Genomic DNA, 72,089 nt, shown 5'->3' on the forward strand with positions numbered 1-72,089 from the left:
CTGGCATTTCAGTTTCCAAGTTCCTCAGTATCATCCCAAATCTAAAAATTTCAGCCAAAACCCATATAAAGTTAAACTTATTTCTTAATCAAAATCACCAAAATTCCTAATGTCATTTCATCTATTAACATAGCAAGTCAAAGGGTGATCAAAGTCAAACGGTTTTCTAATAAATCAATAGAAACCAAAAATAAAACAAAAACTCCGACCACAAATCTACCCATCTCAAATCAGAACATTAAATAAAAGAAGGAAACACCTTAACATAAACCATGAACGAGTTCCAGACACCGAAGTTTCAGCTTTATCCATAACCCCCTCGGGGAGGAAAAAGAAGTGAAACGGTTAAGAAAAACAAACTAAAATAGAAATAGAGCAAAAACCCACCTGAAATAACGAACTATGAAACTGAATTCACAATTTTTTTGAACTGAATAAGAGAGTAGAGCAAAAAGAGATTAGGGCATGAAGCGAGCGAGCGAGCAAGCAAAAACTTCTGTTTTTTGGAACCTTCTTTTGGAGTCGTCGAGGTCAAAGGAACACGTGCGCCTTTTTTTTTTTTAAGAAAAAAAAGCAAGTGTAAGTATAAACTAGTGCTGGTTAGCTTTGAGCTTAGTTGTGCGTTGGATTTGTCCGACCATCTACGAGAGTGCATTGGTTTGGTCCAAAGTATCAAACATCAAAATTTCCTTTTGTCAAGAGGAAAGTTCCAGACAGTGAGTGACTACATCACAATGCAATACAATAAAATCATTGGGGTATTCCCTGTTTTTAGATTTTTTTTGCTATCTAGTCGTTACTCTTTTTTCTTTTTTCAGAATTCATGAAATTTGAATATGATGAGAGTAGAAGGTTACCAAAACTATCTTGAAGGTGTTGATGATCATGCTAAGATCATCAGATTTGTTGACGTAAAACTTCGAAGTGATTATTTAAGTGTCAACTGTAGTGATAGTTACACTTAAACACTACGGCTGATTATTACTTGTCATTTTGAAATTCACAATTTTTGAAATAAAATATTTAGGCTTTAAATGATATTGATATTGTGAAAGTATGAAACCTCATATACGAATATCAATCCATTTGAAGCAATTTATCTTAAAGGTTGGATTGGATCGAGATAGAATTGAAGACATATTTCCATAATTCACTTTACATTAATCTTTATTATTATATTGTATCTTGCTATTTTAACAACTATTTAATAGGAGACTGAATTGTAATTAATCTCTAGCATGTTAGCAATTCTCGAAATCTTATATATTTGAGACACTTGTATATGTTTTGTATTGGTATTGATAGTACTTATTTTTTTCATAGTGGAACATGTTTTTGAGAGTGCATGAGAGAGTAAACATGTTTAGTTTACTGTGGAGAACTTAGAGGTGAGTGATTTAGATCCTAAGATACAAAAGTGAGGTTTTTATGTTAAGGTGTGATAAAACTTGAATCATTTGTTGTACTGAGATTAAAGATAGTTGATTTACTCACTGAGCTAGGCTTTAAAGATATAGAGAAAGCGAACTGCGTAAACAATCCTGTGTGTTTTGTTCTTTCATTGTGTTCATCGTAGTGGCAATTGTAGTAGCCACGACAACCATCACTTCCATTAAAGCACTCTATTTTTCTTAGAAATTAGCAACTGTCCGTTTCAACATGTGGTATAAGAGCCTAACACTTAGCTAATGGTGTTTCCTGATGTTGTTAATTGTTAGATATGAAATGATCTTTAATTGCTCGATCCATTTATGTTGAAAGGTTCTAACTATGCTTATTAGATGGCAAGAATGAAAGCCTTCATTAAGTCCACTAATGAGAAAGCATGATGTTTTGTTCTCACAGGATGACAACCACCTATGATTGAGACAGAAGTAGGAAGAATTGAGTTAGCTTGGACCATTGATGAAGAAAGTCTTGCAAATATCATTTGAAAGCTCTTTATGTTATCTTTTGTGATGTCAATGAACAAGAATTTAAGAGGGTATCAAAGTGTACAATTACTAAATAGGCATGTAACATCCTTTAAACTGCCCATGAAAGAACCAATACATAAATCATTCTAAGATGCAGATGTTAACCACCAAGTTCAAGAACCTAAGACTGCAGAGTTTACAAACCATTAGTCAATTTTATGCAAAACTTTGTGATCTGTCTAATCAATCATTTGCCCTTGTAGAAGAATATTTCAATTCCAAATTGGTTAGGAAGGTGTTGAGATCATTACTTAAGAGATTTGATATCAAAGTCATTGCCATCAAGGAGGCAAAGTACCTAGATAGTTTATGGATTGATGAGCTAATTGGCTCGTTATAGACCTTTGAAATGAACTTGGATGAAGCCAAACGTAGCAAAACCAAAGGTGGAAGGAGTATTGTTTGGCAAGTGATAGACGCAGAGCCCATTATTGACTCCACTACAGTAGAAGACATTCAACAATAAATTTCTTTGCTTACTCAAAACTTCAAATTAAGCAAATGGAAGATGATACTTTTCTATCACAAAAGAAGTGAGGAACTTAGTGAATAAGTTTGGTTTGGAGTGTTCCAAGCCTTCAATAATTCCCATGTCAACAAGTGAAAAGATAGACGCAGATGTAGCGGGAGTGCCCACTTTGGATACCAGTTACAAAAGCATGATTGGAAGCCTATTATATCTTACTACAAGCTAAATGGATGTCTAATTTAGTGTTGGTGTTGTGCCAGAAACCAAGCAAATCCTAAAGAATCACATATCAAAGTAGTCAAAAGGACCATCAGATATGCGCGTAGAACAATTGATTTATGAATTTGGTTTTCTAAAGATAATGCAATGAATCTTGTTGGTTATAGTGATGCTAACTAGGCTGGAAACCATGGATTTAAATAGCGGTCCGTTACCGAAATAGCGGCCGTTATATAGTGGTAGCGGCACCATCCGAAACCGCTACTGCCGAAACCGCTATTATATTTTACAATAAGTTGTGTGAATTTTTTTTAAAATTCAAGACCGCAATACCCGCAATGACCGCAATAGCATCCGTTTTGTCTACAACCGCGATAAACACAATGTGACCGAAAACGCGGGCACGACCGCAATTTAAATCCCTGCTGGAAACATTGATGATCGAAAAAGCACATTAGGAAGATGTTTCTACCTCGGATCAAACCTTGTGTCCTAGTACAATAAGAAGGAAGCATCCATCTCACTTTCAACAATAGAGGCAAAGTACATAGCTACTGGGGAGTTACTGTGCTAAAATTTTTTTACATGAAGCAAATGATAGAGGATTTCAGAGTGGCATCGCTAGTGGCCACTTCCTACCATTACAAGAATGCTACCCACATTACCAGGAATTACTGATGCACTCGAGAACTAAACACATGAACATTAAGCATCATTTTATTTGAGAATTGGTTGAGAATGGTAGAGTTGAACTGAAGTTTGTGCCTAATAAAGTCAACTAGTTGACTTGTTTACTAATGCTTTTGACTTAACAATGTTCGAAAGCTTGAGGAATTCAATTTGAGTATGTCAAGCTTGAAGACTCAATAGCTGAATGAAGGCATCTAAACACCCACTTTTGATGACGATTTGATTATTTTGGTGAATGAAAATTTTTTTGGCACGAAAGCTTTTTTTAAAGGGTAAATTTTCAAGATTTTCTCGCTATATATCTTAGAAGGAATGTCATTAAATGAGGAGGTTACTTTTATTGGGTATAAGTACTCTGGTAAATCAAACTTTAAACTCATTTGATTCTTCAAATCCTTCTCAATAGCCCTAAAGCAAGAAACTTTACAAAAAATCTTCTTCTTGATTTTTTTTTCTCAAAACTTTCAACTTTTCAAGAATCTTTCTTCTAATTGCTCAATCGTGTCAAGATTACATCTGAAGAAAAATATGAGGGGGTTCAATGTGAAAAATAGGATGTTGAAGAAGGCTCATCAATTCAAGCCACAAATACTCAACCTTCATTAGCCACAATGACAACTGAAGTGCCCACTGTCGTTGGCACATTTATGAAGAAAGCTACTACTCCCCTTGTATCATACCCTTCTTCTAAAGACTCATCCATACTATAGGTCAATGAGATAAGGGGAAAAGTTACCTCAAAGGCTATGGACACCAGTGAAGTATAGTTGTCACGTACTGTTAAACAAATCGTGGCTAAGATCAAGGATTAGCTGGCAAATCCTCCCATGCCCGAATACCAGCCAATGCCTTATCAGACAATATATGTCCTATCCTATGTAATGCCCTTAAAACCACTATGATGTAAGTGGTACTATACCAAGAATATGCATAACAGATTTCTCAGGAAAATTAAGTGTAATATATCAATGATACAAACAAACTACCAACTACTAACGACCTAAAAACCTTCGCTAAAAAAACTATCAATATAGGTATGAATACCTTATACCGATGGTCCAAAAGGCTATTCTGACGAAATAAATAAATGTTGATAGATGTAATGCTGATATAGAATATTTTTGACGAAAAACATGATCATCGAAATAAGTCTAAAAGTCTATACCGGCAATCTAAGCATTGCTAAAGTAGAAGCTGTCAATAAAGTACCATCTACTATAGCTGATTTTCGAATACCTATATCGATGGTAAAAATCGTCAGTAAATATTCTTATAAATGAAATTCCTATTATACCATGAGTAATACAAATATACCGACAGTTAGTAAGACCATCAAAGTCCAGTTGTTGCTAATATTTTACTTTGTTTACAATATTAATTTATTTATGATTTTAATTCAATATACTTTATTCAAAGTAAAAATATATCTAAATAAAATCTAAATTAAATCAAACTAAGCAAATTATATAATACAAACATAATCCAAATATAAATCAAATACATAATCCAATTTCTTTAATAGGCTTTATTATGCTAGCAAATGAACTATGCACCCAACTTTCCATGCACAAGAAACTCGCATCATGTCACAAAGTCAGAAGTTGTCTGCTCGAAGCCTCATTTTCTTGAGCTGCTTCATCGTGATGCTCTACCCAAGTCCTCAACACTACCTTGATATAGATGTAAATAATCATAGTAAGCCAAAAAGAAAACGTGTTTGTCATAGAAAGCATCAAATATAGATGTAAATAATCATTGGATTTCAGAAAAGGTTTCTTTTAGATAAAATGTTTAATCATACATAAAAGCCTTTTACATATTCCTCGGCAGAAAAACCTTTTGTCAACTTAACTTGAGAAGGGCGTGCATCACATTCTTCATGGTTAGAACAAATGACAATGTTTTCCTAAACATGTTCAACTTCCTGTGACCTTGCATTGCCCAAACAAAAATTTGTTTTAAGAAAGATTTTAAATTTAATGCACTACTTTTATTAAATTCGATAAAATGTTTTAAGGGTGGAGCTTAGTTATGTTATCTTTTAATTAAATTGGCATTAGAAATCCAATTTCAAAGCTGGAACAAAAAGTAATGATCATTGGAACTCACCAAATAACAGGCAATTCAACAAAGATGCAAGTAGTGAGATTGAAGCTTGCAGACCTAAGAAACCTTGTAGATGAATCTATGAAGACCAACCTCTTTCATCCTTGGAGATTTTACAATTCCATGTTTGACTAAACGTTGCTACTTAATATAATTAATATAAGTTACAATTTCAAAACAGAATCAACAATGACAAAGCAATTGAGTGTAAATCGTATCCGCTGAGCATTATCTAAAGAAATGAGAGAAAACATAAAACTTGACCCTTACATTATCTTGTATTTCCTCTGATTTGAAGTATGTAGAGATACAAGGACCGAGCAAAACTTGTGAAAACCAATTGAGTACACCATATTAGTTTTAATAGATATTTCCTTAAAATTTTAAAATCTATAGAGTTGAATTATTACTTTTATGTTGCTTGTGGTTAGATAGGATTGCAACAAGTACTTCGAGCAGCCTTTTTTATCAAATGTAGTCACTTGTCAAGCAGGTAGAAACAATTACATTTGTAGTTTAAACATGATCAAAGCAAAAGCCCCTTACTTTACCACCCACTAAAGCTTAATTGAATCTTCAAGCTTTGTTTAATCGTATCCACCAAAGCCCCTTTGTTTTTTTTTAATCATTGATGCATTCCTAGTCTGATACATGGTGCCTAGCTCTCTACCACTTATTCCTAGTCTGATGCATCAATGAAGCTCTCTACCAAAGAAATTGCGCCCTTTATCATCGGCTACAATAATTCTTTAAGTCAACAACCATACGACCAGACTACTTAATTAGAGTTTTTAATTAATACAAGACTTTGGACTGTCCTAAGATGGTCTCTAATTGCAAACTATCAATGCCAGGTTCTCACGGTATTTAAAATAAGCACCCAGATTCGAAGCTAATTCTAAAATTAAAATGATATTTAATTGGCATATAGAGCTAATTCTGCTTATATGACAACGTTTTGATGACCAACTTATAATCCAACCATTAAAAAAGTGAGAATAATTATTGTACTCAGGATTTCGCTTGATTTCTTCCTCATTCATCCGCATTCCAACTATTCGTTCTTGTTTGTATCCTCACAGAAAATGACTGACCTAAACAGAAAAAGCGAGAACAGCATCATGAGAATGCAACAGAGGAAGTGACTGATCTCGACATTAAGAATGTCTTACCCAACTACTGCACTGCGAGGGAAAACCCCTAAATAGTACTTAGTAAGTGTGATACTGCTTGCATCATCTATATGTGTAACACAGCGTGGAGCTTCATAGAACGGTGAATCTGGAAATTTGAACGGTGAATTAAATCTATGAAAATCTGAAATTAAAAAATTTTAAAAATTAAGTTAACAAAATTATGCAAAAGGAAGTTGTTAAGGCCTTGTTTTTATTTCCACATAAACCAAACCATCTACCTGCCAATTCCAGTTTCTTTAACTCTTTTTCCACTTAATATTTCAAATATTACTAAATTGAGAAGAAATTAGAACTTGGAGAAGCGAGGGGCTGAGTATTTGAGACGCTTCGGACTCTTTTTACCCGCCATAGCTAAGACACAAAGCCAGCTGAGTTTAGCACAGTCGACGAGGATACGGCCTGGATGCGACACCACACGTCGCGGTGCAACTGTGAAAGAGTGGCGAAAGGAGAGTGAGAACAAGGACGCCACATGCCGATCTCTGTAGATGTATGGCAACGGCAGTGATATCGGTGATCACGATGGTTTCCCTCTTCATTGCTTGATGAAGACAACACCCTTGTGTTGTTCTTGTTAAACAACAAATGAAATCCACAAGCTTCATCGCTTGGTGAAGAGGGAGGAAACGGAGAAAGAAAAGAACGAAAATAAACAAGGAAAACTGAGTTTTAGGGTTAGTAAACTTTTTGAAGATAAAACGAAGTAGAGTTAAACGTTTTTTTATTAAGTGTAAAACTTTAAAACTATGTATTAACGGAATAAAAAAATTTATAGTTATAGAGTGTTTTATTATTTTAACTTAAAAATGAAATTATTGCCCATTAAAAATAAAATAGTATAACTAATTTTTCAGAATTCATCCTATACTGACGTTAACTATTGGTATATACAAAATTTATACTATGGATAAATTTGATTTGTCATTATAAATAGTTTTATATCGACGATAGCAAAATGTGTCAATCTAAGGTCGTTATATATTAACGAACAAGTAATTTATCTGTGTAGATGTATTGATATTGGCAAAACTTAATAGTAAGTAAAAGTAAATGTTGGTATATGGAAAATTATTTGTAGTGAGAAGTGTTAGGATCTAGTGTCTTTAGTGTAGTTATTTCATCATATATGCTTGTTATTTTTTGAACAAATTGCTTTAATAAAATTTCATCATTCTCATCATTATCTTTTGTATTTGTTCTTTAATAGTTTTGAATGCAAAACAAATTATATAAGCAAATATTGGCTCATTAATTACCTTACGTTTAACTAATATTAAGTTGCATCATATGGTCATGTCATGATGTGAGAAGACAACTTATATTAGTATGTAATCTAAATGGTCCATAGTCCAAAGAATCAAAATTGAGAATATTGATTCAAGGATTATTATGTCATCTATTAAGTACAATTAGGGAGATACCTTGTCTTAGGTATCGGAGCAAATGACTCTCATAAGATGGAGACATAGTTGTAATTGTCTAGACTAACAATACATCGAATAGGACCTAGGTTGAATTTATCCTTGATCCATTTATGAGTTTATTCACTTTTGACATTTAAAGTGTGGCTTACCTCAATCCTGAGTAAATGATGGACTATGCGAGCTTAACTTAAAAGGCCAAGTTCTATGGCGCCCCAAACCCGGTCGGGGCGGTCCGACCCAAACCCGGTCGTGGTAGTCCGACCGAAACCCGAAACGACATATTAGTCTCTGAAGTGACCCAGAACTGAACACATATAAAATTCAAGCATAGCTATTTTTTTCTTTACGTATAATCAACATTTAGCATACATCTTAATCATATTTGGTCATACAAATTCAAATAAAACATAATTGCATGCATTTCTAACATAAAAACATACAACATGTAATCAGGGGTAAAACAGTAATTTCACTCAAACATGTAATCATGCGTGTAATTGAACATATATGAAAATGTTTATATATATAAATATGTGTAATTGAATGCATATAGAGATAATTGATGATGTCATAAAAATGGATGAATGATTTAATGATGAAAATATATGTGAATTGAGATGTCGATTAATAATAAATTGAGTAATGTATACCTTATTAACTGTTTGGGTAAAGTCGGATATAATTGACATGCCATAGGATAGGAAGAGTTTAGGGTTACTTTGACTACAATTCAATGAGGCACTAGGTGCCAAATTACTTCGGTTATACTAATGAGACACTGGGTGTCAAACTATTTGATAAGCGTTGGGCGTAACTATTTGCTTCAGATTTCTCCGATAAGGCACTGGGTGTCAAACTGGTGTGTTGGTTAGATTTGTGTATTCGTCCGAGTCTGAGTCATGTTAATAGGGAGATAAAATAAAAAAAACTTCATAATTGAAATGATGATAATGAATGAACATTGAAATTCATGAAATTGGAAAATTGAATGTGAGATGTGGTATTTGATATTGTGATAGTAAATAGATAAGAAATGGAAGAAAAGTGTGAAATGAAATATCTATTTGTAAAATGAGTTGATATGATAATCGATGATATATATATTCATATTGATAATCGGTTATATAAGCCCGTAAAGCTAATATGATTGATGAATGTGATTCGAATTAGTACTGGAAAAAGTAGTGATTGATATTTAATTGACATTCAATATTTATTTGGTATAAAGATGAATTGTTATAATATGGGGATTGCAGTTCATATGGTTTAGGATGATTTGGACTGATAATTCATAGTATGAAATAAAAATTTATGTTTGGCATTAAATTGAAATAGGATGTATTGCATATAAATAGATTGTATGATAAGTTAAGATAGTGAATTGATTTATATGATTATTTGTTTTGTGAATGGTAATGAAATGTTGAATAAGTGAATTGAAATGTTATATGATTGAGTTATTATATGGTTGATAAATGTTGAACTCACCTTTTTTATATGTGATTTGTCATGATAGACAAACTTTACCAAACTAAGTAGCATATAGTGTATAATTATAACCTAAGGTAAGTTACTTGGATTTAATACCTGTGAACTTACTTAGCATTTGTAATGCTTACTCCCTTGTTTCCCTTTTCCTTGTAGATGGTCAACTTGCGGAACGTGTCAAGCGGATTGTCGAGAACTCATACTATCTCAGTATTGATTCAATAGTCTTTCTATCATTTAAATCTCGATTTTGTGGAATGTATATAGGCGATTCGTTTTTTGTCAATCTTAATTGTTGGTACTTTGGTTCTTAATTGTGGTTTGTGTTTTAAATGGTTATATGTTATATACATAGGCTATTTTAGGTTGATGGTTTAAAGTTATAATTTGAAGTTGTAATTTTGTTATAATGGTTGTCATGCATAATGTTGAATTTAGTGATTACTATGGTATGTATATAGGCTAAATGATGATAATATGTATAGTGATGGTATGCTTGATTTTGGATCATGAAATGGTTGGAAAATGGTAATCTTGGGTAAAATGTATGGTATATGTGTTAGTTGATAATTTTGGTATATGCATTCATTAAATTAAGTTGTTTCAATGATAAGCTAAGTTTTGATTATGTACAAGGTAAATCGTACTATGATGATACATGTTCGTATGCATAATTGAGTTTATGCTTTGAATTTGGTTGTGATGGTGTCAAATGGCATATTGGTTAGTATTAGGATAATGGTGCCTAATTGCATACTTAGTTGTTTATTATAATAGGTAAGATGGTTAATAGATCATGGTTGAATCATGGCATGTTTGTAATGAGTTGAGTGAGTCTTATACAGGTTATATGTGTACCTATTTGTATCTATGAATTAAGATATAGGTTTAGGCATGAAATGAACTTTCAAACTTGTGATTTTTGACCATCTGGATAAAAGTATCAATGCCAAGGACCAAGGTATCGATACTTGACCAAATGAACAATTTTCTAAATGGGTAGAATACCAATTTGGTATCGATACCTAATTATTAACATCAATATTTTTTCTCAGGGTATCGATAAAATGTTTTGAACTAAACTTTTTTAAAATTTTGACAGAATTCCAAAATGATATTGATACCATTCACTAGGTATCAATACAGATTCCAAGGTTTTGAAAATTTACAGTTTGGTCCTTTTTCATGCTCGAGTCTAATCTATTGTATTTTAAAGGTCGATTTAGTCCTATTTTCATTTGTAATAATTAATTGTGTGTGTTAATATGATCATTTAATGGTTTAAATTGCACGTGATTATTCCAAAGTTATTTGTAGCATTTCATAGCTCGGGTCCGACCATCGAACCAAGTTTGGGGTGTTATAATGCCTTGAAGAAAAGAGGAAGAAATTGAAGAGTTTTAAGAGGTTTTTCTTTGAAGTTGATGGAAGATTTGGTGTTTGGGAGGAAGGAATTTCAAATTTCTGGAGAGAATTTGAGAGAACTTGAAGGGATTTGAAAATTTCAAATGAGAATGAAGATGGGAGGGAGTGGCAATTGGTTTTTAAAATTGACAGGAAAGACAACCCAATATATTTTTTTAAGTTTGGGGCATTTGTAATTGGGCCACTCTGAAGTTTATCCCTTTTACAAATTTAATCCTTCCTCTTAATTTAAAACTCATTTCCTTTATTCTTTTAAATCTCAATTTAATTTTTAAAATTTGTTTCATTTTTTTTGAAAACCGTTTTAATTTTTTTCGAATATTATTTTAGTAAAATTAATTTTTTGGATACTTAATTCCGAGTTCCCTTTTCTAATTTTAATTCTCAAATTTTTTTAGACTAACCTTTAGTCTCTAAATCGAAGATCTAATCTACTAATCTCAAAACTATTAGACCTGATTTTAGGACGTGACAACTCTCCCCCACTAAAAAGAAAATTTGTCCTTAAAATTTACCTGAATCGAACAAATAGTGGTACTGATGTCTCATCGCGTTTTCAACTTCCCACGTACCCTCTTCAGTATTGTGGTTACGCCACAAGACCTTCACCAACCGAATCGTCTTATTATGCAAGAACTTAACCTTACGAGTTAAGATCTCAACTGGCCTCTCATCATATATGAGATCAGATCAAACATTGATCTCCTTAACCAACACAATATGGCATGAGTCCAATCTATACTTCCGCAACATCAACACATGGAAGACATCATGGATCCGCTCAAGTTCTACTGAACCTTGCGACGATAGGCTATCGGTCTAATCTTATCAATAACCTCATAAGGTCTAATAAACCTCGGACTCAATTTACCCTTCTGTTTGAATCTTAACACCTTCCTCCAAAGAGAAACATTTAAGAAAACTCTATCACCAATTTGAAACTCGATATCTTGACGTCTTAAATCCACATAAGACTTATGTTTATTTGATGTTGTTTTCAACCGCTTACATATCAATTTCACTTAATCCTCCGTCTCCCAAATAAAATCTGGACCAACAATCCATCTCTCACCCATCTCTAACCAACACAAATGAGTCATGTATCTCCTACCATATAACACAAATGAGTCATGCATCTCCTACCATATAACACCTACCATATAACACCTAACCAACACAAATGGTGCCATCTGAATACTTGTCTGATAACTGTTGTTGTAAGCGAACTTAGCTAACGGCAAATAACGCTCCCAATTGCCCCCAAACTCGATTACACAACTACGAGCATATCCTCTAGAACCTGAATCACCCTCTCCGACTGACCATCTATCTGAGGATGATAAGTTGTACTGAAGTGAAGTTTCAACCCCAAAGCTTCTTATAGACTCTTCCAAAATCTCGAGGTAAACTGCAGATTTCTATCGAAAATAAGAAAAATCAGTACACCATGAATACATACGATCTCTGTTATATACAATTCCGCTAGCTTTTACACGGAGTAGTTAGTACGCACAACTAGAAATGGTGCACTCTTCGAAAATCAGTCTACAATCACCCAAACTGAATCATTCTTTGTCGAGGTTAGAGGCAAACTCGAGACAAAGTCCATCATAATACTCTCCCATTTCCATTCCAAGATGCTAATCGGTTGAAGCAATCTTAAAGGATACTGATGCTCTGCCTTTACTCTCTGACAAACTAGACACCTTGATACAAAATCTACCACATCATATTTCAGTCTAGGCCACCGATACAACTCACGAAGATCTCGATACATCTTATTACTACTAGGGAGCATAACATAAAGACTACTATGCACCTTAGTAAAAAACACAAGCCTTAGGTCTACATCATCAGGCACACATAGTTTTCCTCGGAAACTCAAAATCCCTTCAGCATTTAGCTCGAAATCTTCATAACACTTTGCTCAACCGAACAAATCCTCCTAACCAAACTCTCATCATCCAACTGTTTCTTCTTAATTTATTGAGGTAAACTCGACTTTATCTGAAGTTCAGCTAACAACCCACCATCACTAGTCGCACCTAATTGCGCAAACCTAGCTTGCAGCTCAGTAATCGATTTTTGGTTCAACACATTAGCGACTATATTTGCCTTACCGAGATGATACTCAATCACACAGTCATAATCTTTCAACAGTTCAATCCAATGCCTTTGCCTTAAGTTCCACTCATTCTGGGCAATGAGGTACTTAAGGATCTTATTATCTATGTAAACAATACACTTCTCACCAAACAAGTAATGGTGCCAAATCTTGAGCGCTAACACCATGACAACTAATTCCAAATCACGAGTTGGGTAATTACGCTTATGTATTTTCAATTGTCTTGAGGCATATCAACACACAATCGAGCCTCGTATATGATGCATCACTATAAACCACATAATCTTTACCAAGCTTCGATTGAATCAACACAGGCGCCTTAGTCAAAATTGCCTTGAGCTTTTTAAAGCTCTTCTGTCTCTCATCGGTCCACTCAAACACCACATTATTTTATAGTAGCTTTGTTAAAGGTGGAGCTATAATAGAAAAGCCCTCAACAAACCTACGATAATAGCCAGCCAGTCCAAAGAAACTTTGACCTCAGTAACAGACTTTGGCGACTTCCACTCCACTATTGCCTCAACCTTTTTCTAAATCCACACGAATCTCATCTGCTAGAACAACATGGCCCAGAAAATCACTTAATTCAACCATAATTCACGCTTACTCAGCTTCGCAAACAGTTGTTTCTCCCACAAAATCTGCAAAATAATCCGCAGATGTGCTTCATGATCATCCTTGGTGCGTGAGTACACAAGGATATCATTTATAAAGATAACTATGAATTAATTCAAATACGAGTGAAAATTCAGTTCATCAAGTCCATGAATGCATTAGGAGCATTTGTCAAACCAAAAGGCATGACCAAGAACTCATAATGTCTATATCGGGTCTTGAATGCAGTTTTCAAAATATCTGACTCCTTCACCTTAAGCTGACAGTACCCTGATCTCATATCTATCTTCGAGAATATAGTCACACCTCTGAACTGATCAAACAGTTCATCAATCTAGGGCAATGGATACTTATTCTTGATGGTAAACTTATTCAACTGGTGATAGTCGATGCATAGCCTCAAAGTACCATCCTTCTTCTTTACGAACAAAACTGGCGCACTCTAATGGGACACTCGGTCGGATGAAACCCCGATCAAGCAACTATTGCAACTAGAGTTTCAACTTTGTTAGCTCATTTTGTGCCATGCGATAGGGCACAATAGACACGGTGTGGTACTACGGTATAACTCGATGCCAAACTCCACCTCACGATCTGGCGACAATCTCGACAACTCTTTCGGTAAAACAACAAAAAAGTCTCTTATAGTATGAATATATTGAACCCTCAGCTCCTTACACCCCGAATTCAACATATAAGCCAGATATGCCTCACAGCTTTTACTTTACATCATCTCGGCCTTGATCACTGAAATCACATTAGAAAGAAGTTCTGGTCTCTCCCCAATAACAAAGACCTCCACTCCATCACTATCACACAAAGTAATCCGTTTCAACTTAAAATCCACCTTTGCCTGATGCTTGGTCAGCCAACCCATACCGAGAATCACATTGAATCTATGGAAAGGTAATTCCATAAAATTAATAGGAAAAACATGACCTTGGATCATTAGGGGACACCTATGATACACCCGACCTACTACCACGGCGTCACCCAAAGGACTAGTAACAGTCATACCCAACCTATTGGTCTTTACCAAAATCCCCAACTCACTAGCCAGATCATATAATATGTACAAATGGGTCGAACCAGAGTCAATAAAAAAAATTAAAGGAATAGATTACAATGTGAAAGTACCTGCAATTACATCAGTCGCCTCCCAGACCTGTGACCCATGAAAAACATATACACGTACTAGTCCTCTAGTCTTAATTCGTGCAGTAATAGTGTGAGCTATGGTCCTCTATCCAACTAGTCTCTTATTACCACCTCTACTACTATCACGACCTCTAGAAGATGCAGATGTAGAACTTTGACTCTGAGAGACTTCAATCCTTCTCGGGCAATCTCTCAGCATATGCTCCTTAGAACCACATCGCAGGCAAGCTTCAATCACTCGCCAGTACTCTTCAGGGTGCCTATGATCGCAGTCCTCACAAAGCAAACAGGAGCTCTCGGTGCCTCATCAACACTAACCATAACACCTCTATATTGTTTGGGTTGACTCGATTGAGCACTTCTTTTTGACCCTATAAAATCTCAATCCCTCTTGGCCTGCCGACTAGACGCTCTAGAGGAATTAGAGGGTCTCTTACCAGATTCATTTGCCACAAATCGCGACGCTTCTACCTCAGTGCTATGGGCCACCAGTTAGACCTAAATGTCTTGATTCAACCCAAATCAGAACCTCTTGCAGAGATCCTTCTCAAAAGAATACCATCTCAAGCGCGTATTAATTGAGTCGCACAAACTCTGACTCATAGTCCGCTACTGACATATTCCCCTGAACCAAGTCAATGAACTCTCTCTTCCGGACCTCCATATATTGCTTGCCCAAAAATTATTATAAAATTATAAATATTATAAAAAATAAAACTCTAATAAATTCTAATTTTAAAAAAATAATAATACATATTTAAAAGAAATATGGCAAGGGTATCAATCTAGAGAAAGCCATTAGGTTGGCTGACCCAGGAACCAGACGATTGAATTGATTTTTTTAATAATTTTTATTTTTTAATGTTTTATTTAATTGAATTGGATGGATCAATCAAACTAATAAACTGGTGGCCTGATCAGTTCAGCCACTGGTCTGGTTCTAAAAACATTGATTAGAATATTTCATTATGACATATGCTAATAGTTGGATAATGAAAATTTGGTTTGATAGAAATATTAAAAAATAAAAAATTGATTTGACCACCCGATTCCTAGATCAATCAGTCTAATGGCTTTTCCCGGATCAATACCCTTGTTGATTTTAGGCTAACTAGTCTAGTTCAAGTTTTTATGATTTTTTTATAATTTTATAATTTTATATCAATTTTAATATTTTTAATACTTTTAAAGAATTCTAAAACGTTTTTAACTTTAAATATTTTCAATAAGTTTTATTAATTTTATAAAAAATTTATAATTTATTAGATTTCTATATTTTTATAATATTTATAAGTTTTATATTTTTATAATTTTAATAAGTTTATATCAATTTTAATATTTTAAATATTTTTTATAACTTTTCTATTTTTTGATTTTTAATAATTTTTATATTTTAGTTAACGTCAAGGATTTAATTGAGTGTGAATAATTGATTTTTTTTACTTTTTAAGGGTTTTTGACATATAAATAATTTTATTTTATATTTTTATATGGCGTTTAAATTGTTTTCGTATGTTGCATTTATAAAAAAATTTAAATTTTTATTTAATGTTCTTGGATTATATTTGTATAATTTGCTATAATGATTTAATTTATAAACATAAGGTTTTGTATTAATGATTTTAATACAAACTTTTACACATTAATAAATTTTATATAGATAATTTGGTTCACGTATTCATATAGTGTTGGTGTTACTTTTGTAGATGTAATATTTTTATGTGATTTAAAATAATTATTGAATAAATTTGGATTTAGATTTAAATTTATTCCAAATTAATTATTTGCTCACTGGATTACAAGTTAATTTCCATGATTAAAATGCCATAATATGTCAATAATATTTTAAAACTTCAAAAATAATTAAATAATTATTTATTAATTGAAAATAACATACATTATTTATAATCAAATAAATTATAAAAAATTGTAGATCCCCAGCAAAGCGGGGAGTTAAAACTAGTGATATTTAAAATAAATATTTAACAACCGAAACTTTGATAGGTTGGATTATAATCCCTATTTATTTTAATTTTATTTGATTTATAAAATAGTATTTTTTAAATTGATTCTAATATCAATTATTTTGCTTTTAAAATTAAACTTATTATATTTTAATTTTGTACTCATATTATTAATGCAACTTACAAAATTTAAAAATAATTAATGTAATTTAATTAATATATAATTAATTCGTGCATTGCATGAATAAATCAATTAATTTAGCATAAATTGAATGTTATGAAAGCAAATTGTGAGTTAAATATTTGTTTTAAACTTGTAAACTTTTTTCTTTTAAAAATATTTTATTAATATACTCCAATATTTACTAAATTAGATATATTATTACTCACAAATTAAAATTGAATTAATTTTTTTAATTTTACAAATCAAATCTTTATTATTGGAATTCAGATCCGACCTAGGCAGAATATATATATATATATATATATATATATATATATATAAAATTGAAAGTAAATCTAAAGCAAATCGGATATAAATAACAGGAAGCGGAAAACAAAAGAAGATAGCTAAATCTGTCTAAATATCCAAATATCTGTTAGTTTGGATATATATTCAATGAATAAATCTAATTAAAAATATTTATATTTTAAAAAATCTAATAATTAATAAATCGAGGATCATACCAATAACTTTTAAAATGAGAATATGATAATCCAAATGTTTTTAACCTTTAGATAAAATTTAATTCTATCAAGCTAGTCGATTGAGTCTTAATTTGGTTAGTATCGATATTGCTGCTAGTGCAAGAAAACATGGTTTGAGATCGTTGAAGTGCATTTATCTTTCTATTTATGAGATGAGAGATTATGAATAGTTCTAAGAATTATATATATATTCTTCCAAGCCGTGGAGCAATGTTGGGTGTTGTGGGTTTTATCTTAGCTAGATAGATTAAATCATAAATATACGATTTTATCACATAAATTTAGAAATAAACTAGAAGGTAAGGTATTATTGAAGTTAAAATATGTCATTAGTCTCTATACTCTTCGTAAATTTAAAATTTAATTTATATATATTTAGAAATTTAGTTCCTCTACTTTTAAGGGTGCATTTGATTGCCAAAAATGTTTTCCGTAAAATGATTTCGGAAAATGTTTTACTTTTTCGTAAAATGATTCTTGGAAAATATTTTCTAGTGTTTGATTGAATCTATGTAAAATATTTTCATTGTTTGATGATTTCTGAAAATATTTTCCGGAAAAGTTGTTTTACATATATTAATATATAAATAAATTTTATATTTTAAATTGTTTTTACATATATTGCAATGATTTATTTATAATAATACTCAATTATTAAGCTACAATATTAATCGTTATAAATTGAAAAAACTAATATCAAATAAATTATTTGTAATTGCGTTAAAAACAAGTATTGAATAATTATAAATTGCTTGAAACCACAATGAATACTAGAAATAATATTATCCAAATACATAATTAGTAGTTTACCACATAGTAACAACATTGTCCAAGTGCATAATATTACACCACATAAAAGTATCAATATCTTGATACGGTGTCTTGATTCTTTCTCTATTTATGAAGTTTATTTATGAAGTTTACTTGTACAAGAGATGTCTGAAAATGCGTAGAACTAGAAGAAAAAAACAAAAATCAGAAACAACGTTGTTACTTCCTGTCATAATGAATCTTTTATCAGTTGAACTAGTTCTTTGATGAAACCTTTTCCTTGGTTTTCTGAATCTTCAAAACCTTCTTCAAAACCTCCATAGGCACGGTTCACAGTCCTCCTATTCCTAGGTAACCTAGACCTCTTGTATTCCGCAGGTCTCAAGTGAGGAATTTGCACATTGAGCAATACCATATACATCAGGAAGATAGAATATTATGATCAAATGAGAAAATAAACATGCTAAATATCAGTTAGCAAAGTGAAACAAGATAGTAAGCAATGGAATTTAAGTTGATTTGTTTGACTTCTATGGCATAGTCCATGAACATCATAAGTAAGAATTGATGCTATGTCTGCATACGAAAGTTAAATTTTACATTTTATTCACTCATTCGCATTTGGAAATCATTCGCATACAAATTTGTTCTGTTTCAAGAAATATCCAGAGTTGCAATGTAAATCATCATGCAAGTCTAAGCATACTCAGCAACCAAAGACGACTGTGCTCAATCTGATATGTAAACATTAGTTGCTCAAACAATCTCATAACAAGGGTACTAAAAACCGAACATTCATACCTTCGGGGTGAGCCATTTTTCGCATAGCAATGAGCAATCATGATAGGCATTGAAATCTTGAATCCGGTGATGTTGATGGTCATGTCAATCTTGCTAACATCAATAAGAATGCGGGTTGAAACCTATCATAAAATAAATGAACCGAATAATTAAATGAAAAGATAAAACTAAAACTACTATATAACCCACAAAGAAAAAGATTGCCGAAAACTTGGAAGTATGGTCAAATATGAACAATAAACACCGAAATTAAGCAAAGGGTTAAAGCAATAAAACTCCATAAGTATCGTGATTTGGAAGGAGAAGAAGTAGGATTTATTGAAGTTGTGGAGAACCCCCAAGCCATTTCTTCATAAACAACAAAAACACAATAGATGATATGTACAAAGTAATGATTCAAAATCAAGAAAACAAGAGAAAAACCAAGTATGCAAATAATTTAAGGAAGACATACTTTCTTTCCATTCCCAAACTCGTTTTCAAATTCATCTCTCGCCCATTCTACCCTTTTTATTCCTTCGAAGCCAACATTCTTTCCACAACCAACTGGGAAAAGAAAAGTAAAATAGGTTCAATTATATATTCCCATTCAACAGATACAACATATATACTCATTCTCTACACGTAACATTATGTATAAAGAGGCGGTGATATAAATCAACAACAAAGATGAAAACATTATATTTACAAAAGATTACTAGAGATAATACAACCATAAAGATCAATCTTTTTTCCGTAAAACATTATATCGAACATTATATCGAACACACACGGCGTTACGAAATATTACTTTGATTACAAAGCCCATTAATCAAAGTTGAAAAATTACAACATCGCTTAACACCTAACTTCAAAGATTTTCCCCAAAACGAAAACCCAAAATCAATTCAACCTAATTGACAAAAGCAATTAATCGAGATGGTCACGAATAAACATCATGGGAAACGCCTAATAATTCCATCGGCTACACATAGAAACAACAATGGCATAATGTTTCATTCTAACAATGGTCGCAAATAATTTAGTGAATTCCACAATTGAAGGCTTTGGGTACTTTTCAATCATCTTATTGAACAAACTCAAAGCATGATCAACATTATCGAAGCGGTGGTCTGCTTTTTCCTTTCCTCTAACAGCATGGACATGGGTTTCTTACTTAGGCAATCGATGTGGGTAGCAATGGTGTTAGAAGAAGAAGAAAAGAGTGGAAATTAGAAAGATGGCTTCCAAGATTAACAACCGAACGAAGAATAAAAGAAGAAGGAAGCTTACCCATCATTTGAAAGCAAAATGGCGTGTAGTAGCGACCAAAAAGAAATGAAAAATAAACGAGCATAAAAGCCAAAAAGAAATGAAAATAAACGAAGTAATCAGTGAAAAATAGAATTGCAACGTATCAATGACGGTTTCCAATTCTGAACCAAAATGAAGCTTTCAAGAACGGAAATTTGAAGGAATGAAGGAAGGGAGAAGAATGGATGAAGGGAGAAGAATGCCTGAGAGCTTTAGGAAAATGTCTTACGGAGATTGAATCGGTAAGACAATTTCCCAAAAATTGTAAGGCATTTTTCCGTGTTTTGGAGTTGATTTTTCAAAAGGAAAATATTTTCCTCCAATCAAGCACTGAAAAATGGGGAAAACCAATTCCGGAAAATATTTTCCCCTATCAAACAGACCCTAAGATTTTAAAATTCATGTGCAACTGTTTATTAAAATTATTTTATTATATCCAGATTCAATACATCCTTTTTTTTAGTTATATGACTATTAAGTAAGTTTTTTTTTAATTTCAAAATATTACACTAATAGATTTAACAAAAGAATTTAAAATATTAATAATTGAACCTAAATTTTAAAATGGGACTAAATTATTAAAAATAAAAATATAAAGAATAAATTTTAAATTTACAAAAAATTATAAACTTATTACGTATTTTAACCCTTTCTTTGTGAATCTTGTGGATTTCAAAGGTTTCCCTACACCTCTTCCAAAAAGTATATTCTTACGCCTCTTTGAGCACTCCAAATGCCGCCTGCAGCAATCAGCCTTTGTCTGTCTAGCGCCGGAAAGGCCCCCAAACCCAACCGCCTCCCAAATTTCCCAGTCCCTTTTTTTAATATTATATTTGTATAATAATTGTGGATAACTATGACGAGAAATTTCGATGAATGACACCATCACCATGTTTATGATTGGAATTTGGACGATGGAGAATGAATGTGACGCGCTAGCTTCAGAAGGTGGGGGACACGATGCAATGACCATGGAAGAAAATTTGGTATTTGAGGGATAAATCATAAATGGACGACCCTTAAAGGTGAAACTTAGGTACGCCAGTCGCACTCTCCCTTCCTTTTGTTGCTTCTGCTCTAACAGTTTTTTCTCCAATTGAAAATGAAGGCATACACTCATCGCCACGTATTTGCCTTGCAAAAACTTTCCCATATCCTATTGGCATTTCAAAATTCAAGAGTTACAAGTTTTATTATTATTGAGATGTACTTATTTTATTTTCTTATATAAAGTTAATTTATTTAATTAAATGTTTGTAATAATTAATTTTGATTAGAATTATTTATATAAGTAATCATAATTTTAAAGCGATATTTTCTAAATTAAATTATTAAATTTTTAAAAAATAATTAAATAGTTAATTAAGTCTTTCGATAAATTTACTTTAAATTTATCTTAAACTCTTCATATGAATTTAATTTTGATTATATTTGTACGGAGATTTATTATGATTAGGTAGTTATAATGAAATTCAAAATTAAGTTATATCATATCTCTAAAAGAAAATTTTTTCCGCAATATTGATTTTTGGTCCACAATACTATTACCTAAAAGATATGGAGGTCATTATTACTTAAGAGTTTTATTACCATGATTGAGTTTTCATAAGAGCTAGTAAGTGTTAGGATAGACACAGTATACTTCCATACTTAATCCTTATATTAAACAATCAAAGCAGAAAAACAATACTCCAAATTACATATTCTCCTGGTTGGTTGAATACATGGGTCATGATTCTAGTTAGAAATACAGTAATATCATAGTTAGAATGTGGATTATGATGTTTTAAGAATTCTTGCATGCCATAAAAGCACCTAGCAACTTTTTCCAAACATTTAAATTCATAGTTGTTAGATGATTTATCTAAATTTCACTTTCGAAGCCAAACAAAACTAAATTCTAAAATGCATCACAGGATAATTTAAAAAAAAAACTGTACCCATCATCATGAATTGGGAAATGTTTCAATAATTTTGATTTATTCATTTCATACATTCAATACTAAACACAAAGAAGAAAGATACAAAGTAGTAAAAAAGAAGATGATTTTAAAGATTACCGACCAACTTTCATTTTTCTCCTCCTTTTAACAGTTTAAATACTGTAAAGCAAAACATAAGAGAGAGAATTCCAGTGCCGGTAATTTACAAAAACTCACCGGAAAATTATTTTCCGAGAAAACCCATCCTCAGAAGTACATCAGAAAACGTGGTAGTGAAGAAGAATATTACAGTCAGACTTTTTCTCTTTTTTAAAATAATTTTCTCTTCAAACAAACAAGTTTAATAACTTAATTCTATCTGTTTCTCCACCTTGTCGTTGTTGATCTGCAAACCCACTTTCAAAACACGTCGTCGTAACAGATTCCTCCGAGTTCAATGACGGAGTCCCCGGTCGTCTGTTATCCGGAAGCCGGTTGCCTGTGGAGCTTGGAGTCAAGCAAAGATCTAGATCGGACGGCTGAAATTTACTGAATTCTTCAACTTTTATGCGCTTAGGTGAAACCTTAGATCTTGAAGTGGAAAACCGACAGGTTGAATTAAATTTTGTTTCTGTTTCTTGCAACTTCAACATGCACGTAATCTTAGTAGCTTCCGATTTTTCACCGGATGCTGGTGTGGGAGCCATAAGTTCAGGCACCGCCAGTACAGTTCCTCCTCGTAAGACAGTTTCAACTGCCGCTTGGCAAACATGCCAGTTCCCTGTCCATAAAAGTCCGACAGCTCCGTTCACTGGATTCACTGTTCTACCACAAGCTTCGAACAACAGTGATTGGAACAAAACTGATCGAAAGTTTCATAAAAAAAAATCAAACCAAAACTCAGAAATATATGACAGAGAAAAGGAAAGTTGAGCGCGGATATATACCAGAACGTTGAGATTCTGGAACGGCAGAGATGAAGGACATGAGCCCCGCACGGCCAAAGAACTTGGCGACGAAAATAGTGGCATGGCCTTGCGCTTCAGGGCTGTCGATCCATTGCAGACAAGGTCGTAAAATACATGACTCGCTGCATCCTTTTCGTAAGACGCGGCACCCGTTGCAACTCATGACTCAACAACACCAACAATCACTGCTCTTCCCTCCCTTATGCCAAAAGTTTCCCAGGGTTGACCGTTGGTTTACAAGAAACAGAAAAGAAAATTATACATATAATATATATAAGGGAAATGAAACTGGCAGTGTAGGGGAAGAGAGGGAGAACTGAGAAGGGAAATTAAGGGTGGGAAGGGAAAGCCTTTGGAGGGTTTTAAAGGCAACAAAAAGGGTTGAAATCAAACTCAAGGGTAAGGAGGGTTGAGTTAACTTGGTTTAGGGATTACATCATATTTATAATTTTTTTAATATTTAAATCTGAATTCGCACACTAATTATTCACCTTAATTAATATCGCCAGAATAAATGATTATAAAAGTTTTACATTGGATATTCAAAGTCCATGGTTAAAGTCTTGACATATTCCTCGTTCAGTTTATGATACACCAATATATATAAATATATGAATATTATTAGAATTGAATTTATATATAAATAAAAAGAGAAGTTGGCTGCATACAAAAAGCTTAGTCCGCATTGCAAGCCTTAGGTGGGTTTATAGGGGAAAGTGCGGTGAAGTGTTTGTTGGGATGAGGGGAAATGCGGTGACGGAGGTTAGATTCCAAAGTCTTGGGCGGAAACGGCTCCTTGTTTCCGCGGATGGTCGCCTCTTTAACATTAAAACAATTATATATTCTTTTTCATTTTAATAAAAGGTTACCGTTCTTAGTTATTACGTCATTAAAAATAAATATACAAGGTCTGTTTTAATAGAAGAGTTATTTTTAAGGGTAAATTGCATCATTAGACACTAAATTCTAAGTAAATTTTCATTTTAGATTTTTAATTAAAAAAATTACATTTTGGTCATTGAACTATTCAAAGTTTTCATTTAAGTTATTGGGATGATAAAATTGATACTGTATGACTTTCTCTTTTTGCACTATATGGATAAATTGAAAGCTCTCTTTCCCCTTCTTTTATACAATTTAGTTTTTTTTTTGAAACAACTTTAAACGTAAAAAATCTACAAACCACGGTTCAAACAAGTTTTTTCTTCGATCTCATGTATTAACCGTCAGATTGACTTGGACCTAAGATATGCTCTTCTACTAATTGATTAGTATTGATCCACTGTACTGATTGTCGAGTTATCACTTGGAGCTCATTGGTCGAACCTTTTCTTTTTAAAAAGACTTAACAGACCAGTGACTTAAATAAAAACTTTTGAATAATTTAATAACTTAAATAAAAAACTTTCAAATAGTTTCGTGACCAAATTGTAACTTTTTTTAGTTAAGTAATCAAAACGAGAACTTACCCATAATTTAATGACTAATGGTGTAATTTACCTTTTTTTAAATATACTTAAATTTTTTAGTTACTACATGAAATAAAATATTCAATTTAGTATATTAATCGACCGAATACAATTATTGGTGATCTTTCGTTTTATTTATTTATTTAGTTTCCGTCTTCTTATGATTTTTTTATAATAAAAAAAGAAGTTGAAATAAAGTAGTCTTGCATCAAGGCAAGGGCATTTTAAATAATGGAAGTGGTTTGATTTTTATAGGGGGTGAATGGAGATTGATGATGGTATGGCAAGGCCATGGAATGCACATGTTCTTGGGGTCGATGGGAGGGGTTATATTGTAAGGCTAGTGGGATATAGTATTTTTATAGATTTAATCATTGATGGTTTTGAGTGACATTACGAAACACAACCATACCTAGAGATGTAGTTAATAAGTTTTTTTTAGAAGGAAGTTCACTAGAATCTATTATCAACACATCATATGTATAATTTAAAAAAAAAAGAATTATATATGTAGATTGAGATCTATTTTGATTGATTATTGTAATTTTTTAGATTGAATGAGTGAAATTCTGTTTAGATCAAATTATTTTAAATAAACAAAAAATACATTAATCATAATTTTATTCTAAAATCCAACTCAAACCATTCCTTTTATTATTATGAGTTACAATTTTATTAAAATAACTATAATAAGATGTTGTCTCCTACAATAAAGATAATTTTTTTAAATTTCATCCAAAAAGTGTCCCAAGTTTTTAACAAGAAGTAATCTATTATAGCCAACAAATGTTGGTGTTGCTTTGCATTGGTATGTATCCTAGTGGAGGGTGTGTGTAAGAAGCTCGAGATCGATATCAACTTTGATATTCAGAATTAAGTTTTACTTTTAAAGTTTAACTTCAATTTAAAATAAAAATTAAATTGGTCTTACTTGTTTTATAAAATTTATTTATTTGATGAATTGAGCTATGATTTTAGTTGGAATTAAAATTTTCCGATATTAATTAAACTCAAGAGTTATTTAAGTTAAACATTAAAATATTCCATAGTTTTAAACTATTAAAACAAAATTTATTTCGAAAATACAAAATTTAAATAGCTTATGAGCCAACATATTTCCTTTTTAACATATTTAGTTTAAACTCCTCACAACTAATTCATGTAATTAACTTGGAATTCCCTATAATATTTGTTATACCCTTAAATTTTGGATTTGCCTTGGTCTCTTTTTATGCATTTGTAGAGGCAGTGTTCCAGCCCCCTAAAAAGTTGCTATTTAGGTTATTTAATTTTTAAAAAATTTTAAATTAATAAAGATAAAACTGTACTTTGATCTCTTAAAATAATTCAATCCTTTAATAGTTATAAAGATATAAATTATTTAAAATTTAAAATTTTATTATGATTTCTAAAAAATTTCTGATACATGCCGCAAGTCATGATCGCAAGAAATGCCTGCATCCAAATAAAAGTATAATTTTCTGGATTTGAATTTAAGGTGAAAATAGTAAATACTAGTAATATATAAAAGACAATTCCTGATCCTACCCTTTTTATTATAAAAATAAAATTAAAAAGCATGATTACTATGTCCAAGTGATAATTAATAACCTTATCTTTCCATTATTGCTTTTAGTTTTGGGTCCGGCAAAATTATTTATTATTATATAATTATTAAATTTTAGTTTTTCCGAGGTATCCATTGAGTACACTGAATTATTATGAAATTAAGAGAATTCGTAATAAAAGTTAGAGAGAAGAGTAGACAAAATAAAAGGATAATTCAAATTATACATATAATCTATTTAACTTACAAATGCATAAATAAGAAAATTAAGACACACCATAAAATATTTTAAGGCTTACAAGAGAGTATAAATTCTTAGGAGTTTTAGAGAATTGTATGGAGGTCTATTTATCAATAATTTTACAATATTTTCCCATTTTTATATGTGACAATGTAGTCGATTGGGTAAACTCACTAGAGTCGGGTTCCATCACCACATGGAATGATCTAGCGAAAAAATTTCTTTAAATTTTTTTCCTAATAAGTAGAACCATTCAACTTCGGTGAGAAATCACCAATTTTAAACAATACGAAGATGAGTCCCTGTACGAGGCATGAGAACGTTTCAAGACTATGCTAAAGAAGTGCCCACACCATGGACTGCATGTGTAGCTTCAAATCCAAATATTCTATAACGGTGTTGATAGACACATTAAGTCTAGCTTAAATTGGAACACCCCAAACTCGACCCAGTCGTTATGGCCGAATTCAAAAAGCTACATTGCCACCGGAATGACCCAAAAAAAATTTCTTCATTTCAAATGTACTTATTTTATTGTATTTTAAACCATTTGCGCAGTTCGTTCAAAACTAGTAAAATCGAATGTTTAACTTTATTTTCAATCTCATTTCAAAACCATTTGTCCACAAAAAATGGCCGAAATAAACTTTAGGAATTTTGAAAAATAATGTTTTAAAACTATTGGCTTATTAATTTAAAACAAATGAAATAAAACGTTTATTTTAATTTCATAAAAATTATCTGATTTCAGAATCGAAATAAATAATATCTCGCTTGTAAAGATTAAATCATTTATTCAAAACTATTTCAATTTTCAATTATACTTCTAAATCATTTGTATTTTTATTCAAAATTGGAGAACTTGGTTATTCCTCATTATTTCGGAAATAATAAACATATTAACTTCATAAATCAAATGTATTTAGAAAACTCATTTGGAAACATTAACAGTATGTTTGGTTCGCTGTATTGGATTAGAGGTGTATTGGATTAGAGGTGTATTGGGATTAGAGGTGTATTGGATTAGAGGTGTAATAGCAAATCAACTGTTTGGTTGAATGTAATGGAATAGAGGCGTAATAGTAATCTTGTGTTTGGTTGAATGAAATAGAGGTGTAATAGCATAATGAAAAAAACTAAAATGACTAGAATACCCTTAGCATAAATTTGTTTTGGTAAATGGTTATTATTATTGTTATTTCAATTTTAATAAGATTATTATTATCAATAATAAATAATTTAATCATATTTAAACATAATTATTATTAAATATATTTTAATTAAAATATATAATTTAATAAAATTCTTAATAATTAGCGAAATTTGTTTTGGTAAATTATTATTGTTATTGTTATTTAAATTTTAATAAGATTATTAATATCAATAATAAATAATTTAATCATATTTAAACATAAATATTATTAAATATATTTAAATTAAAATATATAATTTAATAAAATTCTTAATAATTAATTTTATATGAATTTACTCAAATCATAATATATGATAGTGTAAAATATAAATTAACATAATTATTATTAAATATATTATAATTAAAATATATAATTTAATAAAATTCTTAATAATTAATATTCTTATGTGAATTTACTCAAATCATAATATATGATACTATAAAAGAAAATTTGAAATAATTAATATTAAATATATTTTAATTAAAATATATGATTTAATAAAATTTAAAATAATTATAACTAATAAATTATATTTTATGAATTTGTATAATTTAAAATAATAATTATTACATATAATTTAATAATAATATATAATTTCATAAAATTCTTGATAATAAATTTTCTTATATGAATTTATACAATTTAAAATAATTAATATTAAATATAATTTAATAGTGATATATAATTTCATAAAATTCTTAATAATAAAATGTTCTTATATGAATTTACTAAAATCAATATATAACTTGAGAATTATATACTGCAAAACATAATTAACTTATATTAAGAAAAGGTTAGATGAAAATGAAATTGTACATCATAATCCATATGTTATATAGTTTTACAACATCAAAAAGTTTGAACATTGATATTTAATGGTAAGAAAGAAATCTTCTGACCCATTCCAATCGGGCAACAAAAGGTAAACTAAAGAAAACGATCATTTGAGTTGGATGATCAGGAATTTTACTCAAAGCATCATATTGCTGATCGTCGGTTAAACCTTCAATTGACCATAAGGTGAATATAAATTTGAAGCTCTCTCTTCCATATTTTGATGTTCTTCGACTTCTCATTGAACTACCACCCTGGAGGCAATACTCCTCATCGATTTGATCGCCAACGGCTGGATTTTTTCCCCCAACAAAGTGGCAGCCTCATCAAATGAAGAAAACACATTATCACGAGCATCAGATTTCTTCTTTCTCTTGTTTGATATGTAGAAACATTGCTACTTGCTCATCAACAAGCATGTTTCTTAACGACTTCAATCCCCCTATCGATTCTAACATCTCACATAGTTTAAAAAAGGCAGTTCTATTCATCCTAACTTGTTCAATACAAGTCTCATCACTAGCATATACAAGCCTTTTCACATAATCCCGTTTTGCATAAAAATCTAAGGTATAAGACCTAATCCTTGGTCTATAAGTCTGTAGGCTAAGGTTGGCACCCATTCTAAATAAGAACCAAATCGCGATTCTACAGATTTCCAACCATAGTGTCACTGCAATACCAATTCTTTTACGCCTCTCACGTTGTGCAATTAAAGGCAGACGTGCCATTACTGCAACATATTAAAATTAGAAGACACAATCAATAAAACCTCGACACTTGAAAACAAACTGAACCATTATTAGCGCCACTGCTATCAAAGAAAGTATTTGAAATTTTATTGGATTAGAGGTGCTTTCGCTTAATAGTACTTTACGAAATTAGTTGATTGTATCAATCATACATATTTATTTATATTTTATATTTTTATTTAAAAATAATTTATTAGTTTATTTTGCAATTTCAATCTCATCCAAACCTTTAAAATATTACTTTATTTAATTTAGTTGATTGTATCAATCATACAATGTGGTCGATATTTTTCGTAAAGGAAAAAGAAATTTTCTTTCATAGTCATCTTATTTATAATGTGTGACTTGTCATATAAAATAATTGTAATTAATGTTATGCATTTTAATTGACATAAGGTGTCAACGTTTGTATTTTTTAGTTTTATCATTTTTAGTTAATCGACACATTTAATTTTATATAAATTTGGATAAAATAGACAAAGTTCGTGTAAACCGATTGAATCAACTTAATCGACACATTTAATTTTATCGATTTCAGTTAAATCAATTAAAATAAGTTAAATCGGTTTTACTCAATTAATGAAATTCATAATTGAACCAGCTGGTTAATTTATTTTAATAATTTATAATATGCAATAAAATATAAAAAAATATATATTAAACCTAACTCAATTACATCCTGTTGGGTAATCAATAAAATTTGAGGTGGACCAATTATTAAATTTTATTAATGAAATAATTTAATTACATTAATTTATTCTTATTAACTGCAACATATTTTATTTATTTTATGATAAAAGAAAAGAAAAGATTAGTCTCATAGAAATAATTAACATATGCTACAACAGAGACCAGAGATTTATCAGATTAGTCCACTATACAGTTGAGTTTTTGATCTTTTTGTTTTGTTTTTTGATACAGACACCAGAGATTTATCAACTGTAAACATGCAAGAAATTATATTTATTACAAGCACATATGCATAAACAATATGTTAGATTCGTAAGAAGCAAAACATAGTGAAACATAGCCTTATCTACTCCAGTAAGCACTCCAGAAGCAAGCGGACTCCAACCTCTTAGCTACTCCCCATGCTTCCGCAATCTGTTGTGCAGACCACTCCCTGCAATACCAAAAGAAAATGCATACCCTTATCAATCACATAATTCATTGCCCTCACAGTCTCCTCAATTGGAGTCTGTGTGTCTAGCCTTCCCCCAAATATAAAAGTGATGTATTCATGTCAAGTTTCCTGAAAAATAAAACTCCTAGAATTTAACAATGTAAGACTCCCAAAAATTGATCAGAGAAATTATCCAGACGAAAACAAGACTTCAATCCACAAAGAATCGTAAAAGAGCCTTACATTGTTACATATGATAGATTATACACTACTCCACATGTAAAACGCTGTCCTCTAAACCTATATCCAAAACCACACATTAGAATTCCTCGACAAACAAGCCATAATAAGACCCAGAAATACTGAAAATCGAACATCTTGAAGATTATAGATGCTACATTTTAAGTAACTTCAGATCAAAACTAAAATCCAAAAATCAAGTGACTTTAGATCAAAATTAAAATCCAAGAAAAGAAAAACAACATAAAACAAATATTCAAACAAAAGCAAGAAAAGTTGTATAAAATGAATTGATCTAATGAAACAGAAACTCCAAAAATGAGAATGCAATAGATCAGAGGCTTCAAAAGACAAATAATTCCTAAAGAAAACTCCATTGTCAATATTATTAATCAGCTGTTCATTTTTAATGAATGGATAGTATCCTCAGAAACCATTTCACAATTAAAACTCCTTGCTTGGGCAGGACAAAACAGAAAGTTCAGCCACAGAACTTCTTGCTTAGAAATTAAAATCCACCATGTAATTACGACATTATAAACTCAATCATACTTTATCATTATATAACGGCTTCACCACACATGATGGCGAAATAAATGAGGAAAAAAAGGGGTTTGCTCTCCAAAACACTCCACTTTTTTATCTGCTTTTTCACAGAAAACTTTCTTCCTTCTTTTATCAAACCTTTGGGACTTACTCTTCTAAGCCGTATCTTTACACCCAAATTTCTTCAACCAAATATAAGCAATAAGGTTAGATTGTGGAGTACTAGAAGTAGAAATAATATTTAAGTAGTAGCATAAGCTTGTAATGATTTAGGAATAGTGGATTTGGTGATTTATCATAGAAGCTGCCAAGTAACAGTACTGCATGACCAACACGTAGAAGCATTATTTGGCACACTCTTGTCTGGCATGTCCCTGGGGTCTAAAGCCACTTGGCCTGGCTGCGATGGTACGTGTCTGGAATTCAAGCCCATGCCCAGAAAACTCATTTCCATCAGCCACAAAATAATTGATTGCTTCATATATTTGTGGACTTGACCCATATATATACACACTACTTCTGTGGGTGGCTAATATGTAGTCGTCGTAGAAGAAGAACAAGAACAAGAGAAAGTAAAAGGTAAATAAATAATGTCAGGGGCACAAGGAGCATTGACCAAGGAGTCGAAGACGGCAACGATATATGAATCAATACAAGGAGGAGAGAATAAGAGCAAAACGGAGCTAAGGTCCAAGGAGGATGAGGGTGGCATTCAGGTTGATAGGCTGGAGGACAAGGTGAAAGATCCTACTGGCGAAGGTGGCCCTATCTTTGGCTCTCCCTCTCCCAACAACGATGACAACCAAGACTTGGGCGTTACTGGCACAGCCTAGGCCTACCTTGCTTCATTTAGCTACCCTTCCCTACCTACCAACCTACTGCTATCTCCTTTTACATGTCTTATATAGTAAGATGTAATATATATATACACACACGTATGCTCCTACATGTAATAACACAAAGATGCTGTTTTTCTTACTTTCTTTTTTAAATAAATGTAGCAGTGGTATGGTGTGTTTTGTTGATGTACCAATGATTCAAATTAATTAATCTGAGTTGAAAAGAATGATTTGGTGTTTATCATGGCGTGGGGGGGTTAACACTTTAGGATTACATAGTGTTGGTTAAAATATGTCTATAGTGATTGTATTTTTTGAAAATTTCAAAGTAGGAAATTTAATTTATAGTGGTTGTATTTTTCAAAAATTTTATAGTAGGAATTTAATTCTGTGAAGAATAAGTTTTATTATAAAAATCATGTTGTTTAATTTTTTATTTCAAAATCAAGTTTAAGAACTGGAGAAGTATAGGGACATTTTAACCCAAAGTGTTTTCAATTCAGTGGTTGCCATTCACTTCACAGAATTGGCAGACTCACATAAATGGTTATTGTTTCTTGTAATAAAATATAAACACAGCATTTCAAGAGAACTATTCTGGTTTTCTCTTCCACGTTTTAAATTACATGTACATGTAATTAGATGTAACTTAATCAGGCAGCAGACATGAAACACCAAACAGCAAATAGAAGCTAGTATGTAACTTAATCAGGCAACAGAATGTAACTTAATCAGGCAGCAGACATGAAACACCAAAGAGCAAAGAGCAAATAGAAGTTATTTCAACAGACAACTGTGAAGGATACAAGATAGAATCAAAATGCAGGAGAATTCAAAATTTATCCCAAAAAAACCCTAATTTCAACAGACAAAACCCACCATAGTTGAAGAACACAAATATGTTTTTTGTCGACAAAACAATCATGAGAAAGGAAATTAAAAATCCAAATTAAGTAAAAAAAGAGAAGAAACACTTGCCGCTTCTGTTGATGTTGGCGAAAGATGCCAAGATGCCAAGATGAAAGTCGGCGAAAGATCTGAGCGGGTGGAGGTTTGGTTCACTGGCAACTTCTGGCAACTTCTGTTGATGTTGGGAGGGAGAGGGAGAGAGTGGGGGTGGAGATCGATTTCGGCTGGGAAGGGTAAAACAGACACCGATTAGCTGATCCTTGCTTTTGGAAGGGATTGGGAATCGGTGTTAAAGCAGAGAAAATACGGATTACATTCGTAACGTAATAGGAGTGTATTAAGGCAATACACTGAACCAAACATGAGCTTATGTGGGGCCCACCGATTAGGGGTGTATTGGCATAGCCAATACATCCAACCAAACATGCTCTTATTGTCATGCAAGCAATTTATGCAAATTAGAATGAAAATTCCTCAAAATAAAGTTTCATGCCACAGTCCATACTCAAACTAATTACAAACCCAAAATATCAACATATCAAAATAAAATTTAATTACTTTAATTTAAAAAGACTTCTGAGAAACTCCTCCAAATGTCGTCATCGAATCCTAACCTCGGGGTTATATGTAAAATCAGAAAACTAAAGGGAGGTGAGTTATAAAACTCAGTGTGAGATTAACATAAACACAGTCACATACATATAAACATATACATTATATAATCATTATAATCATAATAATCATATCAATTTCATATAACTCAATATTTCACACTTATACTATGCATGATCATGTCAATGCACATTTCGTAAAATGATATATATTTTATGAAAACAATCCTACCCATCTCCGCTACACACCAAAATCGAGTTCCCTAGAACTCGTCCATTCATCACACCAAATTGTGAACAATGTCACCAAAATTGCAGATAAACTGCCAATAATCAATATCGTGGGCAAGCCACCAAAATCACAGATATACTGCCACATAATCAAAATCCTGAACAATGTCACATGCTTCCACCTTTCACATATCCCACCCCATGCATGTGATATGACCAAATTCATTTTTTCACTTAAAAATCATTTTTCATTTTGGCATGTGAGACATGCTCATTATATCACTTTTCACTTAAAATCACATAAACGCTTAATGTGCAAATCACATATGTACAAATGGTACCAAATTTCACATTTTACTAATCATGCGAAAATCAAACATGCCATAAGATCACATAACATGAGAATGAGATTTTCATAATTTTCATATCGTTAATAATCAATAAATCACGCATCATACATATCACCAAAAACAATGGTTTTGAATCACTTACTTGACATAGTCCATAACGATGGGTTTTATCTCTCTTAATGGACACATAAAGTATCCTCATCAAACATAATTTAAATAATTATTTTAAAAATATAAAACATAGGTTTATTTTGTTTAATGTTAAAACCCACACCTGATCTAAGCCACTCCAATGCGAAAAACTCCTTCTAACGCCTACTTCCAGATTTAGTTAGATCCATCTCGGATCTAAACACAAAACAAATAATCCATCATTAAATCGTCACTTAAATTATCCTTTTAAATAAAAATGGATTAATCTTGATTTCCAATACCACACTTACGCTAATACGTCTAGAATTAGAGATGTGATTCACTTCCCAAAAGTCAAAGGGGTTTCAAGTTGTTAGCAATCAACCTTTCACACAAGATCAATATACGAGATGTTAATATCGAAGAAAAATGATGTCTAACACTAATAATACATTCGGATATTAATTAAATATGAGGAAGAAGTGATGATTTAGTACCCAATATCATCCCATACTTACGTTATTCCTTAACCAAATCTTTGCTGAACCAACCGATCAAGAGGAGAGAAAGGATAAATCGAAGAAATAATTGATAACAAAGGATCTTTTTAGGATAAAAGCAATAAAATTCCAGCAAGAATTCATCAAAACTAAAAATATAGAGATTAAAGTGGAAGTGGCAAGTTTTGAGAAGAGAAAAGAAAAAGTAAAAAAATGGTGGTCATAGTGATGGTCCTACGGTGGTACGACGGTGGTCCTATGGTTGTTTGGCGGTGGTGAGGTAGTGGTGCGGAGGTGGTGTGATTAACTAATAGTAGTGGAAGGTGGAATAGAACTGGAGAAAAAGAGGTGCAATGGTGGCTTAAAGAAGAAGAAAATAGAAGAGAAAGTAGGAGCAATGGAGGAACCGGTCAAAAAAAAGACACCAAAATGAGAGAAAAAAGTGAATGGTGGCTAACTTAGGTGGATGGACGGTTCAAGCTTGGTAAGTGGGAGAAAATGGAAGCTCTGGGGGCAATGGCATGAAAAGTGGATCAAGAGGGAATTTGAGGAGTGAAAAGGGGGTTTGTGGGGGAAAGTTGACTAGTTAAAGGGGGAAATAATCTTTCTTTGCATGGTAACTAGGAGTGGACGGTTATGGAAGCTTTGACCAAAGTTTTATGAGCTAAAATTAAATAAAAACACGAGAATGTAGGGAATTGAACATAATACCTTTAGGAAATTAACTAGGCACTTAACCACTTGACTATTCACTAACTTGTTATAATTTCTACAACATTTATTTTAAAAACATGGTGCAACCTTTGCTAAGGTGTGAGGCAAAATTTCACCACATAGAAAATAATGTGAGGGAAGGGATTCGAACAAAGGTCATCAAGGAAAACTCCACCACTACTCAACCACTATCATTGATACTTATTTATTATCAAATGAGTAAAAGATCATCTAAAAAAATTTTGACGTGACCATTCTCGATTCACTAACTTGAATTTTGGGATGTGACATAGATGGAGCATTTGAAGGATCTCTCATGTTCCATACATAAAAATGAGCCTACAAAACCATTGAGGATATGGCCATGAATTTGTACATGTATCTTAATGAGAGATTCATGTACCAATCCAAGACACCAATAGTAAAATATGTGAAGAAAGAGAACAACGATGATCGATTCCAACGAATCCTTGAAAAGCTTAACCATTTATAGGTACTCGTAAAGCTAATGAGAGCGGAGCCACATTATGAGAACCAACTGGAGGAGGTGAGCTACGTAAATAATAGGGGTCGATATCACTATTCAAATACCTACAATCTTGGTTGGAGGGATCAATCGAACCTTAAGTAGGGAGGCAACTAAGGAGGTGAGAATAAATCACAAACCTAACAAAACCCTCAATTACAAATAACAAACTGTGGGTAACGACCATGTTGCATGTGGTCAACGATTCGATCGACTAGATGGGGAGATGCAAACAATGAATACGACCATTCGACAAGTCCAAGTTACGTGTGGATGAATCAAATCCTGAATGAACAGTCTTTGTGACCAAATGAGCCAATTAATGTTGATGTTTCAAAAACAAAATGGCCATAGTCTCCCTAGCAATACAGAGAATAATCCTCAGAGAGATGGAAAGGAGCACGTAAAGGTGATTGCATTGTTATCGGGTAAGGAATTGAAGTCACCAAGCAATCCCATCCATGAAGAGGAGAAAATTTTGGAAGATGTCGATGAACTCACGAAGGAGAAAGAAACCAAACACCATAAGTAGATCGAGGAGGTAGCCAATTCGGTACCTAATTCGGTAATTTCAACTCATAGCATAATGAAGATACCACCAAAAATAAATTATCCTGGAAGTTTTGTGATTTTATTAGGGGTAAGGGATTAATATTGTAGTAAAGCCTTTTGTGATTTAGGGGCTAGTATAAATTTAATGCCCTTATCAATTTATCAGAAACTCGAACTCGTCGAGTTAAAGAACACATTTATAATGCTACAATTAGCCGATGGATTTGTGGTGCACCTAAAAGGTGTACTCAAGGATACATTGGTCAAATTACGGATAAATAATTCCCATCGATTTTGTAGTGCTCGACTGAGAGGAAGATCGAGAAATATCTATTTTGGTGGGTAGGCCATTTCTGACCACTTCTAAATCAACAACCGATCTCGAACGAAACGAGCTAATCATAAAAATTGATGATGAAATAAAAATTTTCAAATGTGGCCACAATTCCCAAAGTGACGGATTACTTAGGGAATAATGTTATGTTTTATTTTATTTAATCTATAATGACGTTCATCGAAGGCATTTCTTGAATGATGCATGTGTAGGTACTTATAAGGCGAGAGAACGAGACAAATGGCAAGAATCCAATGGAAAAAGCAGTAAATGGAAGAGCCAAGATGGTATTGAATGAGGATTGGAGTAAATGGAAGAGCCAAGATGGTATTGAATGAGGATTGAAGTCAATGGTGAAGTTTAGAGAATTTTCGAACACATCCGGTAGCATGACAAAATTATTAACCATTGAACTTTCATTAATGTGTACATATTGTAAATTAGTTTCATTTTCTAGTTTTTAGTTAGATTTTGAGATAATTAGGATGTAATTACATGTTAGAATTAGGAGAATTCAAATTTTTGGATTTAACAAGACAATGAGAAGCTAAACGACGACAAAAATGAATGACCAGAGGACATCGACACATCCCGGAAGGCTAGGAGTAACATCGTGTAGCACCATGCATAGGTCATGACGCGACACAGGTACTTTGAAGCCACACCATCTAATGACGAGGGTCGTGTCACACCACGTACAAGCTATGGTGCGACATGAGTGCTTCGAAGCTAAGCTGGGAAATTTTAGTGCGTCGTGTCGTGTCATGCATAGGCTATGGCACGACACGACAGTGTTTTCAGCCAAAATAGAGTTGTTTCAGGCATAAATCCTGCCAAAGTTCTATTTATATACACTGGTTTTAGGCATAAAAACACACATGTAAAACAACCAAAAGAGAGAAAACACCCTCATTGAGCTGCCGCATGTCGTCCCTGCAACCTAGCTTCGATTTTTTTCATTCCCAACCTTCGATTCGCATAAGTAAGTTTTATTTTATTCTTTTCATTTCAATTTTCATCTTTTATTTTTTTACATTCCACATTGATTGAGAGCCAAAGTTGGTCGACAACTACTTGATGTTTCGTGCTCTAAACTCGACCTTTATCACTTTTATTATTTGGGTTTGTTGCTATTTTACTGTAATTTCAAAAATGGCACCACGAAAACAACAATGTGCCACTCAAGCACCGAGAAACCTCGATGCCAATCGCTTCCATAACACAAAAGTCGAATGGTTTTTCCTTCAGATGAGTGAATGTTCATTTATACAGGAGTGTGGGTTCTATCCTGCCATGTATGCTTGTGATGAGATACGGAATTTGGTACGATCCTATCGTTGGAACAATTTTTGTGTGACCTCGACCAAACTAGCGATTGACTCTATCATCTGAGTTTTATGCCTCCTTGAAATATAGGGAAAATCGTAAGCAAAGGGTGAGACAATCACTGGCGTCACTGTCTGGGGCTAAGAAGTGCTGATTAAACCTCGTGAGATTTGTCGATACTATGATGCACCGTATTATACCCATGATCACCTAGAGACTTTATACTTATTTACGTTTAAGGATTTTGATTTGGAGGGTATTATCAATTATTTGACAAAGGGGTGTGGCAAGTGGACTCGCCAAACCAATTTCGAGGTGCCATTAAAATTTAACATGGCCATCATGTCCCCGATGGCTAATATATGGATGAAATTTATTTGTAGCCGCTTGATGCCAACTCATAATGCTTCTAATGTCACCGCCTATCAAGCAATTATGCTTTATTCTTTCGTGGAATAGAATGGGTGGCCTACAACAACACCACTCCTGGATATGTTTAAGAGGTTCCCACTGCCAGGCAATAAAGGCGACAATGATGAGGACAATGATGACGATGATGATGAGGTGGAGATGCCAATCGTGCAATCAAACTATGAGCATGTATTTAGAACAGACTGCTCATCGATAAATGGCGTGATGATCTGTGACCTGACCCGAGCCAACACAGCACGAACCAGACTTCGGGAAGGCTAGATACGAAAGCATCGGCAGGGCTAGAGAGGGGCAAGGCCCAGATGGTGGAGGAGTCAGAGTCGAAGTCTGACTAATTCTCAACATTTTTATTTTTATATTTGGGATTTTGTACTCTATTTTTTTGGGATGATTTTTAATTTTTGCTTCAGTTTTAATTAAGGTTTGATTGATATCTGGTCGACAGAAAAAAAAAGAAATATTAAATATGTGTCATCCAATTGAGTGATTCCTTTTTTTCTTCTAACCTTGAAAGTATCGATAGATACTATCGAAGAGCAGATGCTATGAGTCAATTAATTGAAATTGAGTTCATTTTTCAAAAAAATCATCCCAAGTGTTATATTTGGTTATTTACTAAAATCGCCCTTTGGAGGCGAATGGTGGATTGTTAGTGTGGACGATTTGGAAGATATAATTGGAGGACATGTCTGGTTAGGTTCCATTTGTATATTTGGTGGAATCTGGCATATCTTAACCAAACCTTTTGCATGGGCTCGCCGTGCACTTGTATGGTCGGGAGAGGCTTACTTGTCTTATAGTTTAGGTGCTTTATCCGTTTTTGGTTTCATTGCTTGTTGCTTTGTCTGGTTCAATAATACCGCTTATCTTAGTGAGTTTTACGGGCCCACTGGACCAGAAGCTTCTCAAGCTCAAGCATTTACTTTTCTAGTTAGAGACCAACGTCTTGGGGCTAACGTGAGATTTTTGTTCATCCCTCGCTGAAATAATATCTCGGGGTTTGCAGCGATAACTTGGTATATCTACTGTACGCCCATTAACTAAAATATGTCTATGGTTAACTAATTGACGGGCTTGAGGAATAGTCGAAGCCATACCCAATCGAAAAAGGATGTTATCCAACAATGGGTAAATCGATCATTTGTCCTTGGGGATCCGACATTAATCCTCTCATACCTACTAATTGGTGCACTTGAGATGCATTTCCTCTAGCTCCTGAAAAAGGCATTATATGGATGGGTTAAACGGTCATCATCCTAAAATTAGGATTCATTTCTTGTCGCAAATATTCACTTGTAGCATACCATATCTCAATTGATTGGCGTAATTTTTCTACCGCGTGTACATTCCCAAAATGATGGTGTTTTTCCAAAATCAAACTTTGTTGTTCAGCATCTTGGACTAGCCATCCCTTAGAAGGTATCGTTAAAAGATCATCAATTCCTAATGAAATGGATGTAGCAGTGGCTTCTTCGGAAACCCGAGCTTTTACTTGATCCGGGATGTGTGATGTATATGCCATTCAAGTGATCTATTAATCTGCTAATAAGCCGCTTAATGGCGTTCCATCTATCACTTTATTGTGAAATACCGATTGGCCCGCTCGCCATAAATACCCCTTATTCCACCGAGTGGACTTCGCCAATGGGTTTGAGTCAATGATTGGAAAACTTCCTTTCTCGATCTTGATTTTGGTAGAAAGTCGAGTCGAACTGGGGTCCTAGTTGAACCGAGAGACCCAATTCATATTGGTGTCATAGAATTTTTAGCTTAGATACCATATGATTGGGTATCATATGAGTAGGCCAAAAAACCCTTGTATAGCTTCTTCGATTTCTCGGTAAAGAGAAATATGACCAACAGTGGTTCGAATGTATATACAAAGAATTTTTTTTTAAAACTTCTTACTATTAGATAATGTCCATAAATCTCATGATAGGTACCCAAAGATTCATAGTGAACTTCGATGGGAGCTTCTCTTGAAGCAATAACGCATTGCTCTAGTCGCCACCGGAGCCACAAAGGACTATCTAAATTGATTCTTTTCTGCCTATAAGCTCCAATCGCATCATAGGAATTACAAAAAAAGGCTCTATTGTAGACTTATAGTTATTATCGTCAATTCTTTCATTTTGATAGATTTTTTCCATGGATTATACCTATTCCATTGATAGCTTTTTTTATGTGTTATTGGGTCATTTCGATTCTTTAGGTTTTATTACTTCTTGTTCTTTCTTATTGGACCAAAACTAAGCCTCTCTAATGTTGGGTTGTGTTCAAATTTTTTGGGTTCTTTAACGATTGAATCTTTATTTTCCCTTTTATTAAGTCGTATTCATTCTTGAGATGAATTGCACATTGAACTTTTGAGTTTGTTTCCTTTTCAATTGAGTTTGGATCTTTTGAGTCTTAGGAGTTGTAAACTCTAAATTGTATAGGGTTTTTCTAGGCATTTTATCAATTTTTTACTTAAATATAACATTAATCCCGAGCAGTTGTTAATGAATTTAGTGAATTTTGCTTCAATCTCAATTATGGGCATGAATTTACGAAATATGAAAATTTGTGCTTTATTATATGAATTTTGTGCATAAATTAAATCATTTTCATGTTATTTATTACCGTGCTATGTTTTAATAATGCAGTGGGACAATGAGGTGATATAATATGGAGCTCAGTACAATTATTGTGTGGACATGAACAAATCCACCCTACTTGGACGGCAAAATCATAAAAAATTGGGTCATAAGAATGTTAATTTGACCCAGTTAAAGTGATGTTACATGGTGGACATGTCTGGTTATTTATTGGGTCATGAAACCATCCAACAAGAGGGAGTCAAGCCCAAATTCGGCACAAGCCTGTGGCTGCCCAAAAATTAGCTTTGGGAAAATTATTTTGAGGTCCCTACATTGTGAAAATCATTAAAAATCAACACATGAAGATTGCTCAAGAAATCATCCACCACATGGCTAAATTTAGTATGATTCCATGCTTAAATCAAGCAACCAACTCACCTTAATTTCCACTTGTTATGGCCAGCCATTAATGGGAGAGAACCAAGGGATCTTTGACCTTATCTTTAGTAAATTCAACCACCAACTTCAAGTATAAATACCACACTCCTCTCACCATTTAATTCATCCCTTAATCCCTAAAATCATCCATAATTCCTTTATTCATTACTCATCCATTCATTTTCCCGTTCTCTCTTTTTCTTACTTCTTTCCACGCCTAGCAGTTTAGTCAGCAAAACCATGATAAGGTTGTCTCTTAGCTGACCACCTGGAGGAGCCTTTAGCAAAGGAGCAACGCGAGGATCAGAGGAAAACATCTCGGAGTTCGTGAGACTACCGATTTGAACATAGTTTATTCTTCTTTTACTTTGTTATTTTGATTTAATCATGTTTGCAATGTGTTTTATGGTGTTGTCATCAACAATGGTTGCTTAAATTTGTTGAGCTAGGATGATTGAATTTATTTATTGAAGTTTGTTAAATCATGTTTATAGTGTTTTTGCCTCAATCGATCATGTTTTCAATTAAATTCAAGTATGTATTTCATTCATATTGATTGGATACACTTGAATTAGCTGAGCGATCTTGACCAAACGACGACTAATTGACACAATAATCGAAAAGTGCAAGATTAATTTAGATCCTGATCCGACTAAATTAAAGGTTCATAATAACTTTAACGAGCTCTATTATCTTGCATAGTTTTTAGATTTATGTGATTAAATTGTTTCAAACCTGATCCGTCCTTGTTAGTTCACATGAATTCTAAGAAACCCTTAGTTTAATATGGTCAGAAAAATGCATATTTCACTAAGTAAAAGATTCTAAAAGAACTTAATTTGGTTTCCAAACTCATGAAAGATTGAGTTGCCATAGAATGTTTTTCGAACACTAGTAAGCATGAAAAAATTAAACTAAGTTGAATAGTGTAATTATCCTAACATATTTATGTTATTAATTGTTTAATTTTGTCTTTTTTCTGCTAAACTCATCTTATAAATTTCATTTCATACTTTGAATTTAGATTAAATTGTATTAGGGATCATATTGCATTTAAATAATTTAAACATAATCACTCAAAATGTTGTGTTTTTATTACCAAATTGTTAACTGTAATTTTACAATTACTTGATTAACATACACAGTCCCTGTGGAGATGATAACTCTTTTACTTGATAACGACTATGCACACTTGCACAAACCTAAGCGTTACAAGTTTTTGTCGCCGTTGTCAGGGACTGTTGCCTTAATCATTTTTGTAAAATTATTCTTTACAGTTTGGTTTTTATTTTTATCTAACTCTTAAATTTACTAATTGATTCTTTATTTTTCATTTTTTGTGATTTATTTTTTAGGTATTTATGAGCATATATTGAATCATTGATTTATTACCCGTAGACCCTGAAATTGAGCGAGCATTTAGACAGAGAAGACGCGAAAGATAAGTTCAAAAACAAGTCAAGATGGACCTTGGAAATCAGAATGATGGACAAGGTAATTGATCCAATCATGTGCACAATCCAATCCTTATTATTGATGATAGGGATCGTGCCATAAGACAGTACACTGTGTCCCTTTTCAACGAGTTAAACCTGGGAATCAAGAGATTGGAAATTGATGCACCCCAATTTAAATTGAAACTAGTGATGTTTCAAATGCTCTAAACGGTGGTCCAGTTTAGTGGAATTCCCACATAAGATCCACACCTTCACTTTCGATTATTCATGGAGGTGAGCAATTCTTTTAAGATAGTTAGTGTGACTGAAGATGTATTGATGTTGAAGTTGTTTCCATATTCATTGCGAGATCGAGCATGGGCATGGCTTAGTTCGTTGCCCACAAGTTCAATATCTACAGGACAAGAATTAGCAGAAAGATTTTTGGTTAAGTATTTTCCACCAAGGCAAAATGCTAAGTCACGAAACGAGATAACCACTTTTTCACGATTGGATGATGAATCCTTGTACGAGGCATGAGAAAGATTCAAGGAATTACTTTGTAAGTGTCCTCATCATGGGATTCCACATTGCATCCAATTGGAGACGTTTTATAACGGTTTCAACGTACACACAAGATTGATGGAATATGCTTCTATAAATGGTGCAACTTTTACGATCTTTCATAGTGCAACCATCCAAACTTTTCTTGGAGCAACCAAGGAAATGGACTGAACAACACTTACTTGCAACATAAACCTAACCAATCCCAAGGGTTCAATCAATAAGCTCTAAAACCACTTTAAGTTGAGTCCTCTAACAGTTTGGAGAACTTGTTGAAGGTGTACATGGTGAAGAATGATGCCTTAATCCAAAGCCAAACAATAACATTGAAGAATTTGGTGAACCAAATGGGTCAATTAGATACAGAGTTTTGTAACTGACCATAAGGAACCTTACCAAGCGATATAGAAAATCTATGAAATTTGGGTAAGGAACATTGCAAGGTAGTAGCTTTACGAAGTGGTAAGACTTTGGAGCCCAAGACGATTGTGATTGAAGATGAACCCCTTGAGAAGGAGTAAAATCTACCAACAGTTGAAATTCCTAAACCAGCAGAGCCAAAACTTATAAAGTCCGATGAGGTGAAAATCTAACCCAGTAAATTCTGAAAAGCTAACATCTTCTTTGGATACAGATTTATCTCCTCTAAAAAGTTGTCTGATTCAACCCAAAGTCTCAACACCTTCGTATCCTTAAAAGTTCCAACCAAATAAGAAAAAATAGGATGTGCAATTAAAGAAATTTTTGGATGTTCTAAAGCAACTGCACATCAACATCCCGTTGGTAGAGGCTTTAGAGCAAATGCCCAATTGTGTGAAGTTCATGAAGGACATTCTGTCAAAGAAGAAAAGATTCAGTGAGTGTGAGACTGTCGCTTTAACGAAGGAGTGTAGTGCGTGCTTACAGAATAAGCTACTTTTAAAACTGATAGACCCTAGAAGTTTTACCATACCCAATAACATTGGAGAACTTTACTGTGGTAAAACTTTGTGCAACTTAGGAGCGAGCATCAACTTGATGCCCAAACCTATTTTCAAGCTGTTGGGAATAGGTGAAGTAAGACCCACTACTGTGACACTTTAGTTGGTGGATTGATCTTTGGCTTACCCTGAAAGAGAGATTGATGATGTTTTGGTAGGAGTATATAAGTTTATTTTTCCTGTTGATTTCATTGCTTTAGTTTTTGAAGTAGATAAGGAAGTGTCAATTATCTTGGGGAAACCTTTCCTAGCTACAGGAAGAAATTTGATAGACATACAGAAAAGTGAACTCACCATGAGAGTTCAAGACAATTAGGTAACATTTAATGTTCTTAAAATGATGAAATTTCCCGATTCGATGGAGGAATGTTCAATGATGGAAGAGCTAGAAAATTTAGTTTCTATGGAATGGGAGAACAATTTTGAAGACCCATTGGAGAACACCTTAGGGTTTGAACCATTGGATGATGAAGAAGGTAATGAAAATATGGCTTTAATAGAAGCCAATCTGATGAGCTATGTTGAACCAGCATGGTTTGAACCGCTAGAATTGGAAGCCCGAGAGTTTGTGCAACCAAAGTTGTTAGTCGAGGAACCACCCAAACTCGAACTTAAGGTACTTCCTTCCTAATTGAAATACATTTATTTGGGTAACTGTTCTAATTTGCCTATGATTGTTTCAGTGGAATTAATAGAACACCAAAAAGAGTAATTGATTGTTGTTTTAAAGAAATTCAAAAAGGCAATTGGCTGGACTATAACTCATTCGAGGTATAAGCCATCCCTTTTGTATGCACAAGATTATCCTAGAGGAGGGTGAAAGAGATAGAATCGATGGGCAAATGAGACTCAATCCAATCATGAAAGAGGTAGTTCGAAAGGAAGTGATTAAATGGTTAGATGCGAGAATTATCTACCCCATCTCAGATAGTTCACGGGTAAGTCCGGTACAGTGTGTACCGAAGAAAGACGCAATCACGATTGTTGAGAATGAACGGAATGAGTTAATTCTAACAAGAATTGTCACGGGTTGGAAAATCTGTATTTATTATAGAAAATTGAACAAAGCCACTCGGAAGGATCATTTCCCATTGGCTTTTATGGATCAGATGTTAGATTGACTGACAAGTAACAAATATTACTGTTTCTTAGATAAATATTCGAGATACAACCAAATAGTGGTATCCCCGGAAGACAAACACAGAACCACTTTTACTTGCTTGTGCGATACGTTTGCTTTTAGGCAAATGCCTTTCGATTTATGTAATGCACTTGCCATATTTTAGCAATGCATGATGGCAAAATTACTGATATGATTGAAAATTTTGTTTAGGTTTTCATGGATGATTTTTCTGTTTTTGGTAATACTTACAATGTTTATTTGAGTAATTTGGCTAAGGTGCTGAAAAGATACGAAGAGACAAATCTTGTCCTTAACTAACAGAAATGCCATTTTATGGTTGAGGGAATTGTTTTAGGATACAAAATTTCCAGAAACGAGATTGAAGTTGACAAAATGAAAGTGGATGTAATTGAGAAATTACCACCACCAGTTGTTATGAAAGTAGTTCAGATTTTCATAGGCCATGCCATCTTTTACCACACTATTTTTGATTTTAACAAAGCATGTTTAGAAACTTTTGAAGAGTTGAAAAATCAGTTAATCTCAGCCCTAATAATTGTTACACCTGATTGGAACTCACCTTTTGAGTTAATGTGTGACACAAATGATTTTGTTGTTAGAGTTGTGATGGGTCAAAGAAGGAACAGAGTATTTCACACTATCTACTATGTAAACAGAACTTTGACAAGAGCCTAGTTTAACTGCATAGTAACTAAAAAAGAACTCTGTGCTATCATTTTTGCTTTTGACAAGTTCCGTTCTTACCTCATAGGTACGAAAGCCACAGTATTTCCTGACCATGCGACCATTTAAAACTTACTCACAAAGAAATATGCTAAACTGAGGCTAATTCGATGGATATTCTTACTCCAATAATTTGATCTTGAGATCCAATGCAGAAAAGGTGTTGAAAATCAAGTAACCGACCATCTATTGAGGTTGGAACAAAACGAGGTAACTCATTCACTTGTTCCAATTAATGAGAATTTTCCAGATGAGCATACTTTCGAGGTAAGCCAAATTCATGATGTAACAACCCGATTTTAGTGATGTCAGAAATAGTGGTTTTGGGACAACAGTTTTGACGAGTAAATTATTATTTTATTATTTATTTAATATTTATGGGATTATATTAAGGTCGTATTAAAGTTTCGTTAAGAAATTTTGATGTTTAAATGGTTAATTAGGTAAAAAGGATTAAATCGTAAAAAGTGTAAAAGTTGAGTTCTATTTGCTAAAGGGGTTTGCTGACTATGAAATATTAAACTAAAGGACTTGAATGTTAAATATGCCATTTAATGAGATAGTGGATGTATATGGCATGGTTTTATTGAAATTTTGATAAATTTAAAAGTTAAAAGGGTAATTGAACAAATAAAACCTAAATTAATTAAAACAAAATTTGGTATCATCTTCTTCAATTGTTATTTCCACCGAAAATTGAAGGGAAAAACCTCCATTTTTGTGGTTGAAGGTTTGGCTAGTTCAAATTCTTGCATGATCAAGATAAACCATGTTCGGAATTAGGTCGAGGAAAAGCTAAAGCTTCAAATTAGTTCGATCTTACTTTTACGCCCTAGTTATTGAGGTAAGTTCGTATGAACTGTAATCATTTTAATGTTATCTAAATTGAATAGTTACTAAGTTGTTTTAGTATAAATTAATTAATATATGAATATATTTATGCTATGATGAATTGACGAATATTGAGTTCCAGTTGAACCTTAAGAATTCTTAAGATACGAATGACATGTCATTAGGGATTTCATGTTTCAGGTGCTGGTCTTAAATGTCCTACCGATGGCTGAGGTCCTGCATTTGTTGCGGATTCTCCACAGCTCGTGTGAGCAGCATCGTGTAGCTTACATTTTGACCCACAAATCATATGAGTAGGCCCATTTCATAGCTCGTGTGAGCATTGATGTAAAGGAAAGCTTATGGTTATATGTAAAGGCACACTTCGTGTGAGCTTTCCTGAGTATCCGATGTAATTCTAGATGGTTCAACGAGTAAGAAAAGGGAACGAAATGATAAGTATGCAAATGGATTAAATCATAACTTTATGAGAGGAATTATGAACTTAATGATGTTAGTACATATGGAAATTTACTTATATTATGGTTAATTTCATTTATATCATAAAATAGCATACTAACATATGAGTTGGTGATGTTGTTTAGGATTTTACTAAACTTATGGCATTGGTGATGAATTATGTTTAATCTCTAAATTGTATAAACGAAATGTTAAGTTATGTTTTAGTTTATACGGGCTTACTAAGCACTCGTTGCTTACGTACTTGTTTTTCCTTTGTTTTATAGATCATCGGAAGCTCATCGGAGATCTATCACACTATCTAGCCCTTTGTTTTATAGATCATCAGAAGCTCGACTTGCTTGGAAGCTTGTTAGAGATCTATCACACTATCCAGCAATCATTTTGTAGTTTTTGAACATTTTGGCCAAGGTTAATAATGACATGTATAGGTGATTTTGAATGGTATTTAGTGAATGTATAATTGATATTTTGTTATGTTTGTGCTTTGAAGTTATGTATGGTTAATGGGTTTGTAATGTTTGTTAAGTTATGTCATCTTGACCACTTTTAGGTAATTGAAAGGCATGGTGTATTGGTATGCTTGTGATGGCTTGAGAATGGTCAATTGTGATATGTGTTGGTAAGTATTTGAACTAGGTTCTTATGTTTGAAATAAGGTAATGTTGACTTATTTTGATATGTAATGCTTTGGTATATTTTAGGTGCCTTTGAATGACACATTGGTTAGGTGATTAAAGATGTTTAAATGGCATGTTTTATGTACGTTTGAATGGTACTTGAACTGTAACACCTTTAACTCGTATCCGTCGCTAGAAAACGATTATGGAGCAGTACCGGAGTTTTCAAATAGAAAAAAAAATTCCAAACATTTCAAACCGTATCAATATTCATATTAAAATCAATCTAATTCATACATATCATCCCTCATACGGGCCCCCGAGGCCTTAAATACACATTAGAAACATGTCAGGACTAAATTAGAAACTCAGAGAATTATACAGAAAATAGTGAAAATTTTCAACACTACAAGGGTGACACGACCGTGTGGCTCGTACGACCAAGAGACATGCCCGTGTCTTAGGACGTGTGGGCATTCGATGTAGGGACACACAACCGTGTCCAGCCCTATCTGTGCCCGCGTAACTCACTAACTTGGGTCACATGGCCAAGCCACACGCCCGTGTCCCAGGCTGTGTACCTTTCGGAATAACCTCACATGCCCGTGTGCTAGGCTGTGTAACTGCCTGACTTACAACCCTTTGAAAGCTACAGGGGACACACGGCTGAGACTCATGCTCATGTCTCTGCTCGTGTGGACGAAAATAGGCCATTTTACAAGCTATTTTTCTCACGCATCTAGGTATGTACATACAACAAAAAATGTACATATATACAAGCCATAACAAGGCACCAAAATCATGCATAATCAAGCTATACACATATGGTATAATTATATACAACCAATATGCCCAAAGGCACCTCAATTGATAACATTAAAACATGTAAATCCATGTACTCAATTTAGCCAAAATAATCAATTAACTTCCAACAATATTTGTATCAATAAATACCATAAAACTTACTTACCAAAGCACAAACCATTTGGTACCAAAATGCCATTCTATTACTTGTATCAAATAACCATATAAATCATACAAAATAAGTGACCAATTCACCACATTTCCAACAAGTTACAAGCCATATAATGTGCATATTCAAACCATAATTTCAGATTCCGTAATTCAAGCATATCAAGCCAAACATTATCCATATTAAGGCTAATATTTATATGTCAAAAACAATTCATTTGAACACCAAAATACCAAACTCAAGCTAAACAAAATGGTCATTCCAACAACCAAACGTATAGGCGAACATTAGCCAAAATACTTATACATGCCATTATAACCAAAATAAAAACAACCGAAAGTACAAAAAGAGCCGATGGATAGTGTGATATAGCTTCGACAAGCTTCCAACCCGAACGAGCTTCCGATACACTATAAAACACAAAAAATGACATAGAGTAAGCATTAAAGCTTAGTAAGTTCATATAACATAAAACATAACTTACCATTTCATTACATAAAAGGTAAGCTAACATAGCATATTTCAACCTGAATTTGGCCAATGCCTAAGCATGTACATCACGCAAGTTAGCCATGTAAACATATACATAAACCAAACAAATATGGATGAGAACAACATATAAAATATGCTTCATATACATGTATCATCCAAATAGTATTTTCCATATACCATGTAACAACATTTCCATGTAATTCATATATATATCCCTGTAATGGTCCGTACCAAACTCTTACCAATTCGTATCAGAATATTGCCCATTGAACCATTTAGAATACCGTTGGATACTTGGGATATCTCACACATAGTGTGCTAAATCATATAATTGTAATCCGTCAAATCTTGTACATGTATGCTCACACGAGCTATGAATTGGTGTGCTCAGACGAGCTGTAAACTGGTATGCTCACATGAGCTGTGAAAATGGGCCTGCTCACACGAGTTGTGGGTCAGAACGTAGCTACATGATACTACTCACACGAGCTGTGGAGTATCTGCAACACATGTCGGACCTCAGCCATCGGTAGGACGTTCAGGACCAGCACCTGAATAATGTAAACTCTAATGACATGTCGTTTGTATCCTACGAATTCCTAATGTTTAAACAAGACTCAGTAATCGTCATACATCATTGGATATGCAATCGGTATATATGTCTGACATTTCAAAACACATGTATAATTCAATTAAAACATGACTCGATTTAATTACACGAACTTACCTCGACAAGTAAATATAGATACGAAGGTGACTAATCTGAGACTTTATCTTTGCCCTGATCTAAAGTCGTACGAGGTTTGTCTTGATCTATACAGATAAATTAAACTCAACTCAATATATATTTTATTCAATTTAACCCAAAATCATATTTTTAAATTACTATTTTTCCCTTATACTTTTAATTTCTTTGCAATTTAGTCCCTAGCTCATAAAAATGAAAATTTATAAAATTTCACCACAACGCACTATGGCCGAATATCAAATAGGTCCCTAGCAAGCCCCATATTTCATTTATTCACAATTTTACCATGTAAAATTTTCTAATTTTCAATTTAATCCCTATTTGACAATTTCATCAAAATCTCTTAACAAAAGGTGTTTATCTAACAACAACTATCCATTTTCTTCCATAAAACATAAAAAAACCTATATTCATTCATGGTAAAACTCTAGTCCTGTAATAGTTTTACAAATTAGTCCCCAGTCTAGCTAGATTAAGCTACAATGATCCCGAAAACATAAAAATCATTAAAAATGAGACAAAAATCACTTACAATCAAGCAAGTAGAAGTTGCCAAAATTAAAAGCTCAAAAATGGCTTCCCAAACCCTAACATTTGGTTGAAGTTGAAGAATAAAAGATGATACTTGGTTTTGTTTTATTTTCTTTATCATTTAATTACTAATTACCAAATAACCTTTAAAACATTCAAAATTTGCACAAATTCCAAGCCATTACATTCCACTATCTTTATTAGTAGTCTGATTACCATATAAGGAGTCAGAATTTAAGGTTCTATAGCTATTTAATACCTTTAGCTACTAGAACTCAACTTTTGCACTTTACACGATTTAGTCTTTTTTATCAAATTGAGCATATAAATGATAAAATTTCTTAACGAAATTTTTATACAGTCCTTCTATCATGATGTAAGAAAGAAAATAATAATATAATAAATATTTTGACGTCAAATTTTTGTCTCAAAATCACTGTTCTGATTTCAATGAAAATGGGCTGTTACATGAACCCCTTTAATGTGTGCCCAATTGGTTTCAATGGTTTGGTACAGATTAGACTTGAAATTATTTGATTTTAGGTAAATTTTGGGTTCACATGGCCTGGGACATGGGTTGTTACACGGTCGTGTGTCATCTGAGAATTTCTTAGGATTCAAGTTAGTGAGTTACATGGCCTAGCACATGGCTTGGCATACGAGCGTGTGTGGCAACTCAGAGAGTTACACGACCTAGCACACGGCCTGGAACACGGGCGTGTGGGGCTACTCAGTGAGTTACATGAGTGAGGACACGGGCTTGGACACGACCGTGTGGCTCTTGTTCTAAAGTTACACGGCCTGGCCACACGGTTGTGTGACCCCTATTTTCCAATTTTTGCTATTTTTTCCTAAACTTTTCGTTTTGTTTCAAATTAGTCTCAAATTGCTTCTAAGCTATTTTTAGGGTATCGAGGGCTCGATTTAGGGATGAAATGTGTGTGATTGAATGGTTTATGATAAATTGTAATTATTGAATGTTATGATGTTTAAATATTTTCAATTGTATGGTTATGATCCGTAACCCTAATCTGGTGACGGAGACGGGTTAGGGGTGTTACACATGAAATACCTTGGTTTGCTAATGATGCAAATTATTTAGCATGTGGAATGATTCCTCGAGAAATGACATACCAGCAAAGTAAGAAATTCCTTGATGATAGTCAATATTATTCCTATAAGGATCCGTTTTTATTTAATTAATGTGTAAATAACATAATTAGGAAGTGTGTAGCTAGAAGTGAAATTAACGAGATCCTTTACCACTGCTATTCATCTCCGAATGGCGAACACTTTGGTGGTTCCTGTATTGTAGCAAAGATCTTACATGCAGGATTCTTTTGGCCTACAGTGTTCAAGGATGCGTATGCATATGTGAAAAATTGTGATAGATGCCAAAGGATCAGAAACATATAAAGGAGGAACGAGGTGCCCTTAACGAAAATTTTAGAGGTAGAGTTATTTGATGTGTGGGGAATTCATTTTCTTGGCCCATTCCCTTTTTTTTTATGGTAATAGGTATATCTTGGTAGCTATGGATTATGTATCCAAGTGGGTTGAAGCTGAGGCATACCAAATGAATGATGCTAAGGTAGTCATGTGATTCCTACATAAGCATGTGTTTACATGATTTAGGACTCCTAGAGCTATAATTAACGATGAATGATCTCACTTCATAAACAAATGGCTTAAGTGGTTGCTTGAAAAGTACAACATGAAACACAAGATTGCCACTGCATATCATCCATAATGATATGGGCAAGTTGAATGGGTGAACTATGAGATAAGAGGAATCCTTGAAAAGATAGTGCGACCTAATATAAAAGATTGGTCTCAAAGGCTCGATAATGCTCTATGGGCCTACCGAATTGCTTTTAAGACACCGTTAGGAATGTCTCCTTATTGGTTAATCTTTGGAAAGTCATGTCATTTGCCGCTTGAGTTGGAGAATAAAGCTCATTGGGCATTGAAGAAATTGAATTTGGATCTTAAGCAAGTCGATGAGGGAAGGATGTTACAGCTTGATGAGTTAGAAGAGTTAAGGTTATTTTCATATGAGAATGCCAAGATGTATAAAGAAAAGACTAATAGGTGGCATGAAAATCGTATACAACCTCGTGAATTCAGAGAAGGACAGAAATTATTGTTGTTCAAATTTATGCTAAGGTTATTTCCGGGAATGCTCAAATCCTGATGGAAAGGACCTTAGAAATCTATAAAGTTAACCTACATGGAGCCGTAGAATTGTTCAACAACAAGGGAGGTACGTTTAAAGTTAAAGGTCAACATCTCAAACACTATTGGGATGGTGAAGTTGAGCGAATTGAAACCTCGTTCAATTTAATAGACCCTTAATTTTTATATTTTTATTTTTAATAAATGGCATACTTAGAAATTACTTTCTTGGATTATTGGAGCTTAAGCGGGAGCATTTGTGACCCCTCCAAACTTTCTCGGGATATTAATTTAATGTAATCTTCCGAAAAAAATTTTCCCAGTAAGCCAAAAGAAATTTGTAATTATTTGTTTATGCTTAATAAGAGGGTCAATTTGGCCCAAATACTAATTAGTTTATTCTTCTAGTATAGTTTAATATTTTTTCAATTTAGCAAAATAATTGTAGTTTGGGCTTGAAGCCCAGAGTAGTGAAGAGGAGAAATTTACACACTAGGTCCTGTCCATACGGTCCTCAAAACACTAATTTTTCCATCACCTTTACCTTCCCTCCTTACCTTGTCACCCAAGTAATTGCTTGGAGCTAAATTCTTGCTACAAAATTTCACTAATCCATCACTATATAAACCCTTTCATACCTTCATAAAATTCACAACACCTAAACAATTAGCTTTCACCCTAATTTTCTTCTCTTAGTCATCGGCCTCAAGTTCGCAAAAGCCTCTCCCCAATTTTCTTTCTTTGCTGCAAGTCGCACTTATTGCCGTTGTAAAGCCTTCGATGGAGCAATGCTTTTGCCGCCGTAATCTCGATGCTCTTGCAACATTGTCGCTACCACAATTCGATCACCGTCGTAAACCTCCACCACACACATTGTCGATTTCTTTTCCTGTCTTTTTGCAAAAAAAATTCCTATTTTTCTAGAAAAATACCATGTCTCACAAAAGAACTAGATCTCTAAGACTTCTGCTAAAAATCCAATTGTGATTCAAACAAGGAAGCAAGGAAAAAATTTGATTCTATCTTCAATAATTAACGCATGATGCCTGAAAATGGTTTCAATTTGGAGAGCAGTGAAAAGATGGTTATGCCATTGTCAATTCAAAAGACAATTAATGCTTTAAATTGGGAGCAATTCTGTGATGAATGTTCAATGCATAATGAAGATTTAGTGCGAGAGTTCTATGCCAACTTGACCACGCCAGATGCTAATGAAGTTCTTGTTTGTAAGAAGAAGGTATCCCTTACTTCTATATCCATTAATGATTTGTTTAACTTACCCGATGTTGAAGAAGATGAGTACTTTGCCATGATAACAAATATCAATTGAGATTTTCTTCAACATGTTCTTAATGTGGTTACAAATATGGGATCCCAATAGATTATAAAAATGTATAGTAGTCATTCTTGTCGAAGAGAATATTTAAATCCATTTGCTAAGGTATGGTTCTATTTTATTCGATATAGCTTGATGCCTATCTCACATAGTTTCACCATCTCGATGGAACGGATGCTTTTGTTATATGCCATTATGACAGAAATGTCTATCAATGTTGGGAGAATTATTCTCAAAGAGATCCAGGATTGTGCTTGTAAAAAGGCAGAAAGTGCCTACTTTCTATCATTGATTACTTCACTTTGCTTGAGGGACCAAGTAAGATCGAAGGCAAACTTAAAGGACCGTTAAGTTCAAGGTTGCATAACAAAGCATGACCTTGAGAGGTTAGTGGAGAATGTTGAACTGTTGAAGAAACTTAAACCAAATGAGCCAAATGAACCAAAATCAGAAGGGTCATCAACCAAATCTGAACCAAAAGCTGACTCAGTTGATGAGACAGAAGAAGCAAAAACTAAAGAGGAACCAAATAGTCTTGAACTGAAGGTGGAACCAAATGTTGCTAAACCAGTGGAGCTGAATTTTAATCCTGAGATGACTATTCCTACTTCCTCAAATACTATGAAGAATTCTGAATTTTCAACTATGATGGATATGTGGAAATTCATGCATAACCAACAATAAGCTTACTAGAGATATGCAAAAGTTAGAGATGATTCCATATGAAATACTCTTAAAAATATCTCTAACACTTTTGTTCTTGAGTTCCACATCATATCTTCGAGACATGGCAAGAGGAGATTGTGGGATCGAGTGTGAAAAAGAAACGAAAAGAAAAAAAAACATAAAAGATGACACAAATAAAAATGGGGGAGATTTCTTGTCCTTAGTATTTATTTTTAGGCGTTTATTTCTATTCCTTAGTTAGTATTTTGCTTTCGTATAATAAATAAGATATTGCAAGAATGAATCAAATAAGCTCAATAGAAAAAAGTGAAGTGATGTGGTAATGTAAATGAAAATGTCTAGGATGGATTGTTGAGAAAGACTTGGTACTTAAGAAATCTTCATGACTCATCTCTCTCTTACAACGCTACCCAGTGTTCAGTTTTCATTCATTACTTTGTTTTCGCAATGAGGACATTGCTTCTTTTTATACGGGGGGGGGTAAGGCAACATTTGCATAAGTTTTTTTAAATTTTCAAGTATGTTTCAATCTTTTCCATATAAGTATGTTGGAATAAATGAATGTTAAGAAAAAAAATTGGTCATAAGTTAGTCTAAATGCAAGTATGATTTCTGATTTTATCTGAGTTTTTAATGTTATCTTGAGTTATGGTTGCTTGTGTATTCTTAGGTCTTTTGTAGCCTTTTACCATGAAAATTAAACTTCTTTTAAAATAAACATCCCTGAAGGTTTAAGTTTTTAGAATTGATTTAGTACTTTCTTGAGGCGAAATCCAAGGAGGCATAAGAATTGAAACATGATTTAGGCACATTTTCTTTGGATCGTCTGAGCCTGTCAAGCCTACCATATAAAATTTGACACTTGAAATCTTAATCTGAGTCTTAAAGCCTATTTTATTGTTACTTACCTACATCATAAACAATACTACCATCTTTTTAAATTTTATCTTATTTTTGCACCTATCTTGTAACACCCTATCCCGTATCCATCGTCGGAGTAGGGTTACGGAGCATTACCCTTCAAACGTACCATTAAAACATTTATTTCATACATTATTGTGATCCTAATCTAATACATTCAATCACATTCATAATTTCCCTTAATTGTGCCCTCGAGGCCCTAAAAATACCTTAAGAATAGTTTGGGACCAAATTGGAAACAATCAAAAAGTTGAAGAAAAATTGAATTGCAGGGGTCACACGGCCGTGTGGCTAGGCCATGTAACTCACATGGCTGAGACACACGCCCATGTCTTAGGCCAAGTAACAATCAAAATAGGGACACACAACTGTGTCAAAGCCCGTGTCCTCACCCGTGTAACTTTCTGAGTTAGGTCCCACGGCCAAGTGGAACGACGGAAATGTGCAAGTGTACACAATCACAACAAGTAATAAAGTGACAAGTAAATGTCGAGTTATCGTACCCACAGGGACTGTGAAAAGAATTATTTATGAATGCTATTTAAAACACTTTGGTGAAGAAAAATATTTTGTTTGAAGAGGGTGATTAAAAAATAATATTTTAAACTAAGTGAACTAAATAAATAAATCTCAAATGCACGATTTTAAAATTCGATTTTAATCAAGATGATTAATTACATTTCTTAACTTAGAATTATTAAACTCATGTTTATATTATTACGAATAAGTTCACGGCAACTTGGTAATTTGCTAACTTATGAACATACTCACCTACCAAAATTCATTTATCTCTTGACTATATCCCTATGTCAATTCAACCGATTAAACAAATCTTAATAGGCGAATATGTTATTGCACATACATACTTATTAAATCAAAATAATCTCTTGTACATATCCTTATGTCAATTGAAACAATTAACTCGATTTAATAAGCACATAAAAGACTATGCGAGGTGACAAAGTATCCTTACCTTGAAACAGTTTAATCACAATAATCTTACAAGTTATGCAAGACAAATGTATCGTTAGATACCATTGCTAATCTAACCCTCAGCTACCTTAGATAATTAAACATGCACTGATTAAGTACTGTGTCCATTAATTACAATTTTAATTCGTTTAAATAATTAATTTATTAGTTACCTAACAATTGTAATGCAATAATAACTTAGTCATGGTTCTACTTAATCAAGCATCTTACCGAGGCCTATAACAACATAAACACAATTTCAATAATTTTAACAAACGAAATGCAATCAACCTAACACGAATTAAATTCAAGATAATTTGATTAAAGTAACCATTCCAATCCGGTGTTTTTCTGTGGCATAACAATAACAAAAATTAAAGAGATAGGGAACAAGAATCAAATCCGGTGTTTTTCTGTGGCTTGACTAGTTGCTCCGTTCTTCCTTCTCCGTTGTCCTCATCAACCAAGGCTGCTATGAACACTTAATATCTGCTCCAAATCACTGATGAATCCCCCTTTCCTAGGAGGAGAAATCAGCAAGAGAGCAAGTGAATTTTGGAATGGAAAAGAAGAGAGAAAGTGGAGAGAAAAGATGTGAATGCTTGAGGTGTGTTTCTAAAATGACCAGCCTAAGGGGGTTTTTATAGCTGAGGAGGGCTACTAAAAATAGCTAAAATTATCAGCCAAAGAGCCCTCCCTTGGCCGGCCACACATGTGGCAAGGTTGATAGTTTCAATTTTGCTAATTTAGGTTTGGGGCAAATCTATAAAGCCACCAATTGTGGAGGGGTTTGAATACAACTTGAACAAGTCTTCAAGGGCCTCTTTCCAAGCTTAAATAATTAGATAATAAGCTGATTTGGGTTAGCTCTTGGGATGGTTTTTGGTCTGTCCATTTCTTGGTCGGTTCGGTTCACTCGGTTCAGTTCAATTGGACCACTTTTTCATAATTAATTAATAATAATTTATTAACCCAAATTAAATTAGATATAAATTAAAATTAATTATATTATGAATTAATACATATAATTTTGGACCATCTTAGGCTGAAATTTAGTTCACCTCAATACTTCAAATTGCTTCTCAGTTTTGTGCTTCTAGCAGTGTCTGCCGAGCCATTTTTTGCCATTTGTGCAAATCTGTAAAAAATAACCAAAATTAATCAAAATTAATTAAAAAATTAACTAAAATTCAACATGTTCATATTTTAAGTGCACTTTAATTATTTTGTAAAAATTAATTATTTTTTCGACAAGAATTTTATCGAAACTGTATGATTTTAAGTTAAAAAGGGTATGTAAAAATGTGTAAATTTTTGTGTTTCCACGCCCCAAACTTAATTCATTGCTCGTCCCGAGTAATGCACAAATTAAAAAGAATTACTCAGAAAAAAACCTTTGAAAAATTCCTTCAGAATAACATTCTTCCCAGAATTATGAATTTAATATACTTATGCTCAAAAACAAGAAATTTGATAGTTATGCTACTTAAGTATACATATTGTTCAAATTAATCTCAACAACTATTACGATAGCACAATTAGACTAAATGCTTCCTTAACAAAACATGTTAACCCTTACCAATTTGATTTTATTTTCTTATTCAAGATTAAGCTGCAATCATTAAGTTTAACTTATGCTTTCATATGTTGAACATAGCAATTTCTCTCAACTAATGTAGGTAGCATAGAAAACTTGAATCAATAGGTCTTTAAAAAGGTTGTAACGTAGATAGACTACAGGTAGGTAAAAGATAGATAAATTTAGGCTTTTAAACCTAGACTTAGCTTCAATCGAACCTTTGGAATAATTTCCCTCAATACGACAACTTACTTTTCTTTCACATGCTCTTTTGTACATCTATTTTCTTTCAAGTACATGTGCTCTTTTTTTTTGAGCATTTTACTGTATGTACTACAATTCTTAGAGCATTTGATACTTCTTTCAACTCCCCTAGACTTATTTTCAAAGAATATTCTGAATAGTACTGAGTCTAGTGTTTGAGACAATTTAAAGATAATTAAGAGAGAAGTGATGGCTAAATATTGCAAGGGTTCGAATAAAATTAGGCCATATAGTCTCAAAGTTGGGTTTCAAAGGATAAAATTTCATTAAGGTTGGTTTGAAAGGTCAAACGATCCAAACAAGAGTTGCCTAAATCATTTTCAACATTCCATACTTCCTAGGTTTTTGTCTCAAGAAACTACTAAGTCAATTCTAGAGACAAACTTTCATGCATGCCTACCTTTCTTAAGGAACTAAAAATTTTATGGTACAATTTGCATGCTTTATTAAAAATACATTTATATCATTATTCAGCTAACATAAAAATTTATTGAAATAATATAACTTTATTTATATTGAACTTTAGCATACTTAACAAAATTTCAAATTATTGAACAAAATATATCCTAATCATAATTAAAAGAACTATTTATTCTGAGGGGAAATAATTTCAATTTTTCGGTCCCCCTACTTAAAATGAACAATGTCCTCATTGTTTAAAGTGAATAGATACTATACACCTGGTAAGATTCTAGAAAAGAGGAGGTGAGTCAATTTGACTGCTTAAGTCCCAAGTTCTTTCTAAATCCAATCCTAGACATGTATATATCTATTGCCACACTTTATACTTCACGACTTGTTCAATTTTATTAATGATTTCCATCTCTTGTTTTATTATACAAAAATTCCTAATTAACTTTATACTAAAAAAACCTAAGAACATAAATAAAATAAAGTCGAGATTCCCCCTTTATTTATTTGCATATCCTTTCAAATTCGACTCAACTTTTGCTCCATCATTATTGTGTTTGCATGAATCGCTTCTCTTTGCTCCTTTTTCGATAATGTGCTCCATGGTTCAAATATGTAATCTGGAAACTCAGGCACAAAAATAAATAGGTCATTGTAAATTTTCGTAAGAGCATTTCTCATCGAGTCATCCCTTATTTTTGAGTATTTCTAGTAAGCTTGTTGCTGCCACTGCATATGTTGCATTATGTCCATTAAATTTGACAGCTCATTTCGAAGATCTGGGCGAGGCAGTGGAGCTCTGAACATTGAATTCTCGATATCAGGTTTAGCTTCTGGTTCCATTGGTCCTACCTTATCAGGGACTTTAGCTGATTGCACTGGCTTGATATCTGCGACATCTTCTTCTTCTTTTTTTTTTGGGATCCTCACTTTCTTCAACTCGTTACTGTAGAACAGCGTCTCTAGCTATTCGATAGAGGTCTCAATCTGTGAGTGTGCCCTGGCTATAGCCTGTCTTCTTTACGTTTGCAAGAATTTTAGCTTTCAAGCACAAAATTATTATCGTAAAGGGAAAGTAAGCTTAGCCAGAACGTGAACGTCTAATGGCACAATTTTGTATTTTCCTCAGGATGATTTTTCCCACATCAATGGTCTTCCCAGTTAGAATCGAGTATAATAAGACCATTCGCTCTAATGAGATTGTAGTCCCATGTGAGCTAGACATAAGGCTGAATCGGATGAAGTAGAACCATACCTTTGCGAGTGGTGTCAAATATTCTCTTCGAGAAGTGTGGATTCCTTGCTTTGACACAGTCCACTTAGAACCTGGAACTGTAAGTTCCTTGAGAATTTCTTGCAAAATTTCAGGCTCTATATTGCTCATCAAGGAGGACTATTTGTTGTTTTCGAAATTAGGCAATTCAAAGAACTCATTAATAGCGTTTGAAGTTATTGGTACCTTGATTCCGCAAACTGGAACTTCCGTCAACTTGCTTGATGTTAAATTCGCATAGAATTCGCGTACTAACTCTTCATCCACACTAGGTCTCTTCTCACAAAATAACTCCCAATTGAGAGTTTCAACAACCTGACGAATACACGGCATAAAACCAATATAGTTGCTTTCTTTCAATGTGAAACCTTTCTCTGGATACATCTGTTGATTCTTGAAGATACTCTCATATCTTGCTTTGGCTTCTTCGTAGTGGAACTTGTTTTGTGATTCGTCAATTTGGGCAGATGCATGACTTCTCTTGCAAGGCATGATTAACCTGATCATAAGATGGTAACAATTATTTTCTCAAAAATTTAATTAATATAAAATATTAATGATTCAATAAATTGAAAATTTAGATAATTAAATTAAAATTTAGGAGAAAAATTGGTCTTACCACCTTTTTTGTAAAAACTAAGAGCTCTTAAGAAAAATAATTTTGAATCAAAAGATTACAAATTAAAAAAAAAATTGAGGGGTTTTTGGCTAAGGATGGGTGAAAGGGTGATGAGCCCCTCGGGTATGCAAGGTAGCACCGAGCAGCAAGGAATGGATGTGAACAGCATGCGGATCATTGAGTAGGCCTGGTGTGCACGCGCGGGGTGCTGCTGACCGATCAGCTGGGCGATGCTGTGGCTAAGGAATTGTTAGGAGGTTTCGGCACTTAAGGGTTTTGGTTTTTTTTGGAGGGAATAGTGTATGAATGAAAAAAAAAGAATAGATGGGTGGAATTTATAGTGAAAGGAGTAGGACCTAGAGTAGAATTCTTAAAAATTCTAAGTTCTAATTCTACTCAAAGTAAATAACAATTAATACTTAATATAATGCATATTAAATTATTATTTACTATTAATTTATTAAGATAAAAACTTGTCGAATAAAATATGATTAAATTAAAACTAATTATATCTCTAAATAAAGCTGATTAATATATATTATAATGGATATAATTATATATTAATAATTATCATCTTTTCTTTTTTCTTTTTCTTTTATTGAACTAAAACATTTATTCTAGATGCTTTTGAAAATATTTAAAAAGAGCAACCAAATTTTTAAAAATAATTCAATAAAGTTCCTAGACTTAATGAAAATTCAAAATTGAGTTGCAACATAAAACTCGGATCAAAATTGACCCTTTTATTTGAAAAACTAAAAATTTATTTTGTCATTTAGGGAATAATTTCTTGGAAAATTATGTTAAAATCAATTCCCAAGAAAGATTGAAGAGGTCACAAGCGGTCCCGCTTAAGTTCCAATCTCCTAGACAGAATTTATTTAAACATACTAATCCCAAAAATATACCCTAAATCATTTATTAAAACAGAAGAACAAGAAAAATTAAATATCTGATAAAATGAACGAGATTTGATTTTGTTCAATTTTATCTCGCCAGTAATGTTTCAAGCTTGAACATTAACTCGAAAATTACCTCCCTTACCTTGAAGTTCAACAACTCTGTATGGATAGACTCGATGAATCATAAATGGACCGGACCAACGTGATTTTAACTTACTTGGAAAGAACCTTAATTTGGAATTGAATAACAAGACTTGCTGACCCTGCTTCAAATTCTCGAACTCGAATGTGCTTGTCATGCCATTTCTTGAGTCTCTCCTTAAGTAATTTGGCATTCTCGTATGAAGACATTCGGAATTCTTCTAACTCGTTAAGTTGAAGCATCCATTTCTCTTTGGCACTTTTAAGATCCAAGTTGAGTCATTGGAGAGCCCAGTAAGCTTTGTGTTCTAACTTCAAGGGTAGATGTCAGGCTTTCTGAAAGACTAACCTATAGGGTAACATCCCTAAAGGTGTCTTGTATGCTGTCCTGTAAGCCCATAAAGCATCCTCTAGTCTTTTGGACCAATCCCATCAGTTCGGGCAAACTACCTTCTCAAGTATGCCTTTGATCTCCTTGTTTGCCAGTTCAACTTGCCCATTTGTCTGTGGTTGGTAAGCAGTAGCGACCTTGTGTTTCACTCCATGTTTATCTAATAACCATTTCAACCACTTGTTCACAAAACGGGACCCTTCATCACGGATGATGGCTCTTGGGGTTCCAAACTTTGTGAACAAATGTTTCTACAAAAACTTTATTACAACCTTAGCATCGTTTGTCAGATATGCCTCTGCCTCAACCCACTTAGACACATAGTCTACTGCTACTAATATGTACTTGTGACCAAAAGACAGAAGGAAAGGACCGAGAAAGTCAATACCCCAAACATCGAATAATTCTACCTCAATGATGTTTGTTCAAGGCATCTCATTTCTGTTGGTTACATTTTCAATCCTTTGATATCGATCACAACTTTTTACGTAAGCATATGCATCTTTAAATAGTGTTGGCCAAAAGAATTCGACTTGCAATACCTTGGCTGTAGTACATGTACCTCCGAAGTGTCCCCCACTTGGTGCTGAGTGACAATGGTATAAAATCTTATGTACTTCATCTTTTGCCACGCATCTCCTTATTATTTGATCTGCACACTTTTTAAAAAAATACGGTTCTTCCCAGAAATAGTACTTCACATCGTGAAGAAACTTTTTGTTTTAATGATACGTCTTATCAATCGGCATCAAACCACAAGCTAAAAAGTTAGCAATATTAGCAAACCAAGGGGTATTATGGACATGATTTACCTTCAGTATGTGCTCATTTGGAAACGTCTCTCGAATTGGTATAAGAGGAGAGTTCCCTTCTTGCGGCTCCAGTCTAAACAAGTGGTCTGCTACTTGGTTTTCTACTTCCTTTCGATCTTGAATTTCTAAATCGAACTCTTGAAGTAGAAGTACCCATCGGATCAGTCTCGACTTAGCGTCTTTCTCGTCAAGTAAATACTTAATTGCCGAGTGGCCCGTATAAATAGTCACTTTCATACCGACAAGATAAGATCGAAACTTGTCAAAAACAAACACAATATCAAGTAACTCTTTTTCTGCTATCGTGTAACTCATTTGAGCTCCTGTCAGAGTCCGACTCGCATAATAGATGGGATGAAAAACTTTGTTCCTTCATTGACCCATGATAGCTCCGATCGCGAAGTCACTTGTGTCACACATCAATTCAAATGGCAAATCCTAGTCTCGTGTGGCTATTATGGGTGCCGAGGCTAACTGACTCTTCAAATCGTTGAAAGCTCTTAAGCACTCCTTATAAAATTTAAACTCCGTGTCCTTCTCCAATAATTTGGATAAGGGTTTAGCAACTTTGGAGAAGTCCTTGATGAATCTTCGATAGAAACCGGCGTGGCCCAAAAAGCTCCTATCACCCTTTACAGATATTGGAGGTGGGAGTTTCTCAATAACATCTACCTTTGCTTTATCTACCTCAATTCCATGTCTTGTTATTCGATGCCCTAGAACAATACCTTCTCATACCATGAAATGACACTTTTCTCAATTAAGTACAAGGTTTGTTTCTTTGCATCGCCTTAGTACCTTGGCTGGATTGGCTAGGCAATCATCATATGTATCTCCGAATACTGAAAAATCATCCATAACAACTTCCAAATATTTCTCAACCATGTCAGTAAAAATAGACATCATACATCTTTGAAATGTAGCAGGTGCATTACATAAACTAAATGGCATCTGGTCCAAAAATGACAAAGGAAAGTGATCTTTCTTAGTTACCTTGTTCAACTTCTGGTAATCAATGCAAATTCTCCATCCCGTAACCGTTCTAGTTGGTATCAACTCGTTATTCTCATTTTTAATGATCGTGATACCTCTTTTTTTTGGCACGCACTGGACTGAACTTACCCATGAACTATCTGAGAATAGGTAAATTATACCGGCATCTAACCACTTGATTATTTTTTTCTTGACTACGTCCTTCATGATGGGGTTCAGTCTTCGTTGTCCATCAATCGTCCCTTTTTCGCCATCATCTAAGATAATCTTGTGCATGCATACAAATGGACTAATTCTGCAAATATCATCTATGGTCCATCCGATAGCCTTCTTGAATTGTTTCAACACCAGGATGAGTTTCTCTTCTTACTCATTAGTTAATTCTACTGAAACAATCATAGGCAGAGTAGAAGAGTTACCTAAATAAGCATATTTCAAATATGGGGGAAGTACCTTCAGTTCTAATTTTGGTAGCTCCTCGATTGGCGCTTTTGGTTGGGAAAAATCCCTTTTCCCTAACTCCAAAGATTCAAAGCGGGATTGCAGATTAAATCCCCTTTGACTAGCTTCTAACAAAGCTAAGTATTCATCCTCCTCTTCATCATTTGGAGGATCTGATGTCAAAATTTATTCCAATGGGTCCTCAATATAATTGTGTTCCTTTCCCACGATTAAATCCTCTAAATCGAACACTGCAGAACAATCATCAATTGTGTCAAAAAATCACATGGACTTAAAAATGTTAAATGTTACCTGATCATCCAGAACACGCATAGTAAGCTCGCCCTTCTGCACATCAATAAGGGTCCTTCCGGTTGCTAAGAATGGTCTTCCTAAGATAATTGGCACCTCTTTGTCTGCTTCAAAGTCTAGAATCACAAAGTCAGCAGGAAAGATAAATTTGTCTACACGTACCAATACGTCCTCGATTTTTCCTTCTAGATGTGCTAAGGATTGATCTGTTAATTGAAGTTTAACCACAGTAGGTCTAACTTCACCTATCCCCAACTTCCTAAATATTGACATGGGTATCGAGTTGATACTCGCACCCAAGTCACATAGTGCCTTACCACAATATGTTGCTCCAATATTGCTAAAACATCTAGGATCCTTCAATTTTGGGGTTAGTTTGTCTTGAAGATATGCACCGTATTCCTTCGTTAGGGCTACCATCTCAAATTCTCTAAGCCTTCATTTTTTAGATAGGATATCCTTCATGAATTTGACATTGTTCGACATTTGTTCAAGTTCTTCAACCAACGGGGTGTTCATATGAAGTTGCTTGAGTACGTCTAGGAACTTCTTAATTGAATTTCCTACTTCTGCTTCTGAAGTATTTGAGGGTAGGGTGGTAGAGGTTTCTTTACTGGAACTGGTTGATTCATTTTCTGTGCAATTCTACATCTAATGGAGTTATTAGATGATCAGAATTAGCTGGTTTAGATGTTACCTTTTCGAATTTTGGAGATTCAATTTCTGGTGAAACTGGAATTTCAACACTTAGTTGGACTTCCTTTGAGTCTTGAGCGTCAGCTGGCTCCTTCTCAACTTCGACGAAATTGGGCTCTAAAGTCTTTTCGCCCCTCAATGTTAATGCTTTACAATGCTTCTTCCCTGGATTCCTCGAATTCTCTGTATCACAAAGGTAAAGCACCCTGTGGTCGGTTTCTGAGTTCAGTTGTAAGTTGGCCCACTAGATTCTCCAAATTCCTTAGAGAGGCATCATTTTTCGCCATGTATACCTTTAATAGATTCTCTAGGCTATTGGATGGTTCAGCTTGGGCTGGTTTCTGAGCTTGTTGGGAAAAACTAGGTGGCTGGGTCGATCTAGGTTGGACATGTTGTTACTGGTTCCTACCCCTTGGTTACTTTAGGAAAAATTCGAGTGGTTTCGCCATGATGAGTTATAGAAATTGGATTGTATCCCTTTCCTTCCACGATTTTGGTTTTGGTTGCCCATGTAATACACAGATTCTGGGTTCGATGGACATTCTTCGAACAAATAACCTTCCCCACAATAAACACAAGCTACATTTTCAAATTGATTCAGTGGCTGTGCTGCAAAACTATTACACCCATTAGTAGTAAGATTTTTTAACATTGAGGATATTGATGATACTTGAGATGTGAGTGAAGTAAGAGCGTCTACTTCATGTATTCCAGCGACTCATCTTCCTGACACTGCTCGATTGGTTGACCATTGATAATTGTTGCTGGCAATCCTCTCAATGATTTCATAAGCCTCATTATAAAAATTAGAAAGGAGAGTGCCATTAGCAGAATCATCCACTACCATTCTCGTGTGAGCATTGAGACCATTATAAAATGTCTCAAGTTGTATGCAATGTGGGATAATGTGTTGAGGGCACTTCCGTAATAATTCTTTGTACCTTTCCCATGCCTTATACAATGACTCATCATCCATTTGTTGGAAAGCAGTGATCTCGTTCCTCAACTTAGCATTCTTGCTAGGCAGGAAATACTTCATAAGGAATTTTTCTGCTAACTCTTGCCATGTTGAAATTAAGTTTGGTGGTAATGAGTTTAACCAAGCTCGAGCTCTATCCCTTAGTGAATATGGGAACAACTTCAATCGTAATGCATCTACGGGTACTCTAGCTAACTTGAAAGAATCGTTCACCTCCATAAACAATCTTAAGTGTAGGTGAAGATCTTCGGTAGGCATTCCACTGAATTGGCCCACTGTCTGAAGCATTTGGAACATGACTGGCTTCAACTCGAACTGTTGTACCTCAATTTTGGGTCTCCTAATACCCGGATTAAGATCATGAAATACTGGCATGGCATACTATCTCAAAGCTCTATCCCTATCATCAGCAATAATGATAGGATTTTGAGCAAGGTTTGCTCCGTTTCCTTGATTCAAATTTTCGAAGTTTATCTCTTAAGTCCTTCTCTGACTTGCTTGTCTTCTTTGCTGTTGAAAAGTTCGTTCAACCTTAGGGTCTACAGCGAGTAAATCGATGATTCGGTCAATACTCATGAACACCTGAAATAATCACAGAAAAATTAACTAAGTTAAAATTTGAATAGAAAAATAAACCAAAATGCAAAACTAACAACTTCACAAATAATGACTTTTTTTAAAAAACACAGTCCTCGGCAACGGCGCCAAAAACTTGTAACGATAGAAATGTGCAAGTGTACACAATCGCAACAAGTAATAAAGTGACAAGTAAATTTCGAGTTATCATACCCACAAGGATTGTGAAAAGAATTATTTATAAATGCTATTTAAAACACTTTGGTGAAGAAAAATATTTTGTTTGAAAGGGGTGATTAAAAACTAAGATTTTAAACTAAGTGAACTAAATAAATAAATCTTAAATGCACAATTTCAAAATACGATTTTAATCAAGATGACATAATTGTGTTAGATTAATTACATTTCTTAACTTAGAATTATTAAACTCATGTTTATATTGTTACGAATAAGTTCACGGCAACTCGGTAATTTGCTAACTTATGAACATACTAACTTACCAAAATCCATTTATCTCTTGACTATATCCCTATGTTAATTCAACCGATTAAACAAATCTTAATAGGCGAATATGTTATTGCACATACATACTTATTAAATCAAAATAATCTCTTGTACATATCCCTATGTCAATTCAAACAGTTAACTCGATTTAAAAAGCACATAAAAGACTATGCGAGGTAACAAAGTATCCTTACCTTGAAATAGTTTAATCACAATAATCTTGCAAGTTATGCAAGGCCTCATCAGATACCGTTGCTAATCTAACCCTCAGCTACCTTAGATGATTAAAAATGCACTCATTAGTTACCTAAACACAATTTCAATAATTTTAACAAACGAAATGCAATCAACCTAACACAAATTAAATTTAAGCTAAATTGATTAAAGTAACCATTCCAAAAAGATGAAAATTCATAGATATGTTTAGCATAACAATAACAAAAATTAAAGAGATAGGGAACAAGAAGCAAATCCGGTGTTTTTCCGTGGTTTGACTAGTTGCTCCGTTCTTCCTTCTCCGTTGTCCTCGTCAACCAAGGCTGCTATGAACACTTAACTGCTACTCCAAATAGCTGATGAATGCCCCTTTCCCAAGAGGAGAAATCAGCAAGAGAGCAAGGGAATTTTGGAATGGAAAAGAAAAGAGAAAGTGGAGAGAAGAGAGGAAAGATGTGAATGCTTGAGGTGTGTTTCTAAAATGACCAGCCTGAGAGAGTTTTTATAGCTGAGGAGGGCTGCTAAAAATAGCTAAAATTATTAGCCAAAGAGCCCTCCCTTGGTCGGCCACACATGTGGCAAGGTTGATTGTAACACCCCAAATTTTGGGCCTAGTAGAAATAGGTTTTGAACAAGGGAACAGTTAGGAGACTGCACATAAATATTTAGTTGTGCAAGGAAGTGACATAAATAAATGTCTGCTACAGTGGTTAAGTAATTTAGGAGTGTTTGGAAGTGCTTGAGAAGTCAGGGGTTCAAGCCTTGGCTTATGCAAAATTTTTATTTTTAGTGAATAAAATTCTTGGATCTAGATAGTAGGTTCTTAAATATTGTGGTTAAAATATGATACAAAGGAGTTGTTGGTCTAGTGGTAAGGGGCATGTGGAATGTACATGGGGTCTAAGGTTCGAGTGGTGGTGCATCAGAAAGGGAGTATTTATTTTATTGCCTAATTCGTGTGGGTGGTAGAGTTGGATTGACATACTGCTAAATGGAGTTTGAATTGGTCATAGAGAGAATTGATGAGGGATATTTGGAGAGATTTGAGGAGAGAATATTGAGATTTGGGGAGGTTATTGTTGTGGAGAGGTATATATCACATCTTATTTGTTCCTTCTTCTCGATGGGAGATCGGCGAGGTTTTTAAGGTTTTCGTCGCTTTCTCCAACCTGCATTGCTTCCATTCCTAACTGGTGGTGGTCGAGGTTGATTGGCACATTGCCTGGGAACCAAGGGTGCGATGATCATTGGTTTTTGGAATAAGAGTGTTCGGAACAAAGGGAATCCAAAAATTGCATCAGGTGTTTAACCACCCCACTGTAACTGTAGAACGACAAAAGTCAAAAAGATGAAATACGGTGTTGAGACCACACGAGTGTGCGATCGCTCGTGTGGAAAGCCAAACTTGCGAATCATGGGCGATAAACTGTAGAGGCCTCCATGAGCATTTCCATGGGCTTAGGTCGTAATGGACCATGTTGGACCATAATGGGCTGTGTGGGCTCAATGGGCTTGTGGGCCCCCACGGATGAAATTCACGATTTGTGGTAAATTCTGAACTAGGTTGCGTAGATCTCATAACCGTGGAAAAATCTGGGCTTAATGGGCTGCATGAGCGTGTGGGCCCACTTGGGCCAAGTAATGGGCCTTGGGCCCATTTACACTGTTATGACCAAAATGCCTCTATAGGGTAAAATGACTGAAATACCCCTAAAGGGTAGAATGATCGAAATACCACCATAAGGTAAAATGGCCGAAATACCCCATAGGGTAAAATAACCAAAATACCCTCATAGGATAAAATGATCGAAATACCCCTATAGAGTAAAATGACTGAAATACCCCCATAGGGTAGAATGACCAAAATACCCCCATTGGGTAAAATGATCGAAATACCCCTATAGGGTAAAATGACTGTTATACCCCTAGGAGATGAAATGACTGTTATGGCTTTATGTTATGTATGACTGATTTGCTCTATGATATGTATGACTATGATTGAGCATGACATTTTACATACACGTATGATATTATGCCACGATATATTGCATGGGGATGGGTTGTTATATTTGGAGGAAGTGTACTGTACTGATAAGGTTGCACGGGTCGCCCAAGACGACTTTGGACCTACTGATGGCTATATGCCATTTATTTTACTGGCAGCTTTGCTGTAATACTGTTTAGTGTCGCAACCTGTGCTAATCTTGGTGTGTTTGGCAGGACAAGTGGTGTGTAGAGGTTGGATTGGGTAGGATTTCTAACTGCATATCTGCATTGATTAATGATTTTGTACTGTTACTGCATCAATTAATGATATTACATACTGTTCATTGCATGACTAATATCTGTTACTATTATGGGCCAAGGCCCCACAGATAATATTACTAAAATTGGGCAAAGGCCCTACTGATTACTGGCTTTGTGATGGGCTAAGCCCAATGTTTACTGTTACGGGAAAGGGCTTAGGCCCACACTGAATCGGATCACATCAGAATGCAGGCTCAGCCCAAATTGCATTTATCTACTGTTTAATTGATTTTTTCTTATTAGGGGATTACACACTGAGTTTTCGTAAACTCAACACTCTGTTTAACTGTACAGGTAATCCCCAGTTGTAGACGGGTCTGTGCTGCGAGGGACTCGGAGGTGGCCACACAACTGCAGCTATGCTACACTTGCTTTTATTTAAAATTAAAGTTTGTGTTGGGTTTTGTTTATATAATAAGACCATTTATGTTTGTTTAAATTTTTTGTTGGGCTTTTGCTTACTTATTTTAAATTGCTAGTTTAGCAGAAGACGAATTTTCAAAATAATTACTATTTTCAAAGACACGAAATTTAAACATTAGAGTTTTTAAAAGCTTCCACGATTTTAGATCAACCTTTTATAACAATAGCAGATAACAAGGTAAACGTTTTTGACTAAATGATTTGTTAAATAATAATAAAGGGGTTTTTAAACCTAGAAATGAATTTTTACCAACGAGTTTAATTTTCCCTAAACACCTCAATGTGACACCACCAAATTCGGCCATAACTCCTAGGCTGGGTTTGGAGCGTTACATTGATAGTTTTAACTTTGCTAATTTAGGCTTGGGGCAAATCTATAAACCCACCAATTGTGGAGAGGTTTGAATGCAACTTGAACAAGTCTTCAAGGGCCTCTTTGCAAGCTTAAATAATTAGCTAATAAGCTGATTTGGGTCAGCCCTTAGGACGGTTTTTGGGCTGTCCATTTCTTGGTCAGTTCGGTTCACTCGGTTCAGTTCAACTAGACCACTTTTTCTTAATTAATTAATAATAATTTATTAACCCAAATTAAATTGGATATAAATTAAAATTAATTATATTATGAATTAATACATATAATTTTGGACCGTATTAGGTTGAAATTTAGTTTGCCTCGATACTTAAAATTGCTTTTCAATTTTGTGCTTCTAGCAGTGTCTACAGGGCCATTTTTCGCCCTTTGTGCAGATTTGTCAAAAATAACGAAAATTCATCAAAATTAATTATAAAATTAACTAAAATTCAACATGTTCATATTTTAAGTGCACTTTAATTATTTTGTAAAAATTAATTATTTTTCGACAATAATTTTATCGAAACTG

General features: G+C 33.7%; 3 protein-coding genes, 2 long non-coding RNA genes and 3 other non-coding genes across 9 annotated transcripts in view; 2 read left to right on the forward strand and 6 right to left on the reverse strand.

Annotated features, from left to right (window-relative positions):
• Nucleotides 1–609, reverse strand: part of LOC105763417 (uncharacterized) — a 2,007-nt gene extending 1,398 nt beyond the window's left edge. Inside the window, exons 1-2 of the mRNA XM_012581653.2 lie at nucleotides 388–609; nucleotides 1–41 (exon numbers count right to left, since the gene is read on the reverse strand). The exon at nucleotides 1–41 is cut by the window's left edge and continues 1,398 nt beyond it. Of these exons, the coding sequence (XP_012437107.1) occupies nucleotides 1–34 (34 nt within the window). The 5' untranslated portion in view covers nucleotides 35–41; nucleotides 388–609. The remainder of the gene's footprint in view (nucleotides 42–387) is intronic.
• A 4,169-nt stretch (nucleotides 610–4,778) lies between these two features.
• On the reverse strand, nucleotides 4,779–7,357 carry LOC105763419 (uncharacterized). 2 transcript variants are annotated; one of them, XR_008191864.1, is made up of 2 exons: nucleotides 6,633–7,357; nucleotides 4,779–6,549 (listed from the first exon to the last, which is right to left on the reverse strand). It is a non-coding gene; the product is annotated as an uncharacterized LOC105763419 (long non-coding RNA). The 2 variants fall into 2 exon arrangements; XR_008191863.1 differs by having other exon boundaries at nucleotides 4,779–6,554.
• A 15,020-nt stretch (nucleotides 7,358–22,377) lies between these two features.
• LOC105763420 (LOB domain-containing protein 38) lies at nucleotides 22,378–23,664 on the reverse strand. Its single transcript, XM_012581655.2, has 2 exons — nucleotides 23,298–23,664; nucleotides 22,378–23,212 (listed from the first exon to the last, which is right to left on the reverse strand). Exons 1-2 carry the CDS (start codon nucleotides 23,479–23,481, stop codon nucleotides 22,698–22,700), a joined length of 699 nt encoding a protein of 232 aa, XP_012437109.1. The 5' UTR covers nucleotides 23,482–23,664; the 3' UTR covers nucleotides 22,378–22,697.
• Nucleotides 23,665–26,850: 3,186 nt separating this feature from the next.
• Nucleotides 26,851–26,956, reverse strand: LOC128035691 (small nucleolar RNA R71). The gene has a single exon (XR_008192242.1). It is a non-coding gene; the product is annotated as a small nucleolar RNA R71 (small nucleolar RNA).
• Nucleotides 26,957–30,232: 3,276 nt separating this feature from the next.
• Nucleotides 30,233–31,799, reverse strand: LOC105763425 (uncharacterized). The gene is made up of 2 exons (XR_001124203.2): nucleotides 30,741–31,799; nucleotides 30,233–30,497 (listed from the first exon to the last, which is right to left on the reverse strand). It is a non-coding gene; the product is annotated as an uncharacterized LOC105763425 (long non-coding RNA).
• A 24-nt stretch (nucleotides 31,800–31,823) lies between these two features.
• Nucleotides 31,824–32,363, forward strand: LOC105763424 (uncharacterized). The gene has a single exon (XM_012581656.2). It carries the CDS (start codon nucleotides 31,874–31,876, stop codon nucleotides 32,114–32,116), a length of 243 nt encoding a protein of 80 aa, XP_012437110.1. The 5' UTR covers nucleotides 31,824–31,873; the 3' UTR covers nucleotides 32,117–32,363.
• Nucleotides 32,364–43,670: 11,307 nt separating this feature from the next.
• LOC128035815 (small nucleolar RNA R71) lies at nucleotides 43,671–43,776 on the reverse strand. Its single transcript, XR_008192362.1, has one exon. It is a non-coding gene; the product is annotated as a small nucleolar RNA R71 (small nucleolar RNA).
• A 23,329-nt stretch (nucleotides 43,777–67,105) lies between these two features.
• On the forward strand, nucleotides 67,106–67,212 carry LOC128035738 (small nucleolar RNA R71). Its single transcript, XR_008192288.1, has one exon. It is a non-coding gene; the product is annotated as a small nucleolar RNA R71 (small nucleolar RNA).
• The last annotated feature ends 4,877 nt before the right edge of the window (nucleotides 67,213–72,089 follow it).

Source organism: Gossypium raimondii, chromosome 12, assembly GCF_025698545.1.
Source record: "Gossypium raimondii isolate GPD5lz chromosome 12, ASM2569854v1, whole genome shotgun sequence".
Lineage (NCBI taxonomy): Eukaryota > Viridiplantae > Streptophyta > Magnoliopsida > Malvales > Malvaceae > Gossypium > Gossypium raimondii.

What these genes read in the sequence shown, in the direction of transcription:
- LOC105763420 (XM_012581655.2), bottom strand. Translation starts at nt 23,481, where the DNA reads ATGAGTTGCAACGGGTGCCGCGTCTTACGAAAAGGATGCAGCGAGTCA. An exon ending in TCCAGAATCTCAACGTTCTG is followed by an intron (nt 23,213 to 23,297) that starts GTATATATCCGC and finishes ACTTTCGATCAG; the next exon opens with TTTTGTTCCAATCACTGTTG.
- LOC105763424 (XM_012581656.2), top strand. Translation starts at nt 31,874, where the DNA reads ATGTCAGGGGCACAAGGAGCATTGACCAAGGAGTCGAAGACGGCAACG.